Source organism: Amphiura filiformis, chromosome 3, assembly GCF_039555335.1.
Source record: "Amphiura filiformis chromosome 3, Afil_fr2py, whole genome shotgun sequence".
Taxonomy (NCBI): Eukaryota; Metazoa; Echinodermata; class Ophiuroidea; order Amphilepidida; family Amphiuridae; genus Amphiura; species Amphiura filiformis.
Genome location: NC_092630.1, coordinates 24,952,215 through 25,024,303, shown reverse-complemented (window position 1 = coordinate 25,024,303; position 72,089 = coordinate 24,952,215). Strand labels below are relative to the sequence as shown.

At 35.8% G+C, this 72,089-nt stretch overlaps 3 protein-coding genes across 3 annotated transcripts in view; all 3 read left to right on the top strand.

The window, feature by feature from the left end:
- The first annotated feature begins 27,620 nt into the window (after nt 1-27,620).
- Nucleotides 27,621-37,006, top strand: LOC140148267 (hyalin-like). Its single transcript, XM_072170162.1, has 5 exons — nt 27,621-27,732; nt 30,291-30,330; nt 30,823-31,074; nt 35,196-35,249; nt 35,569-37,006. The coding sequence occupies exons 1-5, from the start codon at nt 27,673-27,675 to the stop codon at nt 35,838-35,840; spliced, it is 678 nt and encodes a 225-aa protein (XP_072026263.1). The 5' UTR covers nt 27,621-27,672; the 3' UTR covers nt 35,841-37,006.
- A 12,805-nt stretch (nt 37,007-49,811) lies between these two features.
- LOC140148266 (uncharacterized) lies at nt 49,812-62,981 on the top strand. Its single transcript, XM_072170160.1, has 9 exons — nt 49,812-49,965; nt 52,259-52,458; nt 54,094-54,214; nt 54,747-54,839; nt 56,449-56,602; nt 57,145-57,243; nt 59,602-59,744; nt 60,582-60,704; nt 61,515-62,981. The coding sequence occupies exons 2-9, from the start codon at nt 52,325-52,327 to the stop codon at nt 61,536-61,538; spliced, it is 891 nt and encodes a 296-aa protein (XP_072026261.1). The 5' UTR covers nt 49,812-49,965; nt 52,259-52,324; the 3' UTR covers nt 61,539-62,981.
- Nucleotides 62,982-69,162: 6,181 nt separating this feature from the next.
- LOC140148265 (congested-like trachea protein) overlaps nt 69,163-72,089 on the top strand; it is a 10,402-nt gene continuing 7,475 nt past the window's right edge. The window contains exon 1 of the mRNA XM_072170159.1: nt 69,163-69,493. Within this exon, the coding sequence (XP_072026260.1) occupies nt 69,353-69,493 (141 nt within the window). The 5' untranslated portion in view covers nt 69,163-69,352. The remainder of the gene's footprint in view (nt 69,494-72,089) is intronic.

The following is a 72,089-nucleotide window of genomic DNA, read 5'->3' as shown; positions in this document are numbered from 1 at the left end:
GCAAGAATTTTTCTCATTTCAATCCAATATCTGTGTTTCAATATATTGAACTGCTGAACGTAAAAATACCCATGTAAAAGCGTTATATTTGCATTTTACAGTTATTCTTATACGACAGAAAGCAATGCCATGCCGATTAGAGGTTAATAACTGTGCATCGGTTATTTGGAGGGCATTGTGAAAAATCTAAACAGTTTTCCTTTGGAACCAAGGGATATTCCGAGGTCCAAAGCAAAATGTTTAGATTTTTCACAATGCCCGACATATTACCGATGCAAAGTTATTAATCTCATTCATAACCGTCACTTTGATCTCTTCACTTTACAAATTAACACAGTAAACACACAATTTTCCTCAAAAATAATTTTTTTTTACATTTTGCCCCCGGGATTTTGCCTTTCCAAAAATGGATCAGGCTAAAACAGGACTACCAATAACAGAAGTTCGAATCACAATCTGTGCAAATATGGTAGCGCGTAATCCAAATACAGCGGCCAGCGCTTTCGCAATTTATTCGGCGAACAACACGGCGCGGAGGTTACTAATATTTACGCTGACGACGCTGAGGTCCACTGTTGTTTATTAGTGACCGCGTTCAGCGTTCGCGTTTTGCCAAATAAATAAAAATGATTGGATCGCATGTATCGCGTATATTAATGAGGTTATGAATAGATTTTGGTAACCGTTCATTATGCAAATGATGGGAAATTTAGGGAAAACATACTACTTCAGTATCCATCCCGAAATTGAACATTTCCCTTTGAACCATTTTGAACTGTTTCTATCTCACTTGGTAATTCTACTTATAAATTTGGTCTGGCATGTTCAGGTGGTATACAGTAAATAGTCCCTCGTTTATTTTTCATGCGTCCCCAGGCCCAATGAGTGGTTTGCAACCTACATTATTTTCATATACACCTGGTGCTAGGCAGTGCTGATGCCTGTGCAATACATAACTTTCTTTACCTATTTACCTATTAGCCCAATTACAAAATAGGCAACCTAAAGTCATAATAAAAATCAACGATGTCACCTTTCCTATAACCGTATTACACAGTTTTATTTTTGTGACATTCAGATGTGTTAAATTAGTGCCATAAAAGGTTTGAACTTTTCTATTGGAATAGTTTTTTTCAGTAGGTTTACAATAGTTATAATTTTTCGTCTGTGTCGGGGTGTGTTGGGTGGGTGTGAGAGTGTGAAGGGTTTGAGCAAAAGGGTGGAGGTGTACACGTATGTCAATACATCGTCAACAAAAAAACCGTATGAAGGAAAACGTCTTGCTTTTGAATTGCTGGAGATCCATGGGGGCCAGCACCTGGCGTGATGGGGGCATAAGCTGTTGTCAGGAATTCGCCTATGAGATTTTTTACATTTTCAAAACGATGGAGGGGCACTAGGGGCACGCTATGCTACTGTGATTATATAATGAATTAATCTCAAGATCAGATGTACATCTTTTTGAAATAGGCCACTTGACTTAATGGTACTAATGTACAAAGGATTAATCCAAGGTGTTTACACTACTTTAACCAGTACTTATTGCTCGTATCATATGGCTGTATGCGGTCTTTGAAGTACCGGTTGCCCTGCTGCTTGCAAATGCTGAGTTTCACTCAAGGCAATAAAGAACACACCAAACATAACATCTTTTAACTTAACTTCTTTTTTGTCACACATTTATCACATCCGTCCTGAATATCCTTCTAAGAAGAAAAATCATGAGGAAGTTTCTCCTTTCTAGTGATGTTCTCTAGTGTAGCGTAATATAAACATCTCTAACAAAGTAACTACCCCCCCTTAAATAATGACCATTATTCAAAAATGGGTGATTGTATTACAAATCTGTCAAATGCGTTGGAAGCAGAATTTATTTCTGCACAATTTGACACCTCATTTGTAGCAATTGACAAACTATTGACGTCACAACGTACATTTAATTCAATGTAACCCAAGATTTGAAAGTTGCCGTAAATTGTATTGATTTTGTATTCAGTGTAATGGAAGGAAATCTGTGTAATGATATCTGAGTGTTTTTGTATTGTAAAAATTTGTATGTAAGTGCAACTTTCAAATCTGGACCTCACTACATTAAATTGACAGGTGTTTTATTGTTTTCTGGGCTATCGTATCAAACGAGGTGCTAAAATGCGCAGAAATAAATTCTGCTTCCAACGCATTTTACAGATATGTAATACAATAGCCCCTTTTTGAATAATGGCCATTATTTAAGGGGGGTTAGTTACTTTTTTGAGATGTTTACGTATTGGTAAATGTATTGGGACATCAAATCGACATCTTTGACCGAAGTAATCTGAGCACATATGGACGTACGTGTGATGCATAATGTCAAATAATCTGCCAATGCGAGTGACGCTTGAGTCGATCTGGTTCTGACTCGACACCATCCGGATCCAGGTTGTGTACGCATTGGGCAACATGACACCAAATACGCCGCATAATATGCCTCAAAGGTTATCTAATCTTAATATTTTGGTTACCAATTTAAAGTGTCATTTTTATAGATACATCTTGAGATTTGAATGGATACCAGAGTTCTAGCTCCAAAGTGAGCTGAGTGGATCGGAACTGCATGGGAAAGCAAACTTTAGGGAGTTGTCCATCTGCTGAAGCTTTTTGGTTTTTTTTGATACGGGAGGTGGAACTAAATAAATAGTATCTGAAACATCATTTTGTTGTTCCATCGCAAAATGCGATTCATTTCAACATGTAGCCTCTTTTTGGGACACTAGATATTATTAATGTAACATAATTTTACTGAGTAAATTATCTGCTCAACAGTTTAGTTCCATGTGGAGGGTGTGTCTACCAGTGTTAAGGAAATTATGAAGTGTTTTCATCATAAGGTTTGCTAACAAGTATCATTGTCTTAATACTAGTAGACATAGCACGTAGATCAGCAAGTCATTCAAAAGTAATTATGGTCAGCTATTTTAGCAAGATATAAAAGATCGCCGCGCTTTACTTCACATTATTAACCGGTCAGTGATTTAATATATGGATTAATCCATAGCGACAACATAGATCATCGAGAGTGTACTTATAACTAGCTTGATTCAAGTGTTTACCTGTGGCTCGAAGCAAGAGATATATTATATCCATGTCTAATAATGCCATGAGATAACCAATGTGCGGTATCCTTTGACTATTAGAATCAGCTGCATATAAACCAAGTACGTGGTTTATATGTAAATTTGTAAAACCGTTACTGGTTCTCTTTATCCCTTTATTTCCATTTACTTCAGGACAGAGACAAATAATGAATAAATAACCAAACTCAAAACTGACTAGAATCTTAAGGTCCTGTTTTGCTTGAAATAATAAATACAATTATGTCATCTAATATGTATGTGTAAATGTATACCCAACGGCAACCCACTATTATGATCTTGTTTTGACATATTTTGAAAACGTGTTATGAATGTATGTCAAGTATGAATATGAGAATATGATTTAATTAAAAGTCCAGGAAACCGATCGCATAAAACAAGGCAGATAATGTCATGTTATGACTTATGTGATACCTACCTTCAGGGGTAAACATTAACGCTTCACTCAAAGTATAAGGTGCCCTGGCATGAGTTCACCACAAAACAAGCTCACTATCTTTGCCCTATGATTTCTTTTCTTATTATCTTATACATTACTTTTGTATAACATCTTCCTGCATGACCGACTTCGATAAGATGAAACTAAAAACATTATATATATGTCGTGGTGCCGCCCTGTACCCGCAAAGAATGTTGGGTACTAAGGTGGACGTGGGTGGTAATAATTTGTGATTGAGGGAAAACAAGAGCGTTAGGACCTCAAACATGTCAAGCTGTAAGAACAAAGGTCCTATCTCGATATATTTATACATCCACTAAATTACTTCTTGATTCGGGAGGTTTTATTTTGCTTGAAGTAGTAATTAAAATTAATCCATCCTCATCTGCTTTTGTAAATGTATATCCAATGGCAATTCATGAAAATAAAACTTATCATGATTATCTTGTTTTGACATTATTGTGAAAGTACTTAAATTATGATTTCATTAAGCCTGCATGTAGATTGGCTACATTGGCTATCGCCCTACATTTTTAAACATGGATATAATATAATCTCTAACCGTAGGTAGATCGTGGAATCCCAGGCCTGCAATCATGCTAGTTATGAGTACACGCTCGATGTCTTTGCTGTCGGTGTGGATTGATCCACAGAAAAATAATCCCGGTGATCTTTCATATTTTTGGAAGAATTATTTCTGTCTGAGTCGGTGATCTCCAATTAGGCAATTACTGTGCTATGTCTACTCGCATTATAGCAAACCTTATCAAGACACTTGATGATTTACTTAGTACTTAGCACTTGTAAACACAGCCAAATGTTAGGTCGTTTTAAAAGATATGGTTTACGATTGTTTTTGTATAAACAAATAGTATATAATTATGTAGTATAAATATAATCAAGTACAAAAATCCTCAAAATACGTTTCATTATAATTGACATTTGAACAGAAATTATTGATCATTCTTTTTGCTTGAACGTATTTTAAGCTGCACATATTGTTTTTAATGACATACCGTAAACGTTCGCCTAATGGCGCACTGGGCTCCTTTGCCTTGGGGTACATTTCATGTACAAATAGAGAACCTCCCTCCTCTAAAAATCCCAACCAGAATTAAGGGTATGTGCCCTTATTTGCTGGTGGGATTTTTATGGGAGGACACTTTTAAATTATGCCTAAAATTCCAGTTATGTCAAGGAAGCCCATAGCGTCATTAGGCGAACATTTACGGTATCGTATTTAAACTCGTTTTCAACAGTTTACGTTATAATATTCATTAAATTTTGCTAAATATATATTCTTCTGGACCAATTGCTTCCTGTGCCAATTCTGGGTTATATTATGATCTTAGCCATGTTAGAAGGAACACGGCCCTTGTGCATTGAAACGTTCATATAAAGTACCAAATGGCTTGAGCTAATTATAGGGCTATACTATCTGCTTATTTAAGCGACAGATTACCTAGCCACCTTACTACGGGTAAGGTTGATTATGAATTTACAAAGCAGGATCGATTTCATCAGCCATGCCGATATTTCATTGTATGAGGTTCATAATTATTATGCTCTGTATTATACAGTATGGCGATTAAAAAGAATTATGACTGTATTTATGTTGCCACTATTTTTACTATTTACTTATACACAGTTTTGAGTGCTTTGCGATAAACACGGGTGTTGGTTACTCTGCCCTCTGGATTACATCTTTACTTAACATTACTGTTTAATTCAGTGAATACGGGCATTGATACTCTTATCTTGGATGAGTAGGATCAACCTTCTCCTTTCGACTTAAAGTGATCGGTTGCAATGGACAGGCTGCCGACAACACTTCTTGGCGGAATATATGGGGTGAAGTCCTTAACGATTTTTGATAGAAAATGTGTCGGCTTTTGAACCAAAAAATGAAGCAAATCAATTGACTTTGGTTGCTACATTCAACAAGAAAAATTGCTTAGTGTCATTCCTAAACTAAAGGAAATACCCAGGGCAACATTTATCTTTCTTCTGTGTAATTTTAATGAATAAAGCTTATTTGTTTCATTTTAATGAGTTATCTTTTCTTTACTGTTCTGCTCTTTCGATTAATGATATTTTGCATATATTACATGTAGATTTATTTAACTACAGAGATGAACTTCTATTATGTTTGATGATGGAATTCACGGTTTTATAGACCTATTGTATCACATACATGAAATGTGATCTTTTATTATCCCAGATTTGATGGGTTCAAACATTCAAGTTCAAACATAAAGAAGCTCGGTAAACTTACTTAGTTGTTCCACAATTCCATTTTTACTATGTAATGTTGTTGTTGTTTTTATACCGGCGTAATCATGGTAATAAATCGTATCATTAATGTCCATGAACACGGAAAAACAGTGGCATGATCGACGGGAATTATATATAATAAGTGAAGTATCTGACTTTATTATAATGTTTATTTAATGTCCATGAAGTTCAATCGATTGAAATAACGGTTACTTCCACTAACATTTTCTTTTATGTTTACCACGATAACGTGATTCGTGTGAATCACATGAGGAGTTTTATGGGTAATTTTGCACATTTGTGAAACAAAGTTGATCATTATACTGTCTGTGTAATTTCCCTGGGGTATTTTTCAAATTGTGTCTGGGATTAGGAAAACTGATTATAGTTATTAAGACCGTCTTACTTCACTTACTTCAGTCATATTTGTCTGTCAAACTTCTTGTCTGAGCGTTAATTGTGTATTAGGATGTCTGTCTCTCTGACTTCTCTTTACTTCCGTGACCTATTTTAGCCAAAATGTACTACGATGTCTGCCAAAATGCTGAAATAATATTAGTAATACCTGCCAAGGAGTGTTTCTGTCCATTTTAAGCTGAAAAAACAAACAAGGTAAAGTGAAAGAAACACCACTGGCTATTTTGACCGTTTAACATGTAGTTCTATGGGGATTTAAAGTCATATACATAATGACATGTCCAAATTGCTCTGTTGACTACAAACACAACAAGTTTGACTGATTCTAAATATGGCAAAAAGTCAGGTTTGATTAAAAAAAGTTCAATTTCATATTATAAGATCCAACATTATGGCTTTTATTGCCCTTGCTGCAAGGTGATCCACGCCCTATAAATCGCACAATAGTCTCAACTAGAGTCATGCGGTTCTTATAGAATTATTATCGCTTATTTCGATAAGATCACTGTAACAAACATAGCTTCAAATTGATCGCAGGTTTTTCAGCGGTCTAACGATTTGGCGATATATATGGCGTAAACATGGTAATGAGGTTCTGATTGGTTAATTGAATCACGTCGTTATCACATCGACACCGAGAACAGGTTATTGGCGAGTTAAAAAATAGGTGAGTTAGAAAAAGGCGAGTTAAAATGGCGAGTTAAAATGGCGAGTTACCCCCTGCAGTGTATTCCGGAAAGTCCATGCGGCGAGTTGTGAATTTCCGGAAAGTCCATGCGGCGAGTTGTGAATTTCCGGAAAGTCATGCGGCGAGATGTGAATTTCCGGAAAGTCCACGCGGCGAGTTGTGAATTTCCAGAAAGTCCACGTGGCGAGTTGTGAATTTCCGGAAAGTCCACGCGGCGAGTTGTGAATTTGTGAGTTGTATGATATTTTTTTATTTCAAGAGTAGTGAGATATGATTAGGTTTCTTTAACATTAGTGGTTGCTTGTTTATCACATTTTGTTTATATTTTTCATGGTACATAAAATAGTTGAGTAATCTATCAATTGACTGATTATGTGTTGTGCCCCTTTGTGTTGTGTTAAAAAATTAAAAAAGTTTTTAAAAAAGTGTTTAAAAAAGTTTTATGACTTTTATTTGTATAACTTTTTGGATTTTATTTATACTAGAAGAAGAGGGCAGCCTATGCACAGGCGACAGTAGCACTGCCTATTATTAATTCCCAAGATCATTGCAAGCCTGAGAGAAATATATGATAAATGAGGACTCAAGCAAATTGGAAACTGATTTTCCTGATTTTGAACTAGCAGCTTTAAAAAAAACAGTACTTAAAAATACACTGTGACATTTTTAACTCACTGTTGGGACTTCATCATAGTGTTACTGTAACTCGCCACTAGGACTTCATAGTGTTACCGTAACTCGCCACCGGGACTTCATAGTGTTGCTGTAACTCGCCACTGGGACTTCATAGTGTTACTGTAACTCGCCACCGGGACTTCATTGTGTTACTGTAACTCGCCACTGGGACTTCATAGTATTACCCATGGGAATATCTAAAAATAGTCTGACTCTGTGGGGGTAACTCGCCTTTTAACTTGCCTTTACCTAACTCGCCCATATCGTAACTCGCCTAAAACATGCTCTCATCGACACCTCATTTGCTGGTCAAACTGAAGAGATTTGCTGCATACTATATAATTGTATATCATTGCCTGGCAGTATGAGCGCGTATCATATTTTGTTCAGAACTCGTGCTTTCAAAACTACCGCCAACATCACAGTGTAGTGGTGGAATGCAGTTCGCTCAAGCATATCGATATACCAGTCCCTTGTCTATGTTGATAAACATTGCGTCCTTACATATTGAAATGTTTGAAATCCTAATGCTCTTATAATGATTAATGATATCCACCCACATCCAGATACAGGGCGGCACCGAGAAATACAAATGATGTTTTGCTTCCAGTTTCATCCTATCAAATAGGTCATCAGGAAGATGCTAAACAATGTAATGTATATCCGTTAATCCATAAGAAATGACTATGGTGACTGACCTCGTTTTGTTGCGAACTCATGCCATCCTAACTTAAGGGCACCAAGTATTTTGAGTGAAGTGTTAATATTACCCCTGAAGGTAAGTATCACTTTATGAGTGTCTGAGCCATAACGTGGCATTATCTCTGCTTTGTTTCATGCGGTCGGTTTGGTGGATCGGTTTTCTTAAGGGATGGGGTATGAACGTTTAGACAGTATTTATTGTGGGGCATTAGAGCACAAATCAGACATATCGAATTGTATTCTGAATACGAAGAATGTCCTTCTGATATCAAATAATTTTGATTTTTCGGAATTCGCAATGTAATACACATTTTATGGCAAATGATTAAAAATTAATATTTTTGATATTTAACAGTACTCGAAGTAATCTTTATAAATCTGATGATTGATACTTAAAGTGTATGTAGGTGGGATAAAAAGCCGACGATCAATTGAAAATTTTGACCTTTCGTATTTAAGATATGGATTTTTTCCCCAAACACCAACAAAAATGAGGTCTTTTTTGGAAAAAATCTATATCTTCAATATGAAAGGGCAACATTTTTCAATTGATCGTCGGCTTTTCCTCCCAGCTACATACACTTTAAGAATATATCATTAGATTTATAAAATTTACTTCGAGGACTGCTATATATCAAAAATGTGAAAAATATCAAATTTTAATAATTTGTCATAAAATTTGTATTATATCGTGATTTTCAAAAAAAATGAAAATTATTTGATATCAGAAAGACATTCTTCGTATTCAGAATGCAATTCGATATGTCTGATGTGCTCTCATGTCCCCCAAAATACTGTCGAAACGATCAAAACGCTCATTCCAGATCCCTTAATGAAAATAATCCAAGTACAACTTTGTTAAAACTGTTTCTTTTTCTTGATAATCAGATCCATATTCCCATTTACTTTACAAGTTTAGGACTGATGAAATAATGAATAAACACACATCACTATAAAAGGAATTTCATTCGACAGGTCTTATTTTGCTTGAAATAGTAATTAAAATAATATGCCAATTCCTCTGTAAATATATGTATACCAAATTACGTAGTGGATTACAAGCCACATATGAGATAAGATTTTGAATGCTACCCGTACCCAGGATAAGGCAGAAGCCTTTTACTGACACATTCCAGTAAGCCAACAGTGGATAACACCAGAAATCAAAAATCTCATACACGGCAAGTTGAATTTGCAGAAAAGAAGTTGTACGTCGTACTTCACCCTGTACAAGGATCACCTTCAGAACCTTAAAAATATGTGACGCTGCTGAGTGACATAATAGACTGGTTCTTTTTTGGAAAATTGCGTTCCTAGCGGCAAATTTGCGTAAAAGTTGGCAACCAGCTTATTTTTGTTAATTTGGGTACGATGTACTCGAATCTGTTGTCTTCCAAGCAATATTTTGAGACCTTGACCCTCAAATAGTCCACCAAATGACCTCATAAGATCGTATAGGGGGCAAAATTTGATTTCGTTCCAACACTTTCAAACATGTCAAGTTACGCGTCGGGCGGGCCCCATGGATCCCTGAAATGTAATGTTTGTGCGTGTACAACATAATCGTTAAGAAGTTATGGGACACAAAAGGTCACAGGACGATTTGCTTATTGTGCATGGGTCAAAAGTTGTAGCAAATTATTTGTCTAGTTAAAAGATTTCAGAAAAAGAATGGTTTGCACTATGTGCGATGTCTAGTTAGCATATGTTACACAGCAAAGAGTCAAAAAATATGCAGGATTCAATGGGAATTTGTATTTATTTATCATCTACCTTCTGAACTTGACATCGCAGATAGTAAAAACTATTATTTTCCTGAATCCCTTGAACTTGAGGAATAGTTTGCATCCATTTTTACAAAAATCTGAACAACTTTAATATTTCACATCTGTATTGACCTTTGATCTGCTGAGCCTCCTAACTTGGTAATTATATGTCCTACGCGCAAAATATGTTACATTTTTGTGACCCGTAACCCCAGATGAAAAAGTTGACATGTTTTTGACATGAATTTCGAGCATTTTTAATTTTGCCCCCTATATGAACATGTAGAGGGTGGGGTCTTTTTTAGGGTCACGGGGTTCCAATATAGCTTGGCAGATAAAATATTTGAATTCAGCATACCCGAAGTAGCTAAAATAATTTAGTTGCCAACTTTTACGTGCTTTTACGCTTTTAAAAGCACATATTTCCAAAATAGAACCAGTCTATAATGGTATAAATGATTACCACGCAACAAGAAACAGCAATCACTATTGATTGTTGCCCCTGGTACTTAGTATTCGACGGAATGATGAAAAGGGGGTCATTAACTCGGGCCATTAACCGAAGTCGAAACCGAAGTGACTCGACTCCTTTTACACGATTAAAGACGCAGGTGTCAATACGAAAAGTTCTTGGTTTGCGATGCGCTAGACCGCATATTTTGCCACAAAACAATAATGGCTGCCTTCAGAATACCCACTTGCATCACAGTATTTACATCTTCTTATTCGCACCATGAGATTTCAATACCCAATGGGAAGTTAAAGAGGATCAAACATTGCCTGAAAAAGCAGGTCTATACGTGATCAAGATTAGTAATAGACATTGTTGTGATCTTGTTACAATTACAGGCCAATGAAAACAATAATCTAGACAACTCCCTTGAGTTAGCCTTGTCACAACTTTTGACATTAAAATGTTATTCGGTCGTGGCAACAAGTCCTTAAAACGGAGTGAAAAAAGGATAAGGGAAAACATACCGAAATTGAATATTTTACTCAGGAAACCCGCTATTAAGCACGTTTTCTCGCTAAGGCCCGTTTTTATGCCACACAAGGTTTGTTGTTCAGTTCGGTTTTATTTACTGGACAATTATTCAACAGCAATTGATACAGCAAACATTGGGAGTTTCCCACCAAAAAGTAAGGCTCGTACGTTGGGAGCTCTCCCAAAACAGTAAGACTTGTACAATAATAGATCTAATGGGTTAGCTCATTGTCGCTGAAGGTCACTATTCGAAACATACGATTCATTTATACTGTAACGTTTATGTTAGAAAAACATACAATGATCGTTCAGAAACTTGTCTTGGAAACACAGCCCTTCTGAATAGCAACAACCTACGGAATATTGAACCTTTAGTTGAGTACGTTGTCTTTTTGTTGATATATAACAGCGTAACCCTTCCATACAAGTGCAATACACTGGACACTCTGGCTGATTGACTATTGATTGTCCGACGTTGACGTTTCTTTCCATTACATACTTAGCTACATAGCCATGTAACCAATCATTTGCACATCGGACATCATACCTGAAGCGCCATACTTCTATCTTCTAAAAGGTGTAAGTTACAAACTAATGTTTTTACTGTGTAAACTGATTGACAGCCTCGTCCTCCACTTATAACCCATCCAAGTTTGGAGTTTGAAAGCTCATATTGTTCACATAACCCCTGGAATATTTCAATTTCGAGCCAAACAAATAAGGTGAAATGAAGAAAATTTCATTCCAGCTTCTCCAATTCGTGTATTAGCATGCCGATTGAATTACATGTATTATATTGCGCGTAGCATCACTCAGCTGGGACGTATATACAAGACGTATGGCGAATAGCGATATGCACACAATTTATACATCACTGATTCCAAATATATGTTCACAAGAGCTGAAATTCACAAGACGTGTTTAATAGCAAGCACTCGATCGGTGAACTCTGAATAAAAGCGGAGATAACCGGTTTTAATATAAAAACTTAAATTTTGCTTTAATTAAAGCACTTCCGGCTTTGTCTTTCACGTGGTATTTTAGTACACCACTGGGCATTACTATCATGCAATAATAAAACCCTTTAAAAAGGCATGTGCTGGGACATGGTTGTTCACATTAAGTAACTTGATATTTCTTTTTATAAAAAAAGTTAAAATAATTTGAAGTGCAAAGATTCGGTTGGTTCAAACCTCAAAATCAGGCACTTTTTCCCAGATACTGATGATTCAGTTGGAATCCTTACAACAGTGTCATTCCAATTTGTATACTTTTATGCTCTTTATGTTGTTACTTTATGTTGTTAAAATATGATCCCTAGATGACCTATGACCTCAAAACATTTTCACTCACTTGATGCCCCCTTACACAGATTATTACCACTAAGTAATGTTTGACATTGAAATTTACTTTTACAAAGGAGGGCAATTTCCCCATCGCTTTATCTAAATCAACAATGACCTCATTTGACCACTAAATGACCTTTGACCTCAAATATCTCCACTCACGTGTTGTCCCCCTACTCAAATATTATTATCACCACTTTGGATGGCATGAGTTGGAACCGACGTTTGCACCTTATAGTATGCATAGCTCTTTTTGTTTTTTGAGGATTTAAGCATACAAAGTAACAAGCAAACTTTCAAGAAATAGATACAGGCCATACATGGCAGATACTGAACAACAACAAAGCATGTATGGTACCCGGTGTCTGCCCATAGAACCCATAGCCTGCCAAGCTCAGTATGCTAGTGAAGAGAACCATCAAAACTTCCTAGTCTAGATTCAGAAATATTATTTTCCTAAAACATATACCTATTTTACCTTAAAATGCAAAATCAACACAATATTTCTGATATCTGCACAGGCCAATTTTAGTATTCATGTTTGTCATAACCATTTTGATAATTTTTTTGCAATATTTTTACAAGTTTCCGTTTTCTTCATGAATTACTAATAGAAACAACAGAAAACTGAAATCAAACAATAAGTGCTCCAGCACAAAAAGTAAAAATTCGAGAAAAAAATTGAGGGCGCTGCTGTGGAGCAAATCACACATTATGGCTTAAAATGGTATGAACAGTAGACAAGTTTGTACTGGTTTCATACTGTAATGCCGCTTACCGCTGTGTAGATCTGCCACGACACAAATGTTGTGCCATAAGCATGTATTTTGAAAGCTATGGTTTACCTCTTTTGGTGGGAATCAAACTGTTTTATAAAAGTTTTAAAGCAAGAGAGAGAAAATATTAATTGTGTTTTAGCACTGCTTAAAATATTTACAATATAGCATATAGTACCTGTTATCTTACATTAATGTAAGATTGTGTTATCCTTTATCATTGTCAATTCTTTACTGACATGTGTCTCAAGGGTTCAATATAGGCCCTACGTATATCCGCAGTTGACAGCGACTCAACCTCGAAAGGAAGACACTTCCTCAGAAGATTAGGCGACAAATATTATCTTTTCTATTCGACCTGTTTTCGCATTATGCATGAATATCGTTGTCACTGAATGTCCAACTGTCCTGCCTGTTATATATTCGTATTAACCCTCACCTCACTGATATGATTTTGTGTTGATATCTGGATCACAAACAGGAAAAATCAAACAAAAACAAAACGAAGCAGAACAAAATACATACACACACACAAAATAGAAACACAAAAAACATTGGATTCACTAACCATTGTGACTTCATGGTTAGCCTTATCCCGTGGTAATGTATCGAGGTAATCTATCGGTTAAATAAACAGACAGGGTTGCCCCACAGTTAGCTCAAGCTACTTGTTACTTTATATGAGCGTTTCAGTGTACCGGGTCCGAGTTCCCTCTAACATGTCTAAGACCATAATATGGCACAAATTTGGCCTAACAAGATAAGCAATTGTCCCAGAAGAATTTGTTTGAAAAAAAAAATTATAACATAAAATACTTAAATGAGTTTGAATGAGATATATGTACTTTCCAGCTTTAACACTAAAAAGAATACTCAAAGAATGATCAATGATCTTCTAGTCCTGTCCAAATTAAAATCTTCTAGTCCTGATGAAACATATCTTGAGGATTTTTTAAAATATTTCAAGGATATTTTCATAACCAAAACAGGTCGTTCGTAAACTATATCCTTTAAAGTGACGCGACTTTAAGGTGGTACTACACCCCTGGCCAATTTTGTGCCTATTTTTGCATTTTTCTCAAAAGTTTTAGCGCATTGGGGACAAATAAGATATGTATATTATAGGGGCAAAGACTACAATTACTGCACTGGATTTTTTTTTTATTTCATCACAGACAACAGTTGTGGAAGTACAGGCAAAAATGAGGGAAAACCAATATTTGATCAATAAATCAATAACTACTTGTCTTGAGTCACTGAAATTCCAGTGTAGTAACTGGATTCCTTGCCCTATAATATACATAACATTTGTTACCAGTGTTTTATTAGTTTTTGAGAAAAATGCAAAAATAGTCATACATTTATCAAGGGGTGTAGTACCACCTTAAGTCACGTTTTTTTGCGAGTTGTATAAAGCATTGTCTTAATGCGAGTTGACACAACACAGTAAGTGGAGATCATCGGCTCAAACAGAAGTAATTTTACCAAGATATGAAATATCACCGCGGGTTTACTTAATCTTTGGTGATTTTCTGTGGATTAATAATTTTTGTTTTTTGTACACATTTCTTGATTAAAGATTCCTATTTCCATTTACTTTACTACATCAACAATAATGAATAAACAATATTCGCTACAAGCGGGGTTTTGATTTGTGAGCTCTAGACCCTTAAGATTTGCGACTGCTCAGTGCCATAAGTAGGTAAGTGCAATACCTGCCATGTGTAGCTGCCATGTGTAAATGAGTACAATATACTGTGTGTAAATTGTCAAATGTTCACAGAGCACCTGTTGTACTTACCTACTTCTGACACTGAGCAGTGGTACGATTTACTGGAAATAATAATTAAAATTATGTCATCTAATCTGTATGTGTAAATGTATACACAACGGCAAGTCATGAAAATAAAACTCACTATGATTATCTTGTATTGACATATTGTGAAAATGTGTTATGGATGTGTATTTGATATGATTATGAATGAGTATATGATTCCATTACGCTTGTAAAAAAACAATCGCATGAAATAAAGCAGAGATAATGCCACGTTATGGCTCACACACTCATAAAGTGATACCTACCTTCAGGGGTAATATTAATACTTCACTCAAAATACAAGGTGCCCTTAAGTTATGATGGCATGAGTTCGCAACAAAACGAGGTCAGCCACCACTGTAGTTTATTCTTGCGGATTTATTTCCTGAATGGATATACATTTCATTGTTTAGTATCTTCCTGATTTCGATAGGATGAAACTGGAAACAAAACATCTTTTGTATCTCGGTGCCGCCCTGTTCCTGAGTGCGGGTGGATGTAACTTGTGATTGAGGAAAAACAATAGCGTTAGGATTTTAAACATGTCAATCTGTAAGGCTGTTAGGACAAAAATTCCTTACCCCCGATATATTTCTACATCCACCGAATTACTTCTGGATGTCTTATGCATATATTTAGCACAACAAAATCATTATTGTGGGTAGCTTTGAAGTTATGTCTGTTTACTTTATTATTGAACTATTCTTCTGCAAATGAAACCATCATGGTTTACTATTTATTGTGCGCGATTTGTAGAGCATGGACCGCCTTGTAGTGGTAAAACGAAACTCCTATTAATGATTATATAACACCTAAGTAGATCCTTGTCATTTGATTGGTTGATTGTACTGCTGACGTCACTACCCTGGAATTAAGTTATATGCGCCGTTCATTTTCGTTATATGCACCGTGCATTTTTGTTATATTCCGTACGTTCTATCCACCTTTTTCGTAATTGACCACTTCGATTAGGCCGGAGTTAGCGAAGCAGAAAACTGAAAGCGAGCCTAAAGATGTAAATTACATACGCCCAATTAACTATAAGGATTATTTAGCTGAGACTAGGTACATATGATCACAAGCACAATAGAAGGATATTGTGTTTAACATTTTGCCAATTTTAATCTTAAAATGTGGATGTGTTTGGAGACTTCTGGCGAGCTTGAGCTTAGACGGCGGTGCTCCAAGAATCTGGCTTTTAAAGATCGTTATGTTTCGCCAATTTAAGATTCTTAGCACTGGCCTTTCAGTGTTTTTCCCTGACAATGGACGAAATAAATTGGTCTAGCAATGTCTTCCTTTCCAGTCTTGTCCTTTGGTGAAACAAGTAACAAACCCTGACACCGTAATTGCTGAAAGGCCTCGAAGGTCCTATTATAAGGCAACACTATTTACCCTTTAGTCTCTAAATTTGCATTGTTATTGCTATAGTCAGATCTCGCCTCCTTGGGCTCGCCCGACTCAAAGTCCATTTGGGGTAATTGCAATTCTATAATGCTTTATTCAAATACATTGTCTCCTCCTACTTGTGCTCTTGGTCAGTGATAATGCTGTCTGCCCTGTGATGTAGGGTCTGAATGATGCTTAATTTGTACTAAACGGAATGGTTGGGTTGGAGTTACCATGACGATACCACGACCATAGAGGAAATGGTGGGCTGATTTTATAGCCTCCCGTCCTAAATGTTCCAGATAATCGGCAAAACGGGTGAAATCAATGTGGCTCCATGGATTTAATGGTAAAAGTTCCCATTGCAAACAAAATAGATGCTCCAAGAAGGTTTAACATTTGAGTAGCAGACATGTGGGTTCTCTCGATAAGTGTGTTGTCAAGTTCAAACCGAGCTAAGATGATCTTTAGCGCTTTGTCGACTGGCACCGAGGTAAAGAGAGCTGTGACGTCGTATGATTTTAGTTCCGCATCCTCTTCAACTCTCTCGTTCTTAATTTGTTCGGCACAACCCTGTGACTTGGCAATGTAATCATGGTAATGGATTGATTTGCCAACTTACGGTGACAAAATGTCAGTAAGAAACTTTGTACAATTGTAAGTGATCGACCCAATACTGTTGACAATGGATCTCGGTGGACGGTCCTTTTTATTTTATTTAAATTATTTTGATTTTAAGCAAGCCGTAGAATTTTGGTGATGTTTGTGTGTAATACAACTGTCTGTACTCGATTGATACCAACCTCTTTCTCGATTTCAAGAAGTACAGATGTTTTTGGTTTTGGTGTCAGAAAAAAAAGTTGTTCACATTTATGTCATGGTAATTATCTGTGTTCAAAATAACAACAAGTCGACCATTGACCGCTGGTAGTGTAATTTGGATAGTAGTCGCCTTTTGTAGTTGTTGTAAAGCTTCACGTTTCTCAATGCGCTGTTTTTCACTATTTAAATCATTTTTTTATATTTTTTATATTTTTTTATAACATTCGGCCAAAGCCAGGCTAATCCCAATAGTGCTCAGAGGCTACTAAATTTAAGGGACGCCATCCGGATATGACTGGACAGGGATATGGGAAGAGGTCCGATTTTAGATGCAGGAGGAAAACCGGAGCACCCGGAGAAAAACCTGCGAGGACGAGCATGGATCGGCAACCAAACTCACATGTGGCGCCGTGGGGAATTGAACCCGGGCCACAGTGGTGAGAAGCGAGTGAGAAGACCACTACACTAACCCGCCCTCCGTGTATGAATCATCCTGTATGAATAATCTGTCCAATTCAGCTCTCTTCAATATAGATCCTTTCGTTAGATTAGGTTTTGGATGAGAAAGCGGACATTATGATGAGAAGCGGTCAAAAAAAAAAAAAAATAAATTCCCTCATTCTTTTGAAAGAGAAAAACATAATATTTGTTTTGAGCTCACTGGTGATGACCAATTCTCACCAGTTTAAACAAGACAATAATGATTGACATACACACACCACGAATATTCTCATCCAAAAGAATCATCCAGAATGAGAAAATTTAAATTTAAACAGCTTGTTTATATCATATAGCATAGTCGTGCTAAAGGTCGATCGATACATGTTGAAATCAGCACAATTCAGAGATATACCTTTTTACTATGAAATTAATATTCGCGGTCAAATAGAAAGCAATATATTCCTTCAGAAATGTCAGTTAAAACATAGTGCTTGGAAAATTGAAAATTATTTTTACATTGAAAAGGCGTAACTCAAAATTTTCAACTCATTTCAATACCAAATTCGATCGTTTGTATTGCCTCATGACTGAGTGAGCCTTGTACAACAATAGCTTACATTTTGATTATACTCTCACAACACTGGCCGTACGTGTTCATATCATGACATCACAGTAGTTTCAAGGGCAAATCTGTCCTGGGACATTTACAGAAATATATAGTCAAATTTACCAAATTTGGTATACACATTACTACAAACCCCAGGTGGTATACCCCTACAGCCCAAATGCAGAAATAGGTCCATGCTCTAGATATTTTTCAAGCGCTTAAATTTGACACCTCTTACTGTCTTGATAGGACATTGAATAGTGGAGATACATTTTTTTAAGTTCGTCCAATCTTCGCTAATCAAATATGGACATTAGCTAATTATTATGCATACAAAATGATGTACCGTAAAACCCGTCTACAAGCATATAGTGTGCTTCTGATGAAAGCTACATTAATCCAGTCGCCATTATGGAGTTTGAGCAAATAAATTACGGATCCAAGCATATACAAACAAGTATTATTTAAAGACCGATCTATTGTATTAGTATATTAACGCTTGCTTTGAATTAATTAAGCTTTTATAAAGAACACTATATATGCTTGTAGACGGGGTTTTACGGTATTTCATTATATACACGTTATACACCTGTCCCACCTTAAAGGCCCATTCAGTGATTTGCTGATCCGGACGATCGTAAAAATCATCAAAATTCAGATTTTGGTGCTTTTGTCATTGTCATAAATGTGTTAACATAGCCTCTTAGTGGTTCAGCCGAAAGCCGTGTATTTAAGACAATAATATAGAATTTATATGGATCTGTAATTTAGATACTGACAGTATCTAAATTAGCCACATGTATTTGAATGGGGCTTCAACTTCGTCAATAATGTTGTTTTCTTCGTTTTTTGCCCAATTTTTCATTTTAAAAATACCAAATTACAATTTTAATGACTTATCCTTCACTTTTAAGCAATTTGAATTTATAAACAATTTTAATTTATTTACACTTTCGCTGGAATCACTGAATGTGTCTTCAAGAGTAAAAACATTCTTGTACAGATGCCTTTTATTTGGAAATAGGTCAATGTTTTATTCAATGTGAAAGTTCAATTAAACTGGTTCGGTTACATTTTCAATTGAATAAAATTCAACGAAAATGGTAATTAAAATGGTACTGTAATTGTGTTTTATTTCAGCGGGTAAAGTAGTTTTAAAATTTAATCATAATAGAAATGAAAAATGCGTTTATCATGGTATAATTATGTTTTATGTAGCTCATACATGTCACATGTTTTCGATACTTCGTGTTTCTCTTTTAGTTTCTCATTATAATAATATGTGACGTGCAAAGATATTGAGTTCGTAAGTTGTGCTATTATAAAATTGGAAATTGAGATATCGGCCTTTAAAAATATTATTGACAATGTTGAGAGTAGGAATTACCTTGAAAATGTCTCAAAAATACAAGATGCCAGTTATATTCCGGTCTGAAACTATCAGAAAATATTTTAAACATTAATTAACAAACCCAAATTGTAAAAAAAAAATCACCCGGGCAGATATTTGGCTATTTCTCCTGCCCAAAAGTGTCTCCTTTTGACATGACACGTCACATATATGGGATAATCTTTGTTCCCCTCAAACTTTTTATCTCATTTTGGTATACTATAATACTTTGATATTGTAGTACAACTTGTTGTACCAGTTTAATGATTTTCTCAAACATTTTTGTCTGGTTTATCACGAAACAGTACTTTAATGCTGTATTAAGTAAGCTTAATTTTATATGGTTTTCATAATGTATAAATTACGTGTGTTTTAATGTTTAATTTGGTATGTTTCAGGGGCCCTACTGAAACATATCTTAATATTTCACCCTATTTAAATATGAATTACTAAATAACATCAAAATGGCCAGTTATAAAAATGTATTTTTTCTTTAAAAACTTATCTTAGCATCTAATTTACACTGTAATAATCTGTTTGGGGTTCCGTCTGAAAGCCGAAAATAAAAATATCTGACATTTGTCACATAGCAGGTTTAATATGTTTCCAGCTAGCCCTTTTCCAATACAGAAAAGTTCTTATCTGCTGTAATCCTTTATTTGCTAAAAAGTAACAGTTTTTGTTGAAGTGGAGATGAAATATAAATTTATACGAAACAACCGTAAATGCCAATACAATAGATTAGTCTTACAATAGTACTTGTTTATATACGCTTGCATGATCGGTAATTTATTTGCATAAACTCCATAATGTAATAATTTTATCCATGGATGGGCAGGATAGAGTCTGGATTAACTATAGACCACTTGGCATGTGACATCATTGCCCGGCAGTATGCGCGCGAATTGTGGCTATCACTCATTTTGTGGACCGCTCTCTTGCGAAGGACATTAAAACTAAACTACTTTACAAATATTTTGTGTACTTGCTGTCAATCAAGAATAATGTATACATTACACGTAGGCTATAAACTGAGTAGTTGGGGTATCTGCAAATGGTCGTACCTCCCTGATATGTAAATGACAGATAACAGCAAAATCAACTCCCAAATCTGTCCATAACTTTGGTTAGTGGAGAGAGTCAGGGGATTTCAAGTGGGTGATTATTGATTGTCAAGTGACATATTTGGGCATAAGTGCAGCCCACCATTCTATGTGGAGGATGGACTAGACTTTATCGATTGATTTTGCTGGAGTAATTTCATGTTAACCAGGTTTAAGTACTGCAAAGGTCGAATTATATTTGCTGTGCAGCATAACTGCACTATGGATACACCTAATCTTACTCTACATTGGCATGGGAGTTCATATCTAAATAAGCGTCCGATTGAAATACGCGTAAAATGTGCTGAGGTGTGCTGGGCTTGTGGATCAACGTCTAGGAATTCGTAGCACACTACAAATCACTGTGCTTTTTTTAAATGTAAATTTCTTCCTTTCTTTCGAGGCATTAATAACACCCCCACCTATTCTTTAGTGGTTTTGAGCAAGTTGTTGGCACAATTTTTGATGCCGATGGCCCCCTTCCCTGAATGACCTTTGCTGAAAATGTGCAGAACAATTTGTTATGAGCTTACCCCCCATTAAAAAAAAAACTGGATCCTTCTCTGCGGTGTTTAAATCTGTAAACACGAAATAAAGCAAAATTTACACTAGTCTTGTCAAAATGCCATACATATATTAACAATAGACCCTGGAAATATTTCCAGGGTCTATGTATTAACACGGTTTTTTACATTTTATGCTTCTGACCTACTTTGATTTGATTCGATTTGAAATACATACTCCCTTTGTGGAACATTTAGCTAATTTTTCCACACAGAGGGAGCATGTGTTTCAAATATAATAAACAATAATATAACATACAATTGCGCAACTTTTTTTATGTCGGAATTTGAAATGATCACGCCAGTTGAGGAAAGTAGGTAAGTCCATTTACTAGGGGTTTGAGCTTCAAAATAAATATAGGCCTAACCCTAGTCAATTCCATTTGAAAAAACAAACGCCTAGTCTGTGGAAGAGTTTCTTTAAGTTTCCACATGGTTAGGCCTGGGTGCTCAATCTCGCCGATTAACTCTTCGGCGTGCCCGGAACCTAAGCCGCAGACCCACGCCGATGCACATATGCTGAGAAATAAAATACTGTAGCGATATGCACTAACAAAATGTGTGTCTGCTCGATGAAAAGCCATGTTCAGTCACCCGTTCATCGGTTTGATCGGCCCAACTCCTGCATTTCTCGCAACCGGCTTATAATACTTGACAACAATAGCCTTACAAATTAGTGTCCTTGAGTGCGTTGATTCTTTGCCGGATTATATCGACTGATCCGCAAATTGCTCACGATGAGTAAACTCAAGTAGGTACTACAATAAACATAAATATAAAGGTTTCGAGTAATGAATGACAAACCGCAGAACAAGAAGATGGCAAGATGTTGCGAACTCGATGCCCATAACTGCTCGCGATTTCGCAACCAGGGATATGGCTACACTATATTAATTCGTCGGCGTACTGAGGCTTGAAACTGCAAGCCGCAGGAGAGCCATCGAAATGCTCCGAGACGACGCAGAGTTAATCGGCGAGATTGAGCACCGGGGCCTTATGGCAGTCAAATGGAATAGTCCAATGATATCGCATTATTTAATATAGGCCTATATATCATATGACTATGTAGCAGGAGCATAACCTACTGGTTAGACTGGATAAACATGAAACTTCTGCTGCTTTTATCGATGTTGGGCTTGGCATGGGCCATAAGCGTTAATAAGGTATGTAGAAACTCTTTGCATCAAAACACTTTTAAGTGTTAAAAGGTTAGCAATTTATTTTAAACTGTTGCGATTTGGTAGTTCACAGCATCTTGCGAATGGTAGTGAGCTTTGGCAAAAATTGCATTGATCATTTCATAGCGAGTGTGTAAGAGAATAACTTTTTTGAGTAAAAAAAGACATACATTTTGATTTTCTATGGTACACCGAGTACACCATCTTGTCATCACTTCCGCCTTACGAGTTGGGAATGTCTCTCTTGTTATTTTGGGACAATGAAATACCGAAAATGTGCCAAATATTAAGGCCAATTAGGATTCCAGTTTGGAATGTGTAATTCAGGAATTTACCATTCTAAATTTATATTTGAAAGATAAAGTCGTAAAAAACATTGATTAAAAATTGCAATAGTGTGGACGCCAAAAACACCGAATTATCACGTGTACAGTATATCAAACGTCCAAATTTGGAGAATATCAGTCGAGCAACTTTTGGTATAAAAATTAACATGCAACGAAAATAAGTATTAAGGTCATAATAATGTAAGCGAGGTCAAATAAAAAAGCCCACTTACTATATTGAGGAATCTCGTAATTATTATGACATTAATTTAGAATTGCTCTGTTGTCCTACAAATGCAACAAATTTGGCTGAATCCAATTAGCGACGTTTCCACAGTATTTTTTGTGGGAACTCGTGCATGCTACAGTTTGTCCGCTCAAAAAGATGGAAACTATTTTAAAAGTGATAAATACATTAACATAATAAAAATAAAAAACATCATAGAATATGTAAATTTCAATATTCTTTGAGCAATTTTAAAAAAAAAGAAGAAAAAAAAGAAAGAACATGAAATAAAACTCCCATAGACAACTAAAAATACAGCACTAATTCTTTTTTATGAAAAAAACCTTTTATTGTCAGTTAGTATACAAAATCAATAATTAGGATTGAGCTGTGTTTTATTTGGCCGAAGTTGATAGCAATTTTTTAATCTTAAAAAAATCAGTGCTGTATTTTTCTGGAATGGGGAGTAGGTTATTTGCCAAAAAACATAGTATGCCTCAGATCTGCCGCACGATCTTTTTACGGTATGCATTTATTACTCCCCCCATTCTTTGAAACAGATAATATCGATAAAAATATGTTTTAAACTTTGACAGACTGTGACATACTGATCTTTTGTGACCTTACTATATAACTCTTGGTGGTGAATACTGAAGCGGGTTCTTTGGTACCTCTTGTACCCTAAGTATCTAATGTAAAATGTGTTAGAACATATTTTTCACCTCTTGGTTAGCCGGGTTTTTATTTTCTTGAATTTCTTGAATGAAATAAAATAATCGATCAATTTCTATATAGAACAGAATGATAATAAAATCAAAGGTCCCACTTGGTATGGATGTTCCTTGGGGCCAGAGGAAAAGATTCATCCAAAGAGACACTCAAAATATATGCATAAAACCCCCTAATTAGCATAAATTATGCTAATTAGTACCCACAATATGGTATTCTATACCTTTTTGAACCACTTCGCCTACAGACAGGTAAACATTTGAAATTGGCTAAATTTAGGGTAAGAAATTCATTTTGGGATTGTTTGGGAATCCGTGGCCATTTGGACCCTCAAATCCAAGATGGCCGCTGTCCGCCATCTTTAAAATTGGCGTTTTTACAACTTTTGAACCGTTTGAGCTACAAACTTAAGTGACATATCAATTTGTACTAATTTTGGCTTGGAAACTCATTTCTGGCACTATTTATGTGATAGGAGGTAATTTGAAAAGGGTACAAGGGTTTTGAAATGTGAATTTCATGGTACCTGTCATTGTAGAACATCAAACCTATGTTGTAATATACCTTAATTCTTAGCACCATTGGGGACACATTTAAAAACCCTGGTACCCTTTTCAAATTACCTCGTATCACATAAACAGTGCCAGAAATGAGTTTTCCAACCCCAAATTAGTACAAATTTGATATGTCACACAAGTTTGTAGCTCAAATGGTTCAAAAGTTGTAAAAACGCCTGTTTTAAAGATGGCGGCCAGCAGCCATCTTGAATTTGAGGGTCAAAATGGGCACGGATTCCCAAAATAACCCCTAAAATGAATTCATTACCCTAAAATAAGCCAAATTCAACTAATAATAGTTTCTTTTTAGGTGAAATGGTCCAAAAGTTAGAAAATACCATATTTTGGGTACTAATTAGCATAATTTACGCTAATTAGGGGGTTTTATGCATAGAGACAGAGTGTCACTTTGGATGAATCTTTTTCTCTTGCCTCAAGGAGCATCCATGCCAAGTGGGACCTTAGTGGTTCAGCCGAAAGCCGTGTATTTAAGACAATAATATAGAATTTATATGGATCTGTAATTTAGATACTGACAGTATCTAAATTAGCCACATGTATTTGAATGGGGCTTCAACTTCGTCAATACTGTTGTTTTCTTCGTTTTTTGCCCAATTTTTCATTTTAAGAATACCAAATTACAATTTTAATGACTTATCCTTCACTTTTAAGCAATTTGAATTTATAAACAATTTGAATTTAGTTACACTTTCGCTGGAATCACTGAATGTGTCTTCAAGAGTAAAAACATTCTTGTACAGATGCCTTTTATTTGGAAATAGGTCAATGTTTTATTCAATGTGAAAGTTCAATTAAACTGGTTCGGTTACATTTTCAATTGAATAAAATTCAACGAAAATGGTAATTAAAATGGTACTGTAATTGTGTTTTCTTTCAGCGGGTAAAGTAGTTTTAAAATTTAATCATAATAGAAATGAAAAATGCGTTTATCATGGTATAATTATGTTTTATGTAGCTCATACATGTCACATGTTTTCGATACTTCGTGTTTCTCTTTTAGTTTCTCATTATAATAATATGTGACGTGCAAAGATATTGAGTTCGTAAGTTATGGTATTATAAAATTGGAAATTGAGATATCGGCCTTTAAAAATATTATTGACAATGTTGAGAGTAGGAATTACCTTGAAAATGTCTCAAAAATACAAGATGCCAGTTATATTCCGGTCTGAAACTATCAGAAAATATTTTAAACATTAATTAACAAACCCAAATTGTAAAAAAATCACCCGGGCAGATATTTGGCTATTTCTCCTGCCCAAAAGTGTCTCCTTTTGACATGACACGTCACATATGGGATAATCTTTGTTCCCCTCAAACTTTTTATCTCATTTTGGTATACTATAATACTTTGATATTGTAGTACAACTTGTTGTACCAGTTTAATGATTTTCTCAAACATTTTTTTCTGGTTTATCACGAAACAGTACTTTAATGCTGTATTAAGTAAGCTTAATTTTATATGGTTTTCATAATGTATAAATTACGTGTGTTTTAATGTTTAATTTGGTATGTTTCAGGGGCCCTACTGAAACATATCTTAATATTTCACCCTATTTAAATATGAATTACTAAATAACATCAAAATGGCCAGTTATAAAAATGTATTTTTCTTTAAAAACTTATCTTAGCATCTAATTTACACTGTAATATCTGTTTGGGGTTCCGTCTGAAAGCCGAAAATAAAAATATCTGACATTTGTCACATAGCAGGTTTAATATGTTTCCTAGCTAGCCCTTTTCCAATACAGAAAAGTTCTTATCTGCTGTAATCCTTTATTTGCTAAAAAGTAACAGTTTTTGTTGAAGTGGAGATGAAATATAAATTTATACGAAACAACCGTAAATGCCAATACAATAGATTAGTCTTACAATAGTACTTGTTTATATACGCTTGCATGATCGGTAATTTATTTGCATAAACTCCATAATGTAATAATTTTATCCATGGATGGGCAGGATAGAGTCTGGATTAACTATAGACCACTTGGCATGTGACATCATTGCCCGGCAGTATGCGCGCGAATTGTGGCTATCACTCATTTTGTGGACCGCTCTCTTGCGAAGAATCAAGAATAATGTATACATTACATGTAGGCTATAAACTGAGTAGTTCAGTGGGATATCTGCAAATGGTCGTACCTCCCTGATATGTAAATGACAGATAACAGCAAAATCAACTCCCAAATCTGTCCATAACTTTGGTTAGTGGAGAGAGTCAGGGGATTTCAAGTGGGTGATTATTGATTGTCAAGTGACATATTTGGGCATAAGTGCAGCCCACCATTCTATGTGGAGGATGGACTAGACTTTATCGATTGATTTTGCTGGAGTAATTTCATGTTAACCAGGTTTAAGTACTGCAAAGGTCGAATGATATTTGCTGTGCAGCATAACTGCACTATGGATACACCTAATCTTACTGTACATTGGCATGGGAGTTCACATCTAAATAAGCGTCCGATTGAAATACGCGTAAAATGTGCTGAGGTGTGCTGGGCTTGTGGATCAACGTCTAGGAATTCGTAGCACACTACAAATCACTGTGCTTTTTTTAAATGTACATTTCTTCCTTTGTTTCGAGGCATTACTAACACCCCACCTATTCTTTAGTGGTTTTGAGCAAGTTGTTGGCACAATTTTTGATGCCGATGGCCCCCTTCCCCTGAATGACCTTTGCTGAAAAATGTGCAGAACAATTTGTTATGAGCTTACCCCCCCCCCATTAAAAAAACTGGATCCTTCTCTGCGGTGTTCAAATCTGTAAACACGAAATAAAGCAAAATTTACACTAGTCTTGTCAAAATGCCATACATGTATTAACAATAGACCCTGGAAATATTTCCAGGGTCTATGTATTAACACGGTTTTTTACATTTTATGGTTCTGACCTACTTTTTATATGTAATGAGCTATTCGATTTGAAATACATACTCCCTTTGGGGAACATTATTTAGCTAATTTTTCCACACAGAGGGAGCATGTGTTTCAAATATAATAAACAATAATATAACATACAATTACGCAACTTTTTTTAATGTCGGAATCTGAAATGATCACGCCAGTTGAGGAAAGTAGGTAAGTCCATTTACTAGGGGTGTGAGCTTCAAAATAAATATAGGCCTAACCCTAGTCAATTCCATTTGAAAAAACAAACGCCTAGTCTGTGGAAGAGTTTCTTTAAGTTTCCACATGGTTATGGCAGTCAAATGGAATAGTCCAATGATATCGCATTATTTAATATAGGCCTATATATCATATGACTATGTAGCAGGAGCATAACCTACTGGTTAGACTGGATAAACATGAAACTTCTGCTGCTTTTATCGATGTTGGGCTTGGCATGGGCCATAAGCGTTAATAAGGTATGTAGAAACTCTTTGGATCAAAACACTTAAGGTTAGCAATTTATTTTAAACTGTTGCGATTTGGTAGTTCACAGCATCTTGCGAATGGTAGTGAGCTTTGGCAAAAATTGCATTGATCATTTCATAGCGAGTGTGTAAGAGAATAACTTTTTGAGTAAAAAAAGACATACATTTTGATTTTCTATGGTACACCGAGTACACCATCTTGTCATCACTTCCGCCTTACGGGTTGGGAATGTCTCTCTTGTTATTTTGGGACAATGAAATACCGAAAATGTGCCAAATATTAAGGCCAATTAGGATTCCAGTTTGGAATGTGTAATTCAGGAATTTACCATTCTAAATTTATATTTGAAAGATAAAGTCATAGAAAACATTGATTAAAAAGTGCAATAGTGTGGACGCCAAAAACACCGAATTATCACGTGTACAGTATATCAAACGTCCAAATTTGGAGAATATCAGTCGAGCAACTTGTGGTATAAAAATTAACATGCAACGAAAATAAGTATTAAGGTCATAATGTAAGCGAGGTCAAATAAAAAAGCCCACTTACTATATTGAGGAATCTCGTAATTATTATGACATTCATTTAGAATTGCTCTGTTGTCCTACAAATGCAACAAATTTGGCTGAATCCAATTAGCGACGTTTCCACAGTATTTTTTGTGGGAACTCGTGCATGCTACAGTTTGTCCGCCCAAAAAGATGGAAACTATTTTAAAAGTGATAAATACATTAACATAATAAAAATAAAAAACATGAAAACATCATAGAATATGTAAATTTCAATATTCTTTGAGCAATTTAAAAAAAAAGAAGAAAAAAAAGAAAGAACATGAAATAAAACTCCCATAGACAACTAAAAATACAGCACTAATTTTTTTTATGAAAAAAACTTTTATTGTCAGTTAGTATACAAAATCAATAATTAGGATTGAGCTGTGTTTTATTTGGCCGAAGTTGATAGCAATTTTTTAATCTTAAAAAAATCAGTGCTGTATTTTTCTGGAATGGGGAGTAGGTTATTTGCCAAAAAACATAGTATGCCTCAGATCTGCCGCACGATCTTTTTACGGTATGCATTTATTACTCCCCCCATTCTTTGAAACAGATAATATCGATAAAAAATATGTTTTAAACTTTGACAGACTGTGACATACTGATCTTTTTGTGACCTTACTATATAACTCTTGGTGGTGAATACTGAAGCGGGTTCTTTGGTACCTCTTGTACCCTAAGTATCTAATGTAAAATGTGTTAGAACATATTTTTCACCTCTTGGTTAGCCGGGTTTTAATTTTCTTTAATTTCTTGAATGAAATACAATAATCGATCAATTTCTATATAGAACAGAATGATAATAAAATCAAAGGTCCCACTTGGTATGGATGTTCCTTGGGGCAAGAGGAAAAGATTCATCCAAAGAGACACTCAATATATGCATAAAACCCCTAATTAGCATAAATTATGCTAATTAGTACCCACAATATGGTATTCTATACCTTTTTGAACCACTTCGCCTACAGACAGGTAAACATTTGAAATTGGCTAAATTTAGGGTAAGAAATTCATTTTTGGGATTGTTTGGGGAATCCGTGGCCATTTGGACCCTCAAATCCAAGATGGCCGCTGTCCGCCATCTTTAAAATTGGCGTTTTTACAACTTTTGAACCGTTTGAGCTACAAACTTAAGTGACATATCAATGTGTACTAATTTTGGCTTGGAAACTCATTTCTGGCACTATTTATGTGATAGGAGGTAATTTGAAAAGGGTACAAGGGTTTTGAAATGTGAATTTCATGGTACCTGTCATTGTAGAACATCAAACCTATGTTGTAATATACCTTAATTCTTAGCACCATTGGGGACACATTTAAAAACCCTGGTACCCTTTTCAAATTACCTCGTATCACATAAACAGTGCCAGAAATGAGTTTTCCAACCCCAAATTAGTACAAATTTGATATGTCACACAAGTTTGTAGCTCAAATGGTTCAAAAGTTGTAAAAACGCCTGTTTTAAAGATGGCGGCCAGCAGCCATCTTGAATTTGAGGGTCAAAATGGGCACGGATTCCCAAAATAACCCCTAAAATGAATTCATTACCCTAAAATAAGCCAAATTCAACTAATAATAGTTTCTTTTTAGGTGAAATGGTCCAAAAGTTAGAAAATACCATATTTTGGGTACTAATTAGCATAATTTACGCTAATTAGGGGGTTTTATGCATAGAGACAGAGTGTCACTTTGGATGAATCTTTTTCTCTTGCCTCAAGGAGCATCCATGCCAAGTGGGACCTTTGTACTAAAAAATGCAGCGTTCAACCCCTTAGCAAGTCTACTATATACCAATAAGGCGGAAACTATTCGGCTTTTGTTACTGCGCGCGTCATTAAAGTCCCAACTTACCAATTCACGTAAGCGTGCGACAGTCACGCATTAGGAAACACACAACTAGTGTAATCATTGCGACCAATAGTGCGCAAGTAATGGATTATACCTTATTTGTATATGTATATATTATTATGTCTGAAATTTATTATTACCCTCAGTTACGTCGTACAGAAGATGAGGAAGGAGAGACAAAAGAGGGTAAGGTCTCGATATATTTTATTCGACCATTATTACATAAAAAAGTCCTCACTAGTTTGAAGGGTTACAATTATAAGCAGAATTGTTTAAAAGCTATTTTTGTCAGCTGTAGTAAGATACTACACTTGTATATAACCAAATTGGAATGGTCGAGAAAATAATGATTGAGTTAAAATTGATGTGATTTGAAACCTTGTAAAATTCGAACAGATTACGTTACATGAAATTGCATGCCCTAGCACCACACAAATAGCGGCCACTGTGTGTTATCGATGGTAAGAACCACCGTTGAGTTGACTGCGGTCTTTTCAATTTGGAGAGCATTATGTATGGTTATTATATATATGATATAAATATTATTATATACTTGTATATTTGTAAGAATATAGTATCATTCCATTACCGTTTTAGTTCTTTTCATAGGAATGTTCATTTTGATACATTTTACAATTCATTCCATATTCAGCGGGGACAACGACCCTCCATATTCAGTGGACAACGAGCCTCCATTTATTAATGGTTGCCCCGATGACATCACACGAACAGCCAGCATTGGACTACCTTCAACCAGAGTCACCTGGCGTAAGCCAACTGCCACTGACAACTCTGGCACAGTCTCCCTGATATCAAGAAGCATTCCTCCAGGATCTTTCTTCCGTGTTGGTACCACCACTGTCACCTACATATTTGCTGATGAATCTGGCAACAGTGCAACTTGTATATTTGATGTGAACGTTATTGGACGTAAGTGAATGTAGAAATTACTCATAATATTATTGTCCTCGCATAACTAGCAAAATACTATATTTGAAGGGTGTTTCAACTTTTTAGTGAGTCTTGAACTCCTTATGGCTCTGGGGCTGGGCAATATTGTGAGCTTAGGGCAGGGTAACATATTTGAGGGCGAGCAATTTTTGGCAGGTCGAAAGGGAAGAAGCAGTTTTGGCATTGACGGAGCACATTTTAAACAAAATGCTCTTAAAAGGGTACAGAACCAATTAAGGATTCCAAATTTCCTGCTAGTATTATATTATATCTAGACCTTTTAAGGGTGTGCAAATGGAGATCCAAAATTTGACCTGTGCAAAGTAGAAAGTAGTAGTAGTTGCAAGTAGTGCAAGTAGAAGTTAAGCTAGCCGAGGATACCACTCTTGTGTATAGCCAAATCGGAATGGTCGAGAAAATAATGATTGAGTTAAAATTTATATGATTTGAAACATTGTAATATTCGAACAGATGTAAATACGCTGCATGAAATTGCATAACCTATTATATTCCACATAAATAGAGGCCAGCGTGTGTTATCGATAGGCAAGAACGACCGTTGACTGTGTTCTTTTCAATTTGGAGAGCACTGATTATGCATGATTGTTGCATTTTTTACACAGTAAATCAAGCTGAAACTTTTTGAACCGCACCCACATTTATTTCAACCATTTTGGTTTGGTTTACTGACAAAAATCCTCCATACTCCCATATCTATGTTATTACTTTCTGTTAATTGAACTCACATTACCAAACAAACGAGTGGAGATATTCTTTTATATATATGTGTTTATGTTGTTTGGTGGGCTAGATTGGGCCTTGGACCGCTTGTTGAGAACCCCTTGTTTAGATCAGGCTTAGATAGTACGAACAGAATATATGTCAAAGGAGTCAACTACTGTATGTATTAATAGTAATACATGGAGATCAATTTTCATTGTATAAATCAATATATTATTGAAAAACAACCCCTTGATGTTTTGCAGAAGTTCAGTCTACAAATCGTATACTTTGAAAACTTGCTTAATTTATTGTTGTTAATGAGTTATGTATGTGTTACAAATGTGATGTGGTTTCAGCCCTCTTTACAATATAACTCAAGAGCCACAGATCAGAGCCTACAGACTATACCGTAGAAACCCGTCTATAAGGAATAGAAGCGACTGTGATGATAGCATATTTCACGCTAGCGCCCTCCACAATATTATATCATTATGGAATTTGAGCAAATCATTTACCGACACAAGCAGGTATACAATGTATTATTTTATCTTTATTTCGCATCTCACGAGCATAGCTCACTTGGCAAGGCATAAGACTTTGGTTCTTTAGATCGGAAGATGGTGAGTTCGAGCCTCATCACGGTCACACAAACTTTTATAAACAAAATATTGTTCAAACTTTTCATTTATATTTTCTTGCATTTTCTAAAGACTCCTTTCGTGATCATTTTTTTTTTCATATTTAGTTTAATTTATTCTATTGTTTTTCTTTTATTGTTTCTTTTCTTTGTTTTTTTTTCTTGTTTAATTTTATTTTTTCTTTATTTTTCTTTGATTCATATAATATTGGCAGGATAAGGAGAGGAGGAACTAAAGACCCATTCAGTGATTTGCTCATCCGGACGATCGTAAAAATCATCAAAATTCACCTTTGTCATTGTCATAGATGTGGTAACATAGCCTGCTAGTGGTTCAGCAGAAAACCATGTGACACATAATATACATTTGGCTACATTTTATTATACGATAAATACGAATTTATTAAACATGGTAACAAATATTCTCTAGCAGATCGGTTATACGATGGAACTGGTAGGCATAGGCCTATTATAAATTCGGGATATTAAATATCTTCCTGACGAGACAGATCTGCGCATGTGGTCAAAGAAGATTCCTTACTAGCCACAGACCGTCCGCTGGAATTAGTTGAACATGAACCATTCGCTATGGCTGTTGGTCGGACCTCTCATCTCTCCACATCGATTGTGACCTATAATCCCCGACATTGCCCTTATGAACTCACATCCTCCTGTTTTATTTCAATACGCTGGCGAAGTTACGTAATAATCGGATTAACTACCATAGCAATAGGTGAAAACAATTTTTGAATATACCGCGTTATACACTGATACGTTCAGGCGGTACCTCTTCATTGAACCATATCATGCTGCACCTGTAAGATCTTTGAAAAGACCAGTATTGTATTCAATCTATGATTGCAGACATACACAGTACAGGTGATGAGTGTAACCTGCTTGTAGCGCAGCGCGATATGTTCAAAATTGTTTTCACCTATTGCTATGGTAATTAATCCGATTAATTACGCAACTTCACCAGCGTATAATGGCCGAATAAATTCTGACCATCACTTGGCTTGTTGGATTCGTCTATACTACAATTCGCTGTCGAAGTGACGTAATAATCGCAATAACTACCATCAAGCAGATTGCACTAATCACCCGCGTATGTCACCAAACATAGATTGAATACCACTCTTTTCATAAATACTAATCTTACATGGCGAGTGATTAGCATTTCTTTGACAACTATGGTTTAATGCATAGGTGCCACGTGAACGATGAAGTGCAGGGCTATATATTCGAAATTGTATTCATCAATTGCTATGGTAGTTAATCCGATTAATTACGTCACATCGACAGCGAATAGCCTATAGTATGGGTTCAAGTGGAACAAAAATAGTGTATGTCCATTGCTAGCTATGGTAATTAATCATGTTAGTGTTTACATCACTACGTCGGGGAAGACAAGAGAAGTGTGGCTTCTCTACCAACGCCTGTGATATAACAGGTGCAAGCGAAACAAAATTGAATGACCAGAATAGTTTCCTTTGTCAGATGAATTGATTGAAGTTTTTGAAGACACTCTATTCTTGATGGGACAATAGATTCAAATATGGAATAATTATTATTCCTCATCTATTTTTTTTATTGAAAAAACTGCAATTGTGGCAACAGAACAATATTTATTTTGATTTCATTTCAAGTAGAAACAAAATCGTGCTTAAGCCAAAAACGCACCCTACCTACCATTCCTCAAGAATTGGGATGGCACAAAGGTGCAACATAGGTTTTATTGCAAAGACGAGGACAGACAAGTAGTTACAACACATCTGTCTAACCGTGGGTTTCGCTATTATTTAGAATAAATGCTTTTACTAGTTTCTAAAAAACCACAAAATTACTAAAAAAAACTATAAATAAACTAAAAAAACAAAAAAAACCAAAAAAAAAACACACCTAAAATTAAAAGTAGAAAGGTAGATTTGAAGAAAGATAAAAAGAACATGTCAAAATGTTAAAATTAAACGAGAATGAAAAAACGGAACCGGTGCCCGGACCATGCTCTCTTCAGCATGTCTTCAGTTCCAAAGTCTGACGCTCTATCAATTGAGCTATACGATCCTGATATAAGAAACAGTCGTTATTATGTCAATACAATTGATTGGTGTTACAACATACTTAGATGGAATGCATAGCCACCCAGTGCCAGTATATATTTGCTCAAACTCCAAATACAACAAGCAACCAATTTTATTGAGGGCGTTTCTTAGGTATATCCTTGTAGACGGGGTTTTACGGTATCTGTGATATTTGAATCTTCCGGCATGCTTGCTATGAAATGATCAATTCATATTTCTGCCAAAGCTCTCTACCATTCTCAGGATACAGTGAACGACCAAATCGCCATAGTTGAAAATAGCTATAACTTTAACCTAATTGAAACGAGTATATTTGATGTAAGTGCCCCCTCATCTATACCAAGCAAAATGAGTTGGATGTCGGGAATATTGATTTTAAAATGCTAATTCAACTTGTTCTGAGCAATACTAAAATAACCATTATCTGTAAACCGTACGTCTAATTATGATGTTGTTTTCAGTGAAATAAAGATCTGATAATAGCTCATGTCATGAAATTGAAAACTGGATTTTGACCGACATCATACTCATTTATCTTGATCACATCACATTATTATATTCTTGTATATTTGTAAGAATACAGTATCATTCCAATACCGTTTTAGTTCTTTGCGTAAGAATGTTCATTTTGATTTTCTTACAATACATTCCATATTCAGCGGCGGAAGATGAACGTATCGAGTACCTATGGTCTTTAGGAAAGACAAAAAAGGGTAAGGTCTCTCTTTTTTTTATTAGACCATTAGTACATAAAAAAAGTGCTCACTAGTTTGTAGGGTCACGATTATAAGCAGAATTATTTAAAAGCTACTTTTTGTCAGCTGTTACACTTTGTGTATAACCAAATTGGAATGATTGAGGTAAAATTGATGGGATTTGAAACCTTGTAAAATGCGAACAGATTACGCTGCATAAAATTGCACATTATTATATTCTTGTATATTTGTAAGAATAGAGTCTCATCCCAATACCGTTTTAGTTCTTTTCATAGGAATGTTCATTTTGATAATTTTCTTTACATTCCATATTCAGCGGAGGACAACCAAGCTCCATTTATTGATTGCCCCGATGGCATCACACGAATAGTCGACGCTGGAGTCACTTCAACCGCCGTCACCTGGTTTGAGCCAACTGCCACTGACAACTCTGGAACGGTCTATTTGGAAGAACAAACCCATTCTCCAGGATCTTTCTTCGCTCCTGGTTACACCTTTGTCACCTACACGTTCGTTGATAGATCTGGCAACACCGCATTTTGCACATTTTATGTTCATGTTATTCAAAATGAAGAGTATTACTACTAATTTCAAGAGTAACACGAAAAATGAGATATTGAAACCACTCGCACTCAACAATAGTTCTAGGTATAGCAACATCGGTCGGGGCTTGAGATTGGAATTCCAATTTCCTTTCTCACGAAGTATTTAAGGGTTAAGAGTAAAATTGTACAATTTGTTTGGGAGTGGCCTTCTCTCCTTTCTCATTTTCCTTGCTATTTTATTCCATTTCTTGCTTTGTTAATCAAATCTGTCTTGGCCAGCATGCATCTTATTAGCTTACACTGGCTATCCAGGCTTGTGCTTGGAACGGTCCATGGATATCCCATGGACTAGCATGTGTCCCTCACGGACCAACCTGGGTAAACAAACAAAAGGGGTAAACCAAGGTGTTGGTACAATACATTTCTATTTCAGACTTTCAACGATAGTTTAGCTTAAAAGTGGCGCATTTTAAATTGGATTTTTGACGTTTTGACCACTTAATAATTTCTGATGTGCTCTTTTCACTGAAGACATGGACATAATCCAGGTACGCTTGCAATGTACCATTTTTTAATGGTAGGAGCTTAAAATATAGCTCTTCAAAGTGGTAGAAACTCAGAAAGTTTGACTGTCCGCCACTGGGGTCAAATGCTATAAACTTACGTTACAAAAACAACTGCGCGGATTGCTGGTTGTCCAATGAACTCACGAACTTATTTATGTACAGTAAGTTTATAACACTTGGCCCCAGGGGGATTTAAATTTTCTGAGCACTTACCACTTTGAAGAGCCATTTTTTTCAAAAGCTCCTCCCATATTCAAAACTGCTACATTACAAGTGCATTCAGCTGTGACAAATGCCGATTGCTGACAAAGTTTAGCAAATATCACCTCAAACCCCAATAAATTTGATAATAACAGAACAATGTTCAACAACAAGTCCGAAATTGTGTCCCGCACAAAGCTCAAATTCGGCCTCACTAAATCCGCCATTTTAGGTAAATGCACTACATTATGAGCACAACTATGTAAACTCATGGTAAGCACATTTTCTATCAAAATTATTTGATACCCGACACACCCCAATAAATAGTTAACCCGTGCGGTTTATGCAGACCCCTTTCAGATTAGTCTTGGCACTTTGTGAAGAAATATTCCATGCTAAATGTTAAGTCTGTATTACAAATTTAATGGTTTTACACATATGGATAAAAAAATGTGATATTAAAATTCATATGTATATCAACTTGATGAGAAATACTTGGACTAAAAAATAGAAAAACACATTTTATATCAATTTTAGCATCCATGATATACCAGTTATACACAATGGATACACAGTACCGCGATGATTTTGAAACATATAGACTTCTATTCACATAATGGCGTCATCAGTCTGTTGCCATGGAACTCAATATTTCGCTTTGAACGCTGAAAAGGCCGTACGAGCCAGCATTTTAAAAAATAACCATAATTGGCTGTACTTTATCATAATTTCCACTGTATCCTAGTTTGGTATCCCACTACGCCACATCCTATATAATGCTTTTGTTCCGTAATTAGGTCGTAGTCCTCGCCCATGTGTTACCAGCTCGACACCTTTCGGTAATTATTTACGCCAAAACAGGTGTAAGATGAAATTAAATGACCCATAGGGTGTCACGAGGTGGCGGGAAAGGCGTACATATTTTAGAGGTGAAGTATTCTGACACCAGTTCGAGCGTCTGACACCATAATTAACGCATCACCTTTATTTCATAACCACTAAGGTATTAGGACATTTTTTGTTTTAGTTATAGCGCTCCAAAAGTATTTAATTATATTTGTACTTGCTTAAGGGTAGACGAGGTATTGTTGGTCGAAGCAACCTAAAAATCGATTTTCATTATCTAGATCAATATATTATTGAAAATTAACACCTTGATGCTTTGCAAAAGTTCATTCTACAAATCGTATACTTTGCAAACTTGCTTAATTTATTGTTGTTAATGAGTTATGTACGTTTTACAAAAGTGTTGTTGTTTCAGACCTCTTTACAACGTAACTCAAGAACACCTATAAAAGTATATCTGTGATATTTTAATTCTTCTACACGCTCGCTATGAATTGAGCAATGCAGTTTTGCCAAAGCTCACTACCATTCGTAAGATGCTGTGAACTACCAAATCACAACAGTTTAAAATAATTAATAACCTTAAGTAGCATTTTGTGCAAATTTTATTACACAATTTGTTGCCGTTCTTTTTTTATGAGTATTTAAAAGTGCCTTAAAGGATCTAAAATGAGGCTATGGCGCCCTTTCCAGCCTTGTCTAATATTAATCTCCATAGACTTTACATGTAAAATGAAAATGTACATAAAAAAGAACGGCAACAATTTGTGTAATAAAGGATAAGTAAGACTTACTTGACTTATCTGCTCAGGCCGGTGTGGGCCTTTGCCCTCTGCCGAGTAAGCCTCCTCCATTCAGTTCTGTCTGTTGCTTGTGTCTTTGCTTCATGTGGGGTCATTCCCAAGTCCCTCTGAATGTGGTCCTTCCATCTGGTTGGTGGACGACCTGGTGGTCTTTTCTTGCTGAAGTCATTAATGTAAGCTTGGTGGGGAAGCCGATGTAGAGGTATCCTGAAGATATGCCCAGCCCATTTCAAACGTCTCCGGCAGATAACATCATTGATGGAGCTAGTGATGTTGATGGAATTGTTGCGGATTTTGACAAGTAGTGAAACTCCAAGCATTGCCCCACGGCATCGCATTTCAAAGACATCCAGTCTGTGTCGATCGGATTCACGTACCTCCCAGGATTCTGACCCATAGGTGGCAATAGGGAGGATGAGCGACTGGTAGATCCTTACTTTCAGCGATCTGGTGATGTCATGGTTAGACCAGATGATATTTTTCAATCTACCAAATGCCCAGGCTGCCAACTTTGTGCGACGTTTAATATCCTCTTCTACGGAGGGCACACTACTACCAGAAGGACAAAGTTATCTACTTTGTCAATGGGCATTTGGTTCAGCATGATATGATCTTGCATTTTGTTGGGTTAATTTTTATTCCCCAGCTGCTGCATGCTTTTTCCAATTCATTAGTGGAGATTTGCAGGTTCTCAAAGTCCATATCCATGAGTGTGGTGTCATCTGCATAACGGATGTTGTTATTGCACATGTCACCCATCTGCACACCTGAGCCTCGATTTTGGATGTCCGTCATGACAAACTCCAGATATAGATTGAAGAGGCATGGTGAGAGAAGACATCCCTGTCTAACACCAACTAGGACTTCAAACCAATCGGTGATCTTTCCATTTACCACGACTGAGCATTTGGTTTGCTCATACATTTTTGCAATGAGGTTCACCAGTTTGGTGTCTACTCCTACTGATCGCAGACATTTCCTGCTGCTTTGAAGTCTACAAAGTTCCAGTGTACTGGAATGCGTCTTTCTTTAGCCTTTTCGTACTGTAAATACCGCATCTGAGGTGCCTCTGGAACTCCTGAACCCACACTGTCCCTCTCTCAGATGGTTATCTACAGTCTGCTGAATTCAGTTAAGAACCATCCTACAGAATACTTTTCCCGGGATTGACAGGAGGGTAATAGCTCTGTAGTTGAATGGGTCCAGTTTGTCGCCCTTTTTGTACACAGGGTTTATTAGACCTTTACTCCAGTCTTCAGGGATTTTTCCTTCAGCCCAGGCAGTAAGAATACATATAAAATATATAGAAATAGCTAAAACTACTGTAATATAAAAGCAAGCTTTAGAATGTAAGGCTAATGACATAATTATATTGTTTTGAATCAAGTTATGCAACTCATAATACCGAGGTGAGAAGAGCATGGGTAAGATGTGTTTTTAAATTGGTCGATTGAAATGTCAATCTTTTAACGATTGATGATAGGAATCAATCTAAATATATTGAAAAATAGATTTAAATATTTTTTGTTTTCACTCTATCTCACTTTGTAGACTGATTTCACTATCTAATCAAGTGTTACTCCTAATGTACTGCCAAATGGCAATTTAAGAGAGTTGTTTTACATTGTCGTGTATCTGTTCAAATACGCCAACAAGTAGTTTAACCATTTCTGAAGGCGAGATATATTTACCCTTCAACTACTGTAGGAATCCTATTCCACAAATGTAATTTTGGGTTACTCCCTATTCCAGATCATTTTGCAACTATTTGTCGGGTTTTACCTTGTTGCAACTGGACCCTGGACCCGGCTTTCCAGCCATTGTAAGATTGCAGTTTTGAATCCAGACAGATCATCAGTGTGACCAAAATTGAGCTACTTTTAATTTACAAGAATGTTAATTAGATCAGTGAAATTCTCAATATTTTATGAAAAAAAGAAAAAGATTTATTTATAGCCATAGTATGCCATCGTAAAGATAAGCGCGAACATTATTCATAAACCTCATTTAAATGCATGGTAATAACAAAATGATTACTCGCTGGCGATCTGCCTGTAGTAGCTTTGTAGTAAGAAATATGGACCCTATGAAATTAAGCATTACCTGTTGACAAGTCTGACGTAAAAACATCACATTTGCCTACAAGTTTGTCCTTGAGATTTTCACTTCCATAGTGATTGTTAATCTTGCAAAGTGTGCTGAGGCTTTAGGATCAAGTCTGTTGTTCAGATACAAAAAATATGGCAAGGGATTAAGTAAGTTTACTGTAATCCTGAGACGACGTCTCAGCTGTAATCTGACTTCATTGTTAAGTGAGTTGATCTCTAGCTTGAATTCATTGTTAACTTTGAAGTACCAATCAGCTTATTTCAATAGAGGTGATTGCCTGTGTCATTAAAGGCTGGAGAGACAAGATTATGGAACACCGGTGTTTTTAATGGTCTAGCGCCCTCTTGTCTTTGATGTTGTTAAATTAATTCACATTAATATGGCAAAATGCTCTTTCTTCCTCGCTCCCTCCCACTCTCACTTGTTCAGTCTGTCAGTCTCAAGTATCCCTCTCACTCTATAAATGCAATACATATACAACAAGCAATATTCATACACAATTGTCAGTTACAGTAGAGTTCATATGGCCTTTTCAAATCTATAGGTAGATTTATAGTTCAATCGTCATAGCGATGAATTTTCTTCTACTTACCAATGAAATGTATTATTACGTGTTGCAGCGAGTAGTACGGAACAGTACTTCGGCCAAAGGACAACAGCTTTATTGATAACGAATACACCGTTAAACTGACGTGCGTGGTGTTTGTGAAAAGTTTCTGAATTATCTTGATTGTTACCGAGCCTTCATGTTAATCCACACTCGCGTTAAATTTGACGCGTATTATTAATGGCCGTTTATGGTAACCCGATTCTAGACTAACCTTATTAAACCATCGAAATACAAATATTTGTATCTTCATGGGTAAACATACTTGGTTATGTTGGAGAACTAGATCATGTTGTTTAATTGCTGATGGCGCCTTCTAAATTATAGCAGTTTTTAAATATTGGCCTTGCTTACAACGAATCTAACATACCTCGGAATACAAGTATGTTGATAAAATAATAGACCTTAAAAGGTACGGTTGTTTGATGGGAACAATTATTAGTTTTTCAAACAAAACATCATGTACAACCAAATTTTAGGCCTGAACAGCTAAATGTGATATCATGCTAATGTATACAGATGCTTTTGAGTCATTCTCAACTTTAATTTTCCCTCTTTTACAAAATTATTCACTTTTATAGCATTTTTATAGCTTTTTCGGATATAAAATGTATTTATTAATGACAAAATTGGTGGCGCTATTTAGTTACTGGAAATTTCTCTTTCCAGCTTTTCACACAAACAACTCCTTTTATTGTTTGATAAAATATGTTTATAAAATTTCCTTGTTGCTTGTTACGCCCATTCCAGCTGTTTTAATGGCAGTATTAATCACCTACCCCTTGCAAATAAAGAAATATGATTTAGAATAAATAGCGCCATTTATAGTTTGCATTTAGTTAATAATGAAGCCAATTCTATATACATCAAACAACTGGTAAACGTCTCAACCTTTTTGTAGAGCATTAACATTGTTGCACTTGGCTTCGGTATTTTTAACATCATTCTTGTTGATACATGATGAGATAACGCTGGAGTGGTGAGCAACTTCCATATTAAAACAAACAAACAAAATAGAGATAACTGTTGTCTAAGACAACGATCACAGCCGTGGTATAAACCATAATGACCTTTGACCCTAAAATATCTGAACACCCCCATAGATATTGGCCAATGTCAATGCATGTGTGCACGTGGCATCACTCTGCTATATATCATTTGTGCCAGAAGAGGCATTTTGACCGGAAGTGACACTTTTATGACCTTTGACCCCAAATAAAAAACTACTACATATAGATTGGGGAACAACTACTCATACCGTCTCTTGGATATGTTTTTCCTGGCTAATACATTTTTGACGGTATTTCGTTTTAGACCGGAAGTGACCCCTTAATGACAAAAAATACTTGCACAATGGGTAACATCAATTCATTTGTGAATATACCGTCACTGTGCTATGTTTTTTTGGCTGATAAAATTTTTGGAAGGTATTCGGTGTTATACCGGAAGTGACCCCTATTTGACATTTGACCTCAAATCTGTGCATGAATCATAGACTTATAAATTATGATGAAGAATTTTTAACCCGTCAAAACTAACGTAACCAAATCAAAGTTATGCTATGTACTTAGGTATTAAAGGCCCTTAACCTCTACGTCGTAGGGTAAACGGACTTACTCCACGAAAGGTCATGAGGGTGAGAGTTCTTAAGAGCAATGCCGGAACCTAGGATCATGGGAAGTGGGAAGAGATTATATACCACCACCATGACCACGGCCATTACATTTCGATTTATAAACTGGGCTCAAAAAGAAACTTATAAATTTTCACAATTGTCATAGGCTATTTTAAACTCCCGTCCATAAAAATGAACCAAAATTCCACACAGGATTAATTACTTCAATACTCTACTCTGAACTAATGTCAGTAACGAAGCAGTTGTCCAACTGACACAATAGCCTAAATCTTAATTTGTTACCGGGCTTCATGTTAATCCGCACTCGCTTTAAATGTGACGCGTATTATTATTGACTGTATGGTAACTCGATTCTAGGTTAAATTTACCTTATTAGAGCGTCGAAATACAAATATTTGTATCTTCATTGGTAAACATAACCTGGTTAAAAATTAGGAGGTGTTTTTAAATTTGAATTAGTTTTATGAAAGACAGTAGTCTTTATTTTGTTTAAATGAAGCCACGGCACAGGTGCCAGCAAAATAGTGATATTGTAGAATTCTGACTAGAAGCACATGTGCCTCTAAATGATGGTTTGTTTTGACAAAATAGATGAAAGGCAAACACTCTCCACAAAACATTACAATAAATTGGTCTTACAATAAGCTACAATAATACATATTTGTACAGCCGCCTGTATCAGTAATATGGCTCCTCAAACTTCATGCTAGTGAAGTGTGTGATTGGCTGCTAAGGCTTGGCTGAAGTAAACCTTGGTCCAAGCATGAAGGGTGGTTGATCCTAGGGTGAAGACTGATTGGTCCAAGCGTAAAGGCTATATGCGTGGACCAAGAGTTTTGTTGTTTTTGGCCAGCTATACAAGGGTACAAGAAGGAAACAAAGAAAGAATGGAGTATTATGAAATAACCAGAGAGACCAGAGCCACCTTGAGAAATGAAATAAGTGAATGTTTTGGCAAAGTTGCAAATAACATTCAAAAGCCTTAAACGCGTAACAACATGAGACAAGACTCTATACCAGTTTTGGTCCTAATATTAGCAAGAAGAGTGTAAAAAAGCGAGAGTGGTGTCATAAGCAAATAGTTTGACTTCTAAAGAGATCTAGAAGCCATCCTTATGAGAATTGTTGTAAATGATCCAAAAAGATACCTTTCCCTTCTGCCAAAGAGTATAGCGCCAGGTACCCAGAAAAATAGTTGTCAGACATAATACTAAATATTTGCGAAATAAAGTTTGAAAATTTACTTCAACTTCCACGTCAACCTCAAATATATCGATTGAATTTCTTGCTCAGATTTACTTCAGCGTGAATGTCTGATTGGTAAACATTTTTGAACTGGCTATTATGTTTCAATTAATATAATGCCTTTATTATTTAATATTTATTCAACAACTCTTCCTATACCATTGTACAGGAGCCAAACGTTGTTAAACCGATCCGTTTTCGATCCGGTGGAATTCGTGTGAGGAAGTAATGTTCAATTTTTTCAAAAGATTTTAATATATTTTTGTGTCAGTAAAACATATGGGAATGTATTAGTATTGAATGGGGCTATCCAGTGTACAGAGTGGGATGAATATACAGGGTGTCCCAAAAAAAGAGGCCCCTCATTGCGCCCTCTTTTTCTCCTATTTTTAAAAAGTTGATCAAATATATTTTGGTATGTAAAGAAACCTTGAGTCGTTAGCTTTAATAAACCAAAACAATTTTATAAATCAGCTCACAACTTTTGAAGATATGCTCTTTTAAAGAAATGTACCCGTTTTTCACTCTGTCCACGGAGAAAGTTTGGCTACTACCATGCATGAATATCAAACATTCCTCAATGATAACTTTATAAAATAACTTTATTAATGGAATGGGCTTTACCGGTGGGTTTATGGGCAATGGATTTTGTTATTAGTGTCATTAATTTGTGGGTAAAATGGATGCCGAATGGGACTTCTTTTGCTTTACTTGCAATTACTTATTTTTCTTGGTTATTTATGCCTTTTTGTTTTATTATGTTTCTTACTTTCTTATTTCTTGCTTTCTTTTTTTTTAAATTTACAACATAAGTCATTTCTCTTTTTAGGATAAAAGGTAGCCCTAAAAGGCTGTTTGGTTTGTCTTTGGTTCTACTGAAGTGAGTTTACTGTGCTGCTCTGCCCTCTACCTAGTTGCCTCCTTGGCGAATACAGTTTTCAGCCCTGGTCCTCATTGCATCAATTGCGTTGCGTACCATCCTTATGCGCCGGATACTTGCGAATGCATTCAGTAATACGTTTGCGAAGATCTTGGATTTTGCCACAAAGGAAAATAATCAAGTGGTGTGAGGTCTGGTGATCGTGCAGGCCACTCTACAGCATGAGCCATCTCAACCACTCTGTTTGATATCCGTGGACAGAGTGAAAAACGGGTACTTTTATTCAAAAGGGCATATCTTCAAAAGTCGTGAGCCGATTGAAATAATTGTTTTGGTTTATTAAAGCTAACGATTTAAGGTTTCTTTACATACCAAAATATATTTAATCAGTTTTTCAAAAATAGGAGAAAAAGAGGGCGCAATGAGGGGCCTCTTTTTTGGGACACCCTGTAGCTATCAGGAGATGATAACATATAATTACACTTCAAGACAAGAGGCAAGTTTAGGCGCTTCGTTTTAATAAACATGAATGAACTCGCAAGACGATGACATTCTTAACAGGGATTATGTCCAGACCCATCGCTTGTCTGCTTATCATATTATTTCTAAACTAGCTATTATGCTTCAATTAATAAATTATATGCCTATATTATTTAAAATTTATTCCAACAACTTGTCCTATACCTTTGTACAGTAGCCAAACGTTGTTAAACGGTGATGAATTCACACTTTTCCAGTCACGAGTGACGCGAAGTTAACGGAAGCACGCATACGCGTTACGCGTGAACGCGTAAAATTCGTCATGCCTGAAACTTGGTTTACATGTTAGAGATAGCGGCTAAATAATGCCGTTTTATTTTGTAGTTTCATCGCTCAGATCAGGCCGAAGGTTGAGTGGCAATGACAAATTGACATTCCTCATGAAATAATCATGTGAATTAGACGATCTTTAGCAATTGTTTTCGTTGCATACTGCAGTTACTGTCCGTTTTCCTATACACAATACACAGTGCTCTCACCATTGACGCGTGACCCTACAAATGATGTATGTTGGGAGAATGGACACTTGCCTAGTTAACATCACTGTGTGAAAAATAACCAGCCAATATTTTATTTATTCTCCAAAACTTCTAGCAAATATATTTCTCTAACATGACCTAAAATTACAGCTAGGTTAGATGTTCAGAAATGGTCGCACTTTTGTAAAATATGAGTGAGGGCAAGGCATAGCTAGCCAACTCCCCGTGTTATTTGAATGGAGATTTGACCGAAAATATTGGTATCGGACCGCTCACTTCTGAAGGATGCCACAAAAAACCGGTAAAAGCTACATTTAAATTATTCTAAATAGGTTCTAGAAAATAAAGTTTTGTAACATGTCCTAAATTTTTAGCTAATTTAGGTGTTTGGAGAGGGTCGTACTTTTGTGTTTTAGGAAGGACATGTAAACGACAGATAACACCAAATATATGAAGAAATTATTTCTAAACCGTGTTAAGTCAAAAATCATTATGTTGCTCATTTTCAAGAATGCTGGTTTACAAAAAGCACGACATTGTCTGATTTCGTGAACAAAGCCACACATAACATTGTTTCCTTTCGTTTCCTTTATAATCGGTTACCCAACTGAAGCTATGAATACCAGCTTTATTGCGATATCGCACATGAAAACAGTCACTTGTGCACAACCAGAGAAGATCCGATTTAATCAGTTGAGCTGTTTCAATGAGTGTTATCTTGGTTTAATAGCTTTTAATGGGGTTAAGTCCTGCAAAGGTCGAGATGAATTCTACTGTAGACATGACTGCATCATGGTTGAAAAGGATTCAATCATGTTTCACCGTTGTTCATCACCGTTTAACAACTCGCGTCCGACGCGTCTGCGTGGTTTACTTGACTCGGGGACTCGGGCAGCTAAAGCTGCCTTCGCGAAGTAAACCAAGCAGACGGCGCGGACACATCGTTTAAACGGGATGAGTAACATGATTGAACTCCCAATTTAATGCAACCTTTAACATGTTCTATTTACATGTAATATATGCACCTGCTATCATTAGAGAATGAATTTGGAGAAAACCTGATAATTACAAACACTCGCTGAGCAGCAAGACCTTCCCTCTAAGCTTTTAATCCGATAAGCTGATTATCTATTTGTTTTCATGAATTGGAAGACATTCTTTGATGTATTACTGAGCTCAATCATCTGAAATTACTGGAGCGTGAGCCACCCAGGCTGGTGGCTCAGCATAGTATTTTATTAACAGAAGGTTTTCTCCAAATTCATTTCCTAATGAGTAGTACTGTTCCAGAAGTATGCTAGACAGCTCACTCAAACAAAAACAGACCATTTATACGGGGATTTAATCCCTTTGCCGTTGAAGTTATTACAGAACTCCATTTCGCAAACTGAATTTTTGTACGTCATGAGCACACACAAAAGTATACTGCGCCAAAAAAGTATCCTTACACCTGGAAGAAAAATCCTAATTTTAAAACTAAACCATATTTTGGAAAATTTATTTGTTTACTAGATGCACTATCTAATCCGGCAAATTATGACACCCCATTGAATCCAATGTGACTTCAAGAAGCATTTGATTAGACGAAGATCCAGTTTTAAAAGTGACACTCTGGCCTATTCAAAACTCCACGGACTAGACGTCTGGTTTGAGAGTGGTGAATGGCTAATTTATGCGTGCCTATAATTTGAAACAAAAGGAACAAAAGAAATCTGAAACAAAAGAAGTGACAAATAAAATGAGAGTTATGAAAAGTACAGAGAAGTAAAAACTGGAACTAGACTTAGCTGTGGTCTAAGACCACGAACACAGCCGTGTTTTGACGCCTTAATGACCTTTGACCTCAAAATATATAAAACGCCCATAGACATTGGCTAATGTCAATGTATGGGTCCAAGTGGCACCACTTTGCTATGTTATTTGTGGCAGAAAAGGGCATTTTGAAGGTTTTTCGTCTCAGACCGGAAGTGACCCCTTAATGACCTTTGACCCCAAATGAAAAAATACCACATGTACAATAGGTAAACACAATTCACGTGTGAATATACCATCACCCTCCAATGTTTTTCTTAGCAAATACAATTTTTTGAAGGTTTTTCGTTTTATACCGGAAGTGACCCCTTAATGACCTTTGATTCCAAATTTGTGAGGACCCCATAGACACTGGTAATAACAATGCATGTGTGCAAGTGGTGTCACTCTCCTACGTAATCTGTGAGAGAAGAAGCATTTTGAGTTGAAATCACGTTTTTGACCCCTACGACCCCTGCTTGACCTTTGACCCCACGAGTTTCATATGACATGTAGGGGCATGGTCAATGATGGTTGTGACCAAGTTAGGTCAAACTAACGTCACGGCTGTGTAATAAAAACTGTTTGAATAAAGCTTCATTTAAAAAACTGTGTTGTCTCTTTGTTGTGCTTGTTGGAATCTTTTTGCGCCTTTCATAGGCCAGTTTGTCACTTTTAAAACTGGACCTGGCTTGTAACTTTACTTCTTGAGGTCACATTGGATTCAATGTGATGTCATAATGTGCAGGATTAGATAGTGTATCTATTAAAAAAACAAATTTACCCCAATATGGTTCCGTTTTGAAATTGTGATTATTTTTCCAAGTGTAAAGATACTTTTTGGCGCAGTGTATATACCAAGCTTGACGTTAGGAACAGAACATTATTTTAACCTAATTCTATCAGTAATTTTGAACAATATGTGGCGTGTTTGTAACCCAAACCAAATTAGATTTCCAATAATTGATCTTTTAACTAAATAATACATAAGAGGTAATTTTGTAGCAGATGAGGAAATTTGGAAACATTTGTTCTTAAATTTACGCATTTGCGTTCATAATTTACGGCTCACCATAGATTTTTGCATTCACTTGGACTTCTAGAGGCTTTAATGGCAGAGTGGTTTTGAATAGACAATCCTCTTTATACCTCTAGACGTTGAAGTTTGTGCTTTTGAACCGCATTTCGCAAACTCGCTACTACTGACTATATCCCACTTAAACAACTGAAGCATTTCTGCGAATTATTTGGAAGCTAGGGCTTGTCATGATCTACAAGGAAACTGAGAAAATCTTGCCAGTTTTTCAAAGGTTGATTCATCAAAGCAGAAATGTTTCCTTAAATGTTTGTTACATTCCCTTAAAGAGTACCTTTCCAAAAGTATTTGCAGAAAAATTACTCAAAAAACCGGCTCAAATCAAGTCAAAAGGTCAAAATTCAGTTTAATTTTTGGCTGCCGGCAAAAAGGCATGCATCACTGACACTTTTTTATGACCTAACTTGTCGCATCACAGCCATTGTTGATATTTTCCAGACATTCTCAGCTTTGGATATTTAATCATAATAATTTTTTCAGTTGTTAAGGGATCGGGAATGAGCATTTTGAGCGTTTCGACAGTATTTTTTGTGGGACATGACTAGCACATCAGACATATCGAATTGCATTCTGAATACGAAGTATGTCTTTCTGATATCAAATAATTTTCATTTTTTGAAATTCACGATATAATACAAATTTTATGACAAATTATAAAAAAAAATATATTTTTCACATTTTTGATATATAACAGTCCTCGAAGTAAATTTTATAAATCTAATGATATATTCTTAAAGTTAATGTAGCTGGGAGGTAAAGACGACTATCAATTGAAAATTTTGACCTTTCATATTGAAGATATGGATTTTTTTCCCAAAAGACCTAATTTTTAAAAGTGTTTTGGGGGAAAATCCATATCTTCAATACGAAAGGTCAAAATTTTCAATTCATCGTCGGTTTTTATCCCACCTACATACACTTTAAGTACATATCATCAGATTTATAAAGTTTACTTGAGTACTGTTAAATATCAAAAATATCAATTTTAATCATTTGCCATAAAATGTGTATTACATTGCGAATTTCAAAAATCAAAATTATTTGATATCAGAAGGACATTCTTCGTATTCAGAATGCAATTCGATATGTCTGATGTGCTCTAATGTCCCACAATAAATACTGTACAAACGCTCATATCCCATCCCTTAACTTGTTTTGAAATGAATTAAAAATACTTGTTACTCTTCAGTGACTAGGTCTGTATTAGTTCCGCTATTCAGATTTGAATAGCAGTAACCCTCAACTGACCCAAGTTCAAGCTGCTCATGCATCCTATAAATAAATTATAGTACACGTAGTGCACATGTAGTCCAACCAGCATCAAAGTTGCTTATATTATGCACAGCTTTCGTCCAGAAATATAACACAGGTGAGTTGGTATAAATTTAAGCTTACTAAATAATAATACGGTTATATATAGTGATATAAACTATAAGATATTATATTGTGTACTTCTTTCATTTAAGCTGCACACCTCAAACAATATCAGTCTTGTAGTTGTAAATCAGATACTCCTTAAAATATTGTATTGTTAAACTGTCGTGGTTTAATAGTAGTATTTCCAGTAATTGAGTTCTAGATCCGTTCTGTATACAATATCATATATCTAACGAAATCAACGAATCCAACGAAAGTGTACACGGCTTGTTCAGGGCCATAACTCAAAAGGACAAACAATCTGAGTGTTTTAAAAAAACACTCAGATTTTTTGTTTTTGTATTGTGTTTATTCGCCTCGATCATACGCTTCGTGCCATATTATAATAAGGACACTTGGACACAGAGACCCCAAAACATGATATTTTGACCCATTTAAAAGAAGTATTTTAAAAAACACCTACATTAGTTATGAAAAGCAGTCGAACACTTCATTTTGATATACCCGGGTTTCTTCACCTAACATTATATAAAGCGTTAGGTGTATGCTTAAATTACCTAATATTCCAGAAAACAAATATCCCCCTCTTTCCTATACAATACGTAAATTGATTCATACTCATTTGATAAACAAAATACAGAAACTGACCTAAACTTCATATTCAAAAATAAACTAGCATAAATTGAATAAGATCATATACTGTTCGCGTTATAAGAATGAAAACAAATATTTTCTGGTTGAGCTAGCCTTTTCCTGACACCCTGTGGTCTGCAATACATGAAAAAATCATTAATGGAAATATACCATTTGTTTTAGATTGATTAGTATTGCGATAGTGAAAGCATTCTAGTGGTATTCGTAGGTAACATTGGGTTATGATGTCTAATTAACTATCATATGTCCTGGATTTATTTTTCAAGATTAGTAATGGCACTTGTAGTTCCTGTAAGGCCAATATGCCTTCAATCAATGAGCAAAAGGGGAAAAAATGTGGAGGCATTTTTTATTTTGGACTTTAAAAGGGGCCCGTGTACACTTTTGGTTGGATTCGATACATATTATGTCAATTTTTCATAAATCATGTCTCCGCAGTTTCCGGGGTTCGGAATGAAGATTTGTAAAAGATAAAAATGTGCGGGTGCACATGCATGTGTGTGATTTTTGTCATCATTGAAAATGTATTTATAATACATGACATGTAAACAATGGAGCCTTAAAACAATTATATTGGACTCAAAATCAAATCAAAGACCTTACTCAGGCTACTGTGGTGATGATCATATCTTGAAACTATCTTGAAACAACCAAAAACTCGTTTTTATTACAAGTTTATAAATACCGATTAGCTTTCATTATTATTAGTTTATCTATTTCATACCAGCTACAGACAGCTAAATCACTGAACTTTTAAGTTGAGTAGTGAGCACTATAGACATTTAGTTCATGAAGAGTGTGTTTAATCTTTTGTAATGAATTTATATGCAAATTTTTTATGCAATTTGCCGACAACTTAAATGCACCTTTTATTGGCATCACTTAAGTTGCAGAAATCTTATCACATTCAGGTTAAAAGATAGGTAAAGACACGTGTGCATTTCATTCAACATTTAATAAAGAGGTTCGTGTACTTTTATGGAGTTTTCCAAAATGCAATTCAATTAAATGGAATGACATTTTAAATGAAACCTATGACCTTTCTAAGTAAATCAAAAGGATTTTTATATTATTATTATTACATTTTACAGATATTAATTTGTGCAATTGTAGGCACCTGTGCGCATTTTATTAATTTTTTCATTAATTAAATGAATTAGTGAAATACATTAGTGAACCAGACATGAATCAATTTCAACTTTAAGTGCATATCATTAGATTGATAAACTTTACTTTGAGGACTGTTAATGTGACACAAAAATATCATTTTTTAATATAATCTGTCATAAAATTTGTACTATATCGCAATGCAATTTGGTATGTCTGAGTGATGTGCACTCGGCTCTCAGACCTTAACGTAAAAAATGAGTCAGTTAAATGTGTGATTGTAACGCGTGATTTGTAAAAGTTTACAGAACTCGAGGGGAGACAACCCCTCTGCCAGTAACCCCTCCCCCCTCAAGCCTGTCTCAGCTAGCTGATTTTTTAGATTTTACGTTTGTAACGTGCAGTGACTTTTTACTTCTAAAATAGCCCCTGGCTAAATTATCTAGCATCCTCCTCAGAATCATGAGTGTATCCTTTACCGCATTATCAACTTTTCTTCCGCTCTCATTTCTTTATACTTCCAGGGAAGCAATTCGTCTTATTACTAAATTTCTACACCTCAATTTTCTGCTTTATCTGCTTTATCTAAAATGGAAAATGGACATGAACTGATCGCGAATGGATGGTTCACAGAGACCTGGGATGAGCAGAATTGGTCTATAAAGGTGGATGAAGTCCTCTATCACGAGAAGAGTAAATATCAGGACATTTTAGTTTTTAAAAGGTATGTCTAACCAACCGAACAAATGAAGACTTGAGCGCAAGAAGAACGTAATTCCACTAGGCCACTCAACATGTATATACACTAAAGTTGCGTATATTTCGTATAGTTTGGTAATGTTTTATATATTTTCAGGGGCCAAAACAAATCTTTCACAACCTTTCATGATGTTTTAACCCTGGAACATGTATTAAACATTATAAAATCCTAAGAAACTAAACGTAACTTTAATGTATACATGTTGGACTTACGGTCTTCTTGCGCTCAGGTATTCAAATACGGATTTTAATAATACGAAAGAACAAAGATTTACTTTAGCATTAGGAATTATCGAGCAAATTAGTATGTTGTTGATGATGTAATGCCCGGGATGGACATGCATTCTCCTTTAGTCAATAGAGTCTTGTGTGTGGTAACATTTTTTGGCACTCCGATCATGACATTCACCAATAAAAAGTAACCCAGCTGATCTGCCCCATGGTCCCGTCTATGTGTACTTACTTACATAGATTTATCTGCCTTACGTCTGCAGTGGTGTAGATTTCATTTTGACATGAGGAGGGATAAAAAAATCCTCAACAAAAGTTTGGAAAGTTTTTTCAAGCATCTATATCTCGGATTTTTTGTGACATGTTCATATCGTGTTGCATATCAATGAACAGTTAATTTATTCCCCTTAACAATGACACCACATTTAAAACAATCATCTTTTTCAGAGATGAGTACACGTCCACGTCTTGTGAAAGTAGTTGGGTCTCAAACAGATTGGCCATTATTATGTGCTCAAACAACACTAGTCAATGTAACTTTTAATTAAAATTAAAATGGTCACATATGCTCTTTTCCAAAACACACACACGCGGTGTTAACATTCGGGGATGATATAATTGAATATCCAACATTAGCAAAATATTGGGGGTTGCATCCGTCCATCCTATCGGGATATGCATGTCTGTTATAAATGTTCCGATCTGCCCCAATACATCGATAGGTTGCATCCGGGGCGGGGGGGCACTTCAATTTGAAATGGATATAGGTGTAGGGCTGGCGCTTTCGCACTAAGGGGCATTCGGTGAGAGCAACATGTAAAAAATATGGGGTCATTGGGTGAGAGCATGATTTTTGGCATTCGGTGAGAGCAAAATGTAAAAAATATGGGATCATTGGGTGAGAACATGACCTTTTTTTTAAATGGAATCTTTGGGTGAGAACCAAAACAGTGCCACAAAAACCTCGAAAATCGAATTGCTAGTTCTAAATGGCTTCAAATTTCTTTATTTTTTCAAAATTAGTAACAACATCAGTGATAAATGAAAGTTGCTGTTCAAATTGAACTTATAAGGGTCTTTGGGTGACAGATCAAATGGAAAAATAGGGGGTCTTCGGGTGACAGAGCGCGGAGCGAGCATGTGTTCGTAAAAAATATGGGGTCTTTGGGTGACAGCGATGCTGAAAAAGGGGTCTTAACAGCCCTACATACGCGTCACCTCCAAAGTTGGAGTGCCCCGGGGTTGCATGAGCCGATTCGCCCCGTAAGTTTGGGACATTTTAAAATCCGATCCGCTTTCGATCCGGTGGAATTCGGGTGATGAAGTAATGTATATTTACAAAAGATTTTAATATATATTTTTGTTTCAGTAAAACGTATGGTAATGTATTAGTATTGAATGGAGCTATTCAGTGTACAGAGCGGGATGAATACAGCTATCAGGAGATGATAACACATATACCACTTAATTGTCATCAAAACCCTAAACATGTAAGTAAATTAATTGCAGACTAATCACCCAGCAAACACAAAATGTTCAAAAATATTTTCTGAATGTTATTAATATAACATTCAGAAAATATTTTTGAAAACTTGATGCAAAACATTATAACATAATTGTATTACTAGTTATTAATTGTTGACAAAGTATTTTCCGTTTTTGTATGACAAAGGTCGCAGGACCCTTCAAAGTATATAGGTAATGGTTTGCTTGTATCATTATACCTATATAGCTATGACTATACTTTGATCACCTTGGAATCGGCGGGAATTGTTAGGCTTTTACCACTACGCCGAAAAGTAGACCCACGTTAGAAGTGATAAAGTTGACCTGTCTGGTCTATATAAAGTATTGGTCTTCAATTAATACTTTGTGATGCTTCTGGCGAGATGTCACAAGGCAATTTTCAAAATAAAATATATTCATATTAATCCGCGATGTTATAAGGCCCGCCGGTTACGAGCTGATCAAACTATAACAGTTTTACCAATCCGAGCACGTGCTTTTTATCCTGATTATTAGGTGCTGATAGTTGGCGGTGGTGATGGTGGTGTTCTAAGGGAGGTAGTAAAACATGAGGAAGTAGAAACTGTCACACAAGTTGAAATTGATGAGGTAAACAGAATTTAAATAAGTGATGATATAAAACAAAATTATATGCAAAGTTAAGGTATTGTGGCAAAGGCAAAATCATACTCGAATTAATATTATTAATACTTTTCAAGCATCATACTTAAAGGGCAGATCTATTGCAAAAACAAGTTTATCTCCATTCGAAGAGAATAATTATATTACATTACAAGTTGACACTCGTTGCAATTTTTTTATGCGTATTTCTCCTGAAAAAGAGAAATTGTGTAGCGGGCTGATGACGTAAGTAAATGAAGCGGACACTATATCATGCTCTCATTTACTTATGTGATACAATCACAATCACTTTGACAAGTTTGACAATAGCAACAATGAGTTGTACTATTTACCATAACAATGCTGCATAACAATATGCAGACTATTGTTTATTAATTTGGGAAAGAAAGCCTCACACAGTATTGTTACTATGTGTTTGCTTTGTAATATTTCATTCAACTGAAACTATAATACCTATAGCATTGCAATATCGCACAGGGAAATCAGATACATGAGTTTGTGGACTTAACACGGTTTATATGCTAGTCTCAGATTGATCACGCTGAAATTCTGATCTCATATATTTTTTTAGTCCAAATATTTTTTGATAAATTTGTAATACTTAATTCAGAGGTTTTTTTCTGTGAACAACAACAGTATGCGTTCTGTGCATTGAGAATGTTTATAGTCCCTTCTCTCAAAGCAGGCAAATCTCATTTCATGACGTCAACTTTTTCTGGGTCAAATCTGTCTCGTTCGAAGGAACTCATCGCTTAAGTTGGTTTTTGCGGAAAATCAATTTTAAACGTCTTATATTCTCAAAAAGAGAGTCATTTTATTGTCCTCATAATATTAGCTTGCCAATGATATGATGTTGTCCGAACAATATATATGACCTTTAAAGGAACATATAGTCCGGCTGCCAAACGCAATTTTGCTGCAGAGGCTTCTGTTAGTGTCCATAGTTTTGTTTTTGATGGATATCGCTTCTCAAGACCACCAACTTCAAAAATAAGTTTACCGGACCTCTGTCAGCGTTTGTGAGCGTTTGTCAGATATGACGGGTCAAATGTCACACAGAGGTCAAAATTTTAACTGCTCAAATGCTGTTAAAAAGATACTTTTATCTATCTGTGACATACTTCTGGAGTTATAAGCAAAAAGGTCAAAGGTCACGATTTGACCTTCACAGGGATCAAAACCTGACAAAGGTCCGGTAAACTTATTTGTGTGGTTGGTGGTCTTGAGAAGCAATATCCATTAAAAACAAAACTATGGACATCAAAACAATGTCATACCCACTGGCAGCCGGACGAATAGAACCTAAACACCTGTCGCCGTGAATGAAAAAAGAAAGAAGTTGATATCTTCAGGATGCGTTATCTTAAAACATTTTAGATTGATTGAAATGATTTTAATAATTACTTTTTCAGGAAATAATGTCGATTTTTTTCAAATGATATAAAAATCATGATAAAAAGGGTCGATGTCCACTACATGAAGACCTAACAAAGAGGACGCAAGTATAGGGTTCGTTTATTCAGGACTTTCTGGGATACATCGCAATTAAGCATTTGTTTTGTTTCCTTTGTTTTAGAAAGTGGTTGAGGTTTGCAAGAAGCATTTCCCAACCATGGCATGTCAGTACAGCCACCCCAAACTACGACTTCATTTCCAGGATGGTGTAGAATTTGTCAAAAATAGTAAAAGTATGTTTGATGTCATCATTAATGACTGCACTGATAGAGATTGTAAGTAATTAAAAAAAAAAAGGTTTTACTGTAAAAGCAAAGCGTATGTAGATGGCATGTAGGTATTTATTTGAAAGCAAAGTTTAACAATGATGGCACTATTTATCATCAATTTCGTTTGCATCTTTACGGGGGTAGACACTTGTATACTGGCATTAAAACATCATGACAATGAGAAACATATAGCAAGGACATTTTCAAACTTTTTTATAATGAAATGAAAAGAATAACTCATATTATTGTGCTAAATTAAATTTAAAATATCCTCAATTCGTACGCAAAATAAAAAATACGACAAAAAGGCAGAAATATATGAAAATGTTGATAAAGAAAAGAAAATCTAAGTTAAAAATAGTAAAACAAAATATATGCGTATTTTAGCGTGATAGCTGCTGGTATTGTAAAGGTCTAGAATTTAACATTATGTAGTGTTTTGCTAGAAACATTAATAAATGATCACATCAACCAATAATGTAGGTTTTATAGTCAGAACACAGGCTAGCGAAATGATTTTTAAGTGATTTTATTTTATTTGTTGACAGATGATGATGACAGTAGTTGTAGCAACCCATTATTTCAGCTTCCCTATTGGAAGAATTTGAAGCAAGCGTTACGTCCAGGTGGAATTATCATACAGCAAGGTAAGTAAACATCTCAAAAAAAGTTACTAAACCCCCTTAAATAATGGCCATTATTCAAAAAGGGGCTATTGTATTACACATCCGTAAAATGAGTTGGAAGCAGAATTTATTTCTTCGCATTTTGACACCTCATTTGATACGATAGCTCAGAAAACACCGGTCAATTTAATGTAGTGAGGTCCAGATTTGAAAGTTGCACTTACATACAAATTTACAATACAAAAAACACTCAGATATCATTACACAGATTTCCTTCCATTACACTGAATACAAAATCAATACAATTTACTGCAACTTTCAAATCTTGGGTTACATTGATTTAAATGTACGCTGTCAATATTTAGTCAATTGTTACAAAAGAGGTGTCAAAATGTGCAGAAATAAATTCTGCTTCCAACGCATTTTACAGATTTGTAATACAATTACCCGTTCTTGAATAATGGTCATTATTTAAGGGGGGTTAGTTACTTTTTTTGAGATGTTTACATGTGTTTTACATGTCTGCAACTTGACACCAACATACTGGATAGGAATCGTGACATGTGATTATAAAGTAGTTTGTACCGGTACAAAATATTTACTATTACAATGAACATTGCTGAAAACAACAACGTTTGGGGTAGTAGTAGTCCAAGTCATAAACCATTGTGGCTTGCGACGTCTCTGCCAACATTCTATTCAGTGTTGCGCACCATTGACTTATTTTGGAATAATCATTCACTATATGATTTGACCTTTCTTTCCTTGGGAATTTTGTTGAAAACAATTAAGCAAGGTCTTTTCTACTTTGTATTGTTATGATCGGCAAGTTGTTGGTTACAGAAAAAAACCTAAGGATTTGACCTTCTTTGTGGTTTGACCTTTCTTTCCTTGGGAATTTTGTTGAAAACAATTAAGCAATATCTTTTCTACTTTGTATTCTTATGTTAGGCAAGTTGTTGGTTGCAGAAATAAAAAAACTCTCATATTTCGTACACAGAATCAATGAGCAAGTTTTGGAAAATAACCAAATAAAAAATTATTTTGACAATATTTAACCTAAAAATATATTTTTGGTCAAAGATCCAAATAGGATTTCTATTCATGACAAATCTCCTAAATTTCGTACACATTTGAACTAGCCTTCATTTTTAGGAAAACAGCCGGCTCCAAAATAATCCCTTCTTTTAAACCATTTTGGCCTAATTTTGTCTTGTTTAAAAAAAGGCCAAATTGAGATTCTTAAAGACCCATCCATTAAAATTGTTTATAAATTGCTTAAAAGTGAAGAATAAGTCATTCAAATTGTCATTTGGTATTTTTGAAATGAAAAATTTGCCAAAAAAGGAAGAAAACAGCAGTACTGACGAAGTTGAAGCCCCATTCAAATACATGTAGCTAATTTAGATACTGTCAGTATCTAAATTACAGATTCGTGTAAAATGTCTTATTTTGTCTTAAATACACGGCTTTCGGCTGAACCACTCGCAGGCTAGTATGTTAACACATCTATGACAATGACAAAGGTACCAAAATCTAAATTTTGAGGATTTTTACGATCATCCGGATGAGCAAATCACTGAATAGGCCTTTAAATATGATAAATCTTGCAAAGTTGGTACACATGTTTATATGAACTTGTTGGCAGATTTGCCATTGAAACTCAAATGTCATTTTGACCAATCATGTGTTTTTCAGCCCAAAAATGATTAAAAAAAATAATATAAATTTTCTTGGATCCGGTTATTTTCCTGAAGTTCATGTTCATACCAACCTGCGTAGCCAGTTTCAGATTGTTGTCATCTCTCTAAAGATCATAGCAAAATTTGCCCTTAAAGTATGACATTACACAACGTGACATTTCCCGTGACAACCCCCCCCAAACAAATTTACTTTATACCTTTATACTACACCCACTGATAAATTTTGTGACTAGTTTTGCATTGTTCTTAAACAATAACTACACACTGCCACTGGTAAAAAAAGTTATGTATATTATAGGGGCAAGGAATCCAATTACAACACTGAAATTGCAGTGATTCAAGACAAGTGGTTCATTATATAATTATTATTATAAGAAATAAGGTACATTCTAGCGGTACCTCTTTTCTTATCATAAATAACGTACCGCTTGTCTTGTGTCAATTCAGAAAAATGCAAAAATAATCACAAATTTATCAGGGGGTGTAGGACACCTTAACAGACATTCTAAACAATGAAATTGTTTGCTCGTTCAAATTCTTGACCAAAATGCACCTTTTGGTTTGTAGCTAAATTTACAAATACACGTATAGTTATTTTATATATTTCTATTGGAGAATTTCATAATATTGTTATTTTCATAAGATTTGCAAGTATTACTATTTTGTTCCCTTACAGAGGAGAGTATGTTCTTTCATCTTGATTTGATCAAGAAAACATCTGAAATGTGTCTTAGTTTATTCCCGGTAGTTAACTATGCATATGCCTATATACCAAGCTTCTGCGGAGGAAATGGATTTCGACTATGTAGTGGTGATCCAGTAAGTCGGTACTAATTTGTTATAATTTCGGCAAAACGACGAATCACAATTTTGAACAAATTGAGTTGATACATGATTATGATTATCCTTCACGTTATCTTTTAATTCCATTTAAAATTAAAGTTTAATAGTATCCCAGACGTAGAAAGTTTTAACTTCAACACTACACTATTTTTCGCTCACCTGGAACGTTTTCACTAGTCCGAATAGCGTCTTCAGCAGATGGTGATGCTGTGTTGATACCTTGTCTACAATCAGGATATCTCTCACTGATGACGTGAAAAACCGAGACTAAATCGTGACCAAGGACTAGAAATAGATCCTATTTAGGATAACCTGCTGATGCCCGGGGGGGGGGGGGCTACATCGTAACATCCTATGACGCCATTCTGTCAATCATATGACGTCATCAGTGAGAGATATCCCGATTGTAGACAAGGTATCAATACAGCATCACCATCTGCTGAAGACGCTAGTCGGACTAGTGAAAACGTTCCAGGTGAGCGAAAAATAGTGTAGTGTTTAAGTTAAAACTTTAATTCATTATATCTACCACTACGTATGAATATCCACTCGTAGACAAATGTGCAAAATCTATATTTTTAGATTAAAATCTTGTTCTTATTTATTGACATCGCCCACTTTGGATAGCCACAGTTATGGAGCGCGGTTATGATCTTTTCCTCTTCTTTGTTTTTACTGATCTTCCGTCTCTGTCACTATATTATCCATTCTGTCAAATAGTGCTCCAAAAGTTTGTGGCGTAGGGGATGTTACGAGTCAAAGTTCAAATATTGAAATATTTAATGATATAATTCTATGTTTTGATTTATTCAGGATATGAATTTTAAGGAACCAATACGTAAATGGTCATTAGAAGAAAGAAAGAAACACAATCTACGCTATTACAATCAAAACATTCACACGGCAGCATTTCATCTACCGGAATTTGCTGAGAGGGTAAGCGTACAAGTGAATGCAAATATATAATATTATTGTACCTTAGTTCGGAACTAAATTAGTATAGAAAGTGTACGTTAATGTATAATAATTATCAAACTATGTAGCCTATACCAATAGCGTAATTATGCACCTTTTATTTAGGTGTAACTTGACATTCTATCTGCGTGGTTGAAACTATAGGCTGAATCATCATATCCAGTCCTTAAACATCTATACGCTCAGTCATTGGGGACTGAAGGTGTTAGGCTAGGTTTAAACCATTAGTAAGCTTTTAGTAGGTTGCTGTCGGACAAGTTTGGAACTGTCAACCTTTTGTCAGTTGTAGCTCTGATTTCTTCAGAACAAAGTACATACTGCTGGCTCTGAGAATTGCCGCTCACTGAAGACTGCCCCTTGTCAACACCGAGAAAAAGCAGACTTCGTCTATTTGTTAATGGGCCTCTGAAAAGAGCCGTTCAATGAAGACCACCCCTTGTCAACAGAGAACAAGCAGAAATCGGCTACCTGCATATGCAACTGCAGAGAGTTTGCAACAAAGAAGGTTGCGCCCTACCTCTTTATGCGATTATTAAATAAATAGGCTGCCCCTTGCCTTATGAGGTCAGTGATCATACAAACTGGCGTCAGATGATCAACATAGGTTGAAACATCTGAACAAATCATATTATCACCTGATGTAGCTGATAAACAAAAATAAGGGAAACTTGGCAAATCTGAATTTTCACTCTACTATAGTCATTTTCCATATCTTCTTTTGCATATTTTCTTTTACATCTTGGCCATTTTTCCTTTAAATTCCTGTTCCAGGCACTGTATCCAGATCATGATTGACAGGCAGATTATAATACCAAGAGCTGTTCAGGGAAGATACCGTATATAGTCCATAGTATAATAGTTTCAACGTAGATGAAACAAATGTTAGATATAATTAGATCAACATTCTTAACCACATTATGTAGATGCCGCTCTATAGAAATTGGGTATTTTCTTTATATAGAAGAATCCAATTTCACGCATTCCTACACCTCAATGGCAGCCATAGCCGCGACGGGGACCCAGCTATCTCACCTAAAATCTGAAATGATGCGGCCTTGAAGGGTATTTTAAACTGCATTCTATCACCCGTGTTACACGTAGACAAAAGAATGATGACAGTTTACAACAAAAAAGAATCTAACATCGAATTTTAAGCCGCTTTAATCCACCCAACTGGGCAGTCACAACACCAGTTTAGGTGCTGCGGGGACCAAAAATGGCAGACCAAATCCTGACCATGACCTGGCTCATTGGATTCGTCTATAGATTGGTTTTTTTTAAAGCCCAAATTAAGCGATCTCCTTTACATTTGAATGACGTTTCATCGCTACTCGTTATGATTTAGGCAAAACGACGAATGTGCAAAATAGCTAGTTCGAATGAATTTGGCTAACATTTCATAGCTCTTTCTAAAATTTGTGAATGTATAGTCACTTATTTGAAATGTTTATTAAATGATGGAAATGGTGCGCTTACAATATTAATAATCGATCTCAGATATCCTAAAACGGACAATCGCTACCAATTAACGCAGTTGCTATACGTATAGTTCAATGCATATTCGTCCCCGCAAATAGTAGTGGTTTAGACATTTTGGGTTTTCCATAATGCCGAACAGTGGCGTGGCGACTGAAGGGAGTAGAGGCGGCACCAGTGGCGTAACTAGGGTTGGTAGCGCCCGGGGCAAGAAACCAAATGGGCGCCCCTACCTCACCCCCACCCGAGAATATTATAGACCCCCATCCCAATGCGATCGAAATTTTGGACAAATAAGGCCTACCACTAATTAATTTTGGTTACTAGAAGGTGAATATTGGTCTTAAAATGTTCTTTCAATTGATTTTGGGCTGAAAATTTTTGACTCTCATCGCTTGGAGGGGCGCAGAATCGATGCTGAATTGGTCAATTTCGCCCCATTCTAAGCGCTTAAAGTCAAAATGTTCGAGTGCATTTCAGCGCAAAATCATTTGGAATAAGGTCAATTTAAGACCGATATTCAACTTCATTATAACCAAAATTAATGAGCGATGGGTCCTATTTGTGCAAAGTTTTTTGTTTCAAGAATTGGGGAGGGCGCCATTATGTATCCTTAGCCCTGGGCGCCACAACCACTAGCTACTCCACTGATGCCGAGTAATTAAATGTCGGTTTTGAGGTATCCATAGATTGTTGCTATTCAGAATATGTCAGTATAAGTATTTGAAATAAATAGAGCATATAATATGCTGTTGACAAGAATGTTCCAGAGTCGGGTATTATCTTTACATTCTTCATAAAATGAATTGTATTTCATTTCATTTATCTGTTTTATTACTGCTATCTGAGACTGGAGAGTGTATTTAAAGGTTAGCAACTATTTTAAACTGTTGCGATTTGGTAGGTTTTTTATGTCTGAACTATGCAAGGCATTAACAGCTGCTATCACTATGATAGCGCTGATGGGTTGGCGCCAAGATAGTTGTTAACCTTCGTTTGAAGCTCAGCCGATTTTGCTTAGAAGTAATTGGATCAGGTAGAGCATTCCTGAGGTGAGCGGAGGATGGAAGGAATGGCTGACCAGGTTGGATCTTGAGATTTTGACAGCTTGGACGTGGGACCTGACAGAGCGTCGCAGACGAGGATCAATAATATGTGTTCAGGAGCTTCGCCATAGAACATCCGATGAAATAGAGTGATGACTCCCACTGCTCTTCTATGTCTCAGGTACTGTATTTGATGGTTATTTCCAACTACTTCTGAGCAATGATGCGTACCGCGAGAAGTGGGTGGAGCACCCATCCATGCAGAGCTGGCATATTCCATCTTGAATCGAATCATAGTCTTGTATATTGTTTCTCTCTGAGGATGGAAGGAATGGCTGACCAGGTTGGATCTTGAGATTTTGACAGCTTGGTCGTGGGACCTGACAGAGCGCCGCAGACGAGGATCAATAATATGTTAAAGGTGTTCAGGAGCTTCGCCATAGAACATCCGATGAAATAGAGTGATGACTCCCACTGCTATTCTATGTCTCAGGTACTGTATTTGATGGTTATTTCCAACTACTTCTGAGCAATGATGCGTACCGCGAGAAGTGGGTGGAGCACCCATCCATGCAGAGCTGGCATATTCCATCTTGGATCGAGTCATAGTCTTGTATATTGTTGCTCTCTGAGCAGGAACAAGGTAGGGTCCGCACGACGAAGGAGACCGAGACGTTGGGGCTTCTGGGTCGTCAATAAACTTTGGGGCTTCTGGGTCGTCAATAAACTTTGGGCTTCTGGGTCGTCAATAAACTTTGGGCTTCTGGGTCGTCAATAAACTCCGAGACGAGGCGTAGTTCACATCATCTTGTGAATGGTAGTGAGCTTCGGCAAAAATTGCATTGATCATTTCATAGTGAGTGTGTAGAAGAATTCAAATATCACAGATAAGTATATGATTTCTAGAATGAACTTTTGCAAAACATCAAAGTGTAATTTTTCAATGATATATTGATTTAGATAATGAAAATCGATTTTTGGTTGCTTCCACCAACAATACCTAGTATACCCTTAATGAATGACAATTATTCCAAAACGGTAGCTCGTATTCCAAATTTGGGATATGCAATCGAATTAGAATTTATTTCTGCGCATTATGAGACCTCAATTTTTGCAATGTTCTCAATATGGATGTCGCAGAGTACATTTACTTTAGTAGATGAACGTAACTCAAGATTTGAAAGTTGCAGTAAAATCCTATTGCCTTGTATTCAGTATAAATTGAAGGAAATCCCTTCAGTTCTCTTTGGATTATCCTTTTTTTGTTTCATGCTCTTGGAAGGGATCAAAACATGTGACAATCAATAGTCATTATTCACATTAGTGATCATTATTCAAGTAATTACGAATTGTAACAGGAAGATTTCAATATATTTTTTGACCAACAAGGCGCAAGTTGTCCTTTCAGTGGTAAAGTTAGATTCAAAATGTCCTGATTGGTATAGGTATTACCAACAGATGTAACCCTTGGTCTTCCAATTCTTGTGACCTTCTTGGTCACAGAAGACATTGAACTGGTCATGTTTTATGATCGGGTTAAGTAAACAATGACCACTGATGTGGATAATGACCGCCTCCAAATTCACGAAACAAGAAGAATAGTCCAATGAGAGCTGAAAACATTTTCATCCCATTGACACTGAATACGAGGCAATATGATTTTGTTGCAAGTTTTTGGGGTTACTTTCATTTAAATGTACGCTGCGACATCAGTATTGAGACCATTGAAACAAATGAGGTGTCATAATGCGCCTAAGTAAATTCTGCTAATTCGAAGGCATATATCCCACATTTGGCACACGATCAACCGTTTTGGATTAATGGACATTAATTAAGGGGGGGGGTGGTAATCACTTAATGGCAGATGTTTACTTCTGATTATGTTTCACGTAATCTTTAAATTCCACCTAAAATTAAAATGGTCCGTTTTCAGGTATTCATTGATTGTTACAAAACAAAGTTAATATTGTACTAAAGAACGCACATTCCCTTCTTTAATACTCATTTAAAAAAGTGGTGGGTGTCATATAGTCCTAACCCTCACCTATTTTTCAACCGAAATGCAAAACAGTTGCGTTTAAAACATATTTGTAAAGCAGTTTTTAGCTGGTGTTTAGTTCATTCTCAACAAAAATCATTTGATCACTGCGCTTATCAACACTATGTGTTATATAATCAGGAATATCAATAATTATCATATAGCATGTACAATCAGATTTAAACGACGGAGTCACTTCTATTTTGATGGTTAACACTATATTGCACCAACATTTCAGTGCAGTTTCTCTGATTATCTAGAAACACTGAAAGCTGAATCTCTATTCGGAATCACTGAGAACATGTTTTCCCAAACTTTTAGATTTGTCATTTTCTTATAAGAAATATCCAATTGATTTAGCGTTTCCACAGGGTCGAGAAAGAAGGTACAAAGACAACAATATTAGTACATGATCTATTGTGCAACATAGTGCTAACCCTCAAATTACAAGTGACTGGTTTCAAATTAATAATTACACAAATGATTCCAGCAACTCACATTATCTGTTGCAAAACCCATGTACTTTATGCGTATGTATTTAATGCATCTGATTTCACAACTATGTAGTCAAAAAACGATTTCTCTTAAAACCAGTAACATGTGTTTTGGAGGGTTAGGACTATATATTACACCCACCCCTTTTGATTACATACTTTCAAACATTTGTATACACAGCGATAAAAGTATAAAAGTTAGCTAAATATCCAAACGCTGTTCTTTAAAGGTCATTCTGTGGTTAATTAACTATTAATACTTGCATTAATAATATCCGATCGAGTTTAGTTTTTGAGAATAATCGTTCACTATGTGATTTGACCTTTCTTTCATTGGGAATGAAGCAAGGTCTTTTCTACTTTGTATTGTTATGTTAGGCAAGTTGTTGGTTGCAGAAAAAAAAAAATAAGGATTTGACCTTTCTTTGTGATTTGACCTTTCTTTCCTTGGGAATTTCGCACGTGTGCCCACTATGGTTTCCGAGAGTGTGGTTCCCAATAGTTTCTCTCCCTATGGATAATATAGGTACACGGTCTGTAACACAGACTATGTTTGGTTGGAGCTGGTCACATATATCGCATTCGTCGTTTTTCAGAAATCATGATATACACTGATAAACTAGTCAGTCGGTTTGTTTATTTGTTTAATGTCGCAGAAGGCATACCTAGATCATGAAGTACCGTAAACGTTCGCCTAATGGCGGTATGGAGTTAATGGAAATGAGAGAGCGCCATCCCTGTAAAAGCCGACTATTATCACTGATCATTAAGGGTACGTGTAGTTAAAGGATGAAACCTATCGACACATACAGTTATGAGCAAGATCGAACAAACTTGTTCATGATAATGCGGTAATCATTCACCTGATACGTTGTGGCCCAGTGAGCAGAGCATTAGACTATAGTGCGAAGATAAAGAGAACTTGTGGAGAAGATTGATGGTTCGAATCTCATGCAGTAATTTCTGACAGATTATGATGTCTGTCAATGTTTGTTTGTTTTTATTTGAGGAAATTTTATTCTCTATTTTCTTGATTTTATCTTTATTTTAACATTGTTTATATTATTTTATTATTTTATTTTGTATGTGTCTTTTTTCATGATTCTTTGTTTTTTCGTTTCATTTTAGACTTTCATTTTAACTCAATCCATTCAATCAAATGTTGTAATGAACCTATTTCATTGTATAGGCATTTGTTATGTGTGTGAGACGAACTGTCGCGTGCGACAAGTCTTTCAATTCGCGCGAGTGTCCTTGCCTATGCATCAGTGGTCATAAGAGGTATATCATTTTATTCGAAAGGGGGGGTCCCAAATATACGGGGTCATAAAGTCTTGGAAAGAATAATAGCAGGGGGTCATAAAATGTTTTATGACCAAAATGTAGGGAGTCACACGATGACCACAGAAAGTGTGTTATTTTATTCAAAAAGACTGATTTCAATACAATTTGGGGTTTGGGATCATAAAATTTTTGTTGCCGAAATAGGGGGTGCGCAATTTTATTGACGCAGACTTTTTGTAAATTTGGGACCCCCTTCCGAAAAAATGATAGCCCTCTAAGAGGATTCAAAAGATAACCTCTGCTCCAATAATCCCTAGCTATATTTGTTTGAAACTGTTCCACGGAGGATGTATCATAATAGGCTCAGTCTTCAAATGATATAAATAAAATTTGAATGAGTGAACGAACAAAATCATACAACGACCAACTCAATAGAGGCTGTGCATATGACGTATCATCCCGTAAATCTAGTGGCGGACTACTCAAATGCATTCAATAAAAGCATGATTGCATCTACCGCGACAGTTCGTCTCACACACATAACAAAATGCACTACGATCAAATAGGTTGATGACAACATTTGATTGAATGGACTGCACTGCGTCATGATTACGGGGAAGAAACCGGTTCAAATCTTTTGTTTGGAGCCAATCGATAAACGCCAGGCCTATATAGCTATCATTGAATACTGGCTAGGATTCCACAACACAATGAGAACATGTTATAAGGCGCTTTGGAATGCACACAATACCCCAATGGCTTTCCATATTATGTGCACTCAACAACTATGCAGTATCGAAGCCCGGTATCGAAGTTACGTAAATGTTACTATGTCAACGGGATCACGCGCTTAAGTAATGAACCACGATCGAAACAATCAGTACACAAAAAAGGCATACCAAAATAGCGTGATCGTAATGATCGCCATATAAACAGTGCTTGGTTTAGACTGGCCCCCAGTCTCGGTTCGGTTCCATCTCTGGATAATGTAACAATAAATAATTACGTAATGCCCTATGAAAAAAAAATGCCAACTCCCCCCCTTATTTTCTTCAATGCCAAAACCCATTCCTCTTCATCCACAAATCGACGCCACTAATTACACCCACCACAGTCAACCATGCAGCAATATAGAAATATACTCGTATTATAAGTGAACGCGAAAGTCCATTGAGCGCTTTTAATGCTATGTAATCTACATTACCAGTCGTTCTCCACGGACCCGAGGGAGGGTCTATGCTTGGTTCCGATACCATCACGGAGTTACGTAACTACTCCTTGGTCTGATAGTTATATGATCAATGGTCTGATCTACTTGGGTTCGACCCTTTTAAGAAAAGAAAAAATAGCTGATCATTTATAATGCATAAACGAATAAAGTAATGTAGTTACACAATTTGAAACATTGAGGCCGTTCTATTTTTCAAAGGTCATTTAACTGTTAAATGTAGTGGAATATATCACGCATTGATAGGTAGCAGGTGGAGCCAATTTTGTCAGCGGTTTTTGTTGCCATTGTTCGCAGTGCCTATTTATCTAAAAAAAAATAAGAAAATTAAAATTAAATTAAAAAAAATTCACAATATTCTTTCGTAAAACGGGGACAAAATCCAAAAACATTTCTTGACCCTTCTTCACATAAAAGTGGGGGCAGAAATCAAGATTCGAACAAGTAGCCTACCATTCACCATTCAAGGCGCACCCTCTACCGACTGAGCTAACGGGTCAGACAATAGAAGGGTGTAATTTTGAACTGAAGAATATTTAAAAAATATGAAGAAATTACAATGTTATAAAAAGATTTACCAAAATGAGTATAACGTATGAATCGATTTACAAATTAAGTCCAATGACACTTTGAGAAAGAATACCCGAAGAAACCCCAAAACATTTGCTGCTCTAGCAACTAACCTAGTGACCTAAAGTATTGGGTCATGTCACGATATTTTTTCTGAGGCATTATGTCCAGGTTGCTCAATTTAACATACACGTATCCTTAATGCTGTTGAGATTTTACAAGGATGGCGCTCTCACATTTCTAAGAATCCAAAAGCGCCATTAGGCGAACGTTTACGGTATAGTGTTGTTACACGTGATGTAATGAGTAATGAACTTTGTACCAGGTCGTAGACTAGGCACGTCTGATTAGACCAGTTTAAACCAGTATGGCTTGCCAATGTAATGTGAAATTGAAGCGGATATGGCTATCCTATCTCGTTTTCTCGTGCACTAATTCCTACTAAACGTGCAACTATTAAACTACTAATAACAATGGACCACGACCACCAACATGTGCCAGTAGCTCTCCATACTCATGCAACTAAACTTAGTATTTTACTTGAGAAAGCGGTTGCTGGTGGATTTGCTGGGAGCTGTTCTACTATCGTTGGCCACCCATTTGATACGGTGACGGTAAGTATTATATGCTGTTGTTTCCAAGTAAGGGTTAAAGTTAGGGAGGACAGAGTTCTAGACCAGTTTTCATTGTAAATTATTCGGATTTCAGCAAATTGACTGATATTTCTGTATATAATTCCACCTAAAATGTAAGTTTAACAATATTCCCCGACGTAGATCTCGAACATTCGATTAAACGAATCAGGAAGTAAAACAACATGTAAACTGGGTGGGCATTTGCCAACCCAGTTAATTATTTTGCCTACCCAGTAAATTTAACTTGTCCATTGCCCCAAAATGTCCACCTAGTAAACTTGCCCACACAAAATTGGGCACCATATACTAGTAATTATCATAAAACTTATACCATGATGCATGACATCCCTTGAAATCAACTGTATGATCAAAAGGTGAGTATCTTTCCATAATATTTGTCAATTCATTCAGTAAATGCTCTGGAGCAGAAATAAATAGCAGACAGTTACATGCCTTACCTATTTATATAAACATCTCAAAAAAAGTAACTAACCCCCCTTAAATAATGACTATTATTCAAAAATGGGCGATTATATTACAAATCTATAAAATGCGTTGGAAGCAGAATTGATATCTGCACATTTTGACGCCTCATTTGTAGCAATTGACTAAATATTGTACTAAACATCGTACTTTTAAATTAATGTAAAGCAAGATTTGAAAGTTGCAATAAATTGTATTGATTTTGTATTCAGTATAATGGAAGGAAATCTGTGTAATGATATCTGAGTTTTTTGTATTGTATGTAAGTGCAACTCTCAAATCTGGACATCACTACATTAAATTGACCAGTGTTTTATTGTTTTCTGGGCTATCGTATCAAATGAGGTGTCAAAATGCGCAGAAATAAATTATGCTTCTAACGCATTTTACAGATTTGTAATACAATAGCCCCTTTTTGAATAATGGCCATTATTTATGGGGGGTTAGTTACTTTTTTTGAGATGTTTATTATCATTATATTATTATTCTTAAATACATGAAGTAATTTAAATTATTTTGAGCAATTTCTACTACACACAAGAAATAAATTTGGAATCTTGAATGAGCTGTTTGTCTTTATCATTTGAAATTTTTATTTCAAGTCTTTGAGCATGGCAATTTGAAAATAGCTCATAGTATCAATTATGATAATAATTTCCAGTAATCAGTCTACATTTTAAATGTTAAAAGAAAAAAGTTTTTTTTTTGTGCAACATTGGGGCCAATGTACTTTTTAACATAAGAATTAAATTGCAAAGGAAACATTTTATTTATAGTTAGGAGATAGGTCAATCCAATTCAGGGTTTTCCATTATACTGTAAAGTAAATTAATATCCCGGCTAAGGCGGAAAATACCATTAAATCACAGCAGCTGAAATGTATATCCCAGCTTGCTTTGTGGTACCGTAATATGATCTACAAATGGCATAGAAAGTGTACACACAATCTTTTACTTCAAGTTTCAATTACTAGCTTAAATCAGAGGTTCATAGACTTGTTTGAAATTGAAAAAAATATGACTTCTAAAGTATTGTGGAGCTACCCATAGCTCCCAATATTTAAGCGGCTCTTGTTTTTTTTAAAAAACATTTTAGTATACATTTGTTATGGAGCAAGCAGAAACACTGCAATGCATGATGGGATATTCCTTTCAGCTGCTGTGCCATTAAATACATTGAAATACGTTAAAACATTCAAAATACCGTACTAGCAAAAACATGGTAAATACAGGTTGTTGGGCAATACGTTATATTTTAGAAATATGTTTTGTTTTTGTTTTTTAACATGTTTAATAACAGATTTTCTTAATTAATTTATGAAATAATTAGTTTAGGGTTAGGGTAGACTGTCCCACAGTCTCGGTTCCATCTCTGGGTAAATAATTATTATTTTAATTATTTATTATTATTATTTATTATTAATTAGAGCTAAAACCACCTTCTCCTTCACTCCAAAGATTAAAACCAACACACCACTAAGCCCTAACTAATGGCAACAAAGTTATAGTGCTCCTGGAGCACTGTGCGTCGACGAAAACTCAATTAATCTACAAACCAACTTGTTTATTTTTTTATAATAGCTCTCCTAATCCGAGACTGTTCCGCTTTGATAGTAAACTGACTTCCAAATAATTATCAAGCTATGTAGCGTGACTGTGGCGTCAATTATGATAGCCCCGCCCCATTGTTAACTCAAATATGGTAGGCACATAACATGCATGACCCAGTTCTATTGTCATTTTGCGCGCGAGTGGGTTATGATCAACAGACTATCAATGAAAACTCATTTCAAATATCGCCTTGCTTGCTGAGCTCTACATTGATTGGTCAGGCTGAGTAGCCGCTTACACAAGTCTTACACAAACGGCAAGACAGTGAGACCACGGACGCGATATATATAGAAAACTCGTCTGACCCAGGATGTAAAAGTGAATTCCACGAAATGCTGGGAACTGGAAGTCAATTTGCCTACAGATTGGACGGGTCCATGTATCGGATTTATTTAATGTTATATAATCTACATTACCAGTCGTTCTCCATGGACCCGAGGGAGGGTCTGTGGTTAGGGTAAAGGTTTAGGGTTAGGTTTAGA

Coding starts and splice junctions, on each gene's coding strand:
- LOC140148267 (XM_072170162.1), top strand. CDS start 27,673: ATGAAACTTCTGCTGCTTTTATCGATGTTGGGCTTGGCATGGGCCATA. Junction 27,733..30,290: donor GGGCCATAAGCGTTAATAAG/GTATGTAGAAAC, acceptor TATTACCCTCAG/TTACGTCGTACAGAAGATGA. Junction 35,250..35,568: donor TTTAGGAAAGACAAAAAAGG/GTAAGGTCTCTC, acceptor TTCCATATTCAG/CGGAGGACAACCAAGCTCCA.
- LOC140148266 (XM_072170160.1), top strand. CDS start 52,325: ATGGAAAATGGACATGAACTGATCGCGAATGGATGGTTCACAGAGACC. Junction 56,603..57,144: donor TGACTGCACTGATAGAGATT/GTAAGTAATTAA, acceptor ATTTGTTGACAG/ATGATGATGACAGTAGTTGT. Junction 57,244..59,601: donor TGGAATTATCATACAGCAAG/GTAAGTAAACAT, acceptor GTTCCCTTACAG/AGGAGAGTATGTTCTTTCAT.